Source organism: Amaranthus tricolor, chromosome 1, assembly GCF_026212465.1.
Source record: "Amaranthus tricolor cultivar Red isolate AtriRed21 chromosome 1, ASM2621246v1, whole genome shotgun sequence".
In the NCBI taxonomy this organism is placed as follows: Eukaryota; Viridiplantae; Streptophyta; class Magnoliopsida; order Caryophyllales; family Amaranthaceae; genus Amaranthus; species Amaranthus tricolor.
Genome location: NC_080047.1, coordinates 14196870 through 14268958, shown reverse-complemented (window position 1 = coordinate 14268958; position 72089 = coordinate 14196870). Strand labels below are relative to the sequence as shown.

Here is a 72089-nt window from a genome sequence, read left to right as displayed (position 1 = left end):
GATCTACTTCTTTGAAGCTTGGAACCTTGAAGACTTTTTCTTTTGGGGCTTATTTCCATAAGTTCTTATTTTCCTATTATTATTCTCTTACTTGGTTTAGCACCATCTTCAGAGGAAAATGGTACACATTTTCTTAACACTCTCGTTATGTGATATTTATTTATGGTTACTCGATAATATAAAAGCATGATCAACATGATTTTATTTTAGTCATTTAAACTTTTTATGGTAATATTAAAGTCATATCCAGTTTAGTGATATTTTCGTCAAAACAATAATACTTTTGGGACACTCGAAAAAAAAGTCATATATATGGAAATTTTTGATTAATATGATAATATAAATATATATGAATTTTACTAGTTAAATAAACTTATGTGTTTAAAATGATTCCATATCATCTTGGTGTTTTGATAAAATTTTTAATCGGTTTATTGGTAAAATAGTCAAACAAATTTGTTAAAATGCTTAGCATTGTTTTTCTTGAAAACTCATTTCATATAGATTTTGGACCCTTAATAACTTGTCGGATTATGTTATTTTTATAGTGATGATAGATCCGTTTTACTATTTTACTGGTTATTTGATAAAATATGTTATTAAGTACTTAGAAATATTACCCTTGACTGTTATGATTATTTATGACACAATAATGACTTAATTTAGCCTCAGGAATCTTAGTATAGCTACGAAAATTTTTTATTTAATTAATATTAATTTATTAGATACTAGTAATTTGTTTCTATTAAAAGGGTAGAATTGTCAAAATTTTGACTAGTGCCAGTTTGACTTATAAGAATGTAAACTATTTCGGTTTAGAGTCTTGTTTGATATTGCATGATATTGATTGTATGACTCTGATAGTAAGGTAATGTCGAACCATGGACCGGCATGTAAAATCCCGGCGTCCGTGTTAGCCGGCACGTAAAATGCGGTGTCAGACAGGGGGTCCGAGAAAAACCCATCCCGTGAAGTCTCGAGCATAACAGTATTGAGAGGAGTGACGACTCCCACCACAGTTAGGGTTTAGGACTACGGTCCTCACCTAACCAGACCCTTACATATATCAGTTGTCATTATTGTTGTGATCTTGTGATGTGCTATGATGGTAAAGCTATGAGGTTTAATTGAACTTGATTAAATAAGCATTAAGGTTACCAAGTATTTAGTAGCAGTAATGAACTTCTGCAAGTATTGAGAATGTAACTTAATGGCTTAGTAAAGGTCAATAATGAGTAATAACCTTCTATATTGTGCTTGATGATTATTTTGTAAGCATGATTTAACTATCGCATCATAAGCTTGTTGAGAAAATTGTACTCGGCTTTATCGCTGACCGATTTAATCGGCTGTCATCCGTATTATGGATGATAGTATTTTGCAGGAAAAATTAGCTCAGGTTTCGATCCATGCCGCAACTTTAATTATTCTATCGAGGACTTAGCTTCAATGATTTTACTTGATGACTATATTGTACTTATGTTTTTTTTTATCGTATTTAAGTAAACCTTATTTTATATTTTCTCAGTTGTAAGATATTTTTTTTGCTTATGTTTTGAACGATTTTTAGTTCAAATGGTTTTTAGCAGTTCGGCGTTTTACACTTCCGCATTATTTATCTTAAATATAATTATTAATGTTAATTATGTATCGAGGGTGCCGCTCCTACTACATTATGTGTCCTCAAGAGTTAAAATGTATGGATGAGATTAAAAAAAAGTGATGGGCTATTGTCCAAAAATATAAATTATGCAAATTTAGTAAGCCGGACCAAAAAAAAAAACAAACAATGCAAATTTCGTAAGACGAAATAAAATAACAAATGATGCAAATTAAATGACAACAAGGGCATATTACTAGCTGGTTGTACTTTTCTTGTTTTTTAAAGTAAAATCTCCAAATTAAATGCTTAATCAATTTGGGTAGGTAGTCCATCAATTTCCTGTCAAGTTAGCAACCTCCGCGTTTTATGCATGAACTACACACTTTAATCCTCTCTTTGTTGTAGTTAACGTCAACTAGCATTCTATTTTCTCTTAAATAAATAATCATTAATGGTTTACTTCAGTCTTTGCCGTCCAGCAAAAATCTTCAAGTAGTCAAACTTAAATCCAATACATGGAAGATTAGGTAATTATGGGTACACTAATTAAACATTCTAGATTACCAAGTCAATAATCATCAATAAAATATGTTTAAAAATGTATTCTATAAGATACTTTATGTTGAAAAATAACTCACATGTGATCCTACATCGACGAATTAGATAGAAGTTAATTAACATATATACTTGATATATTTGATGGACTACTTCTTTTTAATACCAACTGGTTTTAGGCGGTGCCGTTCTTGATGTTTTATGGCCATAGGCAAAACGAAAGAAATAAACCCTTTTGTAGAGGATGGATTTCGATGTTTGCAAAAGTAAAGTTACAATCTTATAAGCAGTATTCTACGTCCTACATAAAAACATTACTAAATTGAGGTATTGGGCCCCTTTCTAGCTCTGGGCCCTGAATTAGTATGGAGTCTCATCGGATTTGTATGCAGTCAACTCTCCTCTTGTATGGGTATTGTGTACAACCCAAAAATTATCACCTTATACCTCAGTTTGTAATAACTACAGCTTTGCTGTAAGAACAAAACCCATTTCCACCCTAAAAGTTCACAAACATTAAGTGAACAACTCATCAAATATGCATATCAAAAACAAATTTAAGCCCAACTTTTGTACAATCCTAGCAGTATTATGCACTGTCTTAACTGATTTATGTCTTGGAGATGATATGATCACTGCAAATGGGAGTCTTACAGGGGATCAAACCATAATATCCGCGACTGGCTTGTTCGAGCTAGGCTTCTTTAAACCAGGTAACACTTCCAACTACTACATTGCTATCTGGTACAAGAAAATCCCAGGAAAAGCTATCATTTGGGTAGCTAATAGAGATCAGCCTGTATCTAACAAACACACTTCAAAACTCGAGTTTTGGAGTGATGGTAACTTAGTTCTTCTTAGCAATGAGTCTAAAAGTTCTCCAATTTGGTCTACTAACTTGAGCTATAATCCCTCTAAAAGTCTTAAAGCTGTTCTCCTAGATGATGGTAATCTCGTTTTGAGAGATGGGTCTAATTCGAAAACACCCATTTGGCAGAGTTTTGATCATCCAACCGACACGCTTATGCCTGATGGTAAGTTAGGATTGAACAAAGCTAAAAACACAAGTCAAGTTCTTACGTCTTGGAAGAGCTTAGAGGACCCTGGAACGGGCCATTACACGATTGAACGAGATCCTAACGCTAGTCAGTTTATAATGTTATGGAACAAGACTGAACAGTATTGGACTAGTGGACTGTGGATTCCTAATCAGCAGATTTTCAGTCTTGTGCCAGAGCTTAGGTTTCTTAAAACACAGTTATATAGTTTTAGCTATGTTGATAATGATAATGAGAGTTACATTACTTATTCCGTTAAGAATCCTTCGATTGTAACGAGGTTAGTAATGGATGTTTCGGGCCAGATCAAGCAGCTAACATGGCTGGATAATGCTCAGCAATGGGTCTTGTTTTGGACACAGCCTGGACAGCAGTGTGAAGCTTATGCTTATTGTGGTGCTTTTGCTGTTTGTAATCAATCATCGCTTCCGTATTGTCATTGTTTACACGGGTTTGATCCTAATTCAGAATCAGAATGGAATTTGAACGATTACTCTGGTGGGTGCGCGAGAAAAACTAAGTTATCATGTGAAACCGGTGAGGATACAGATAAGTTTTTAGTAAGTCCTAGTCGAGTGTTACCCGAACACCCACATTTTGACTCGGCTAGATCTATCGAAGAATGTGAAACTGCGTGTTTGAGGAATTGCTCTTGTACCGCGTATGCTTTTGATGAAAATGGGTGTTATGTTTGGTTTGTAGACTTGTTGAATATGAGACAACAGTCTGATAATAGTGGGAAAATTCTGTATGTTCGAGTCGCTGAATCTGATGTTCGAGCGAGTGGGAATAAGAAGTTAGTCATGGGTGTTTTGGTGGGCTTGGGTATGGGGCTGGTAGCTGTATTTGGGCTTATTTATTTTGTTCATTGGAGGGGAAAAAGGCGGTTGTTTGTCGCTACGAAAACAATGGAACACTCATTGACAAGATTTAGTTATAGAGATCTTCAGTCTGCCACTAGGAATTTCTCACAGAAACTAGGAGGAGGTGGATTCGGATCAGTTTTTAAAGGAATGTTGCCTGACTCGACTCCGATAGCAGTAAAAAAGCTCGAGAAAACGAGCCATAATCAAGGGGAGAAGCAATTCCGAGCAGAAGTAAGTGCGATTGGAATGATTCAGCATGTAAATCTTGTTCGTCTTTGCGGTTTTTGTTCAGAAGGGTCGCAGAGATTGTTGGTGTATGAGTATATGCCTAATGGATCGTTAAACACTCGTCTTTTCAATAAAGAAGAGAACTTTCCGGTTTTAAACTGGAGAATGAGGTATCAGATTGCAACGGGAACAGCCAGGGGATTGGCTTATCTACACGAAAAATGCAGGGATTGTATCATACATTGTGACATTAAGCCCGAAAACATACTTTTAGACGCTGAATTTGGTCCAAAGGTTGCGGATTTTGGATTAGCAAAGCTCGTAGGGCGAGAGTTTAGTCGTGTTTTGACTACAATTAGAGGTACGAGGGGGTACTTAGCACCCGAGTGGATATCAGGGGATGCCGTAACAGCAAAAGCTGATGTCTACAGCTATGGGATGACACTATTCGAGATTATATCAGGCAGACGAAACATTCATTATGCAACCGAAGGTCGATTGGACTTTTACCCAACTTGGGCTATGACTAAAATAATCGAGGGCGAAGATGTTTTACACATAATAGATCCTCGGTTGGAAGGAGACGCTGAAAAAGAAGAAGTCATGAGAATTTGTAAACTCGCTTGTTGGTGCATCCAAGACGAAGAGACTCAAAGGCCGTCAATGGGGCAAGCAGTTCAAGTTCTCGAGGGAATTTTGGACATTGATATGCCATCAATACCGCGCTCACTTCAAGTATTTGGTGGCAATGCAGAAAGTCCTGTATTTTTTAGCGAGTTTACATCGAGTCAGTATTCAACCGAAAGAACTGACAATGCATCAGCTACTTTGACGAGCGAGGACAGCTCCACATATATAAGTGCTAGTTCCATACTTAGGTCAAATTGATATATAGATTTCTATGTTTTGTAATGCTATGTTGCTTGTTTCATCAATTCACTTTGCTCTTCTTCTTTTGCTTCTCTATTATTCCTAGAACTAGAATCCAACACCCACTTGCAATCACCCCTTGTACATCACAAAAAACTTTGTCTTGTATACTATAGTATAGCTATGTTACTTTGACACGGGTTCTGATGTCGGATAATGGTACATATTCAAGTGTTAGATACGTCTAAATATTCAATTTTATGCCTAGAATGAAGTGTTTAAGTGCCATACATACCAATGTTCAAGTATCAAGGATCGGAAACGGGTACGTGAAGCAAAATGAAGAGTTCGAGTAACATACCAGTATAGTATTTATTTTTCTCTAGTATTTATAGGTCATATTAACTTTCAAAGAACCGTCTCGAGCAAAATTTTAAGCTGACGGTTGACGCTTCAACACATCTTATTTATTTTGTAAAGCTCTTCACACGAGGGCTTTTTTGGACTAGCATTGTGGATATAAATCTATCTCGTACCGGATGCTAATTTTGTAGAGTGACACTTGATTTAGCTTATTGTGAATGACTTTCTGATGTATTGAACAATATCACACTATCTTCATTTTTTCACACCCTCAGTTTTTTTATAAAAAAAAATATTTTTTTTTCATTAATCATTTTCTCTTGGGGTTTCAGAAAGAATATAACTCATCAATGATACAATGAAACATGAAGTGGACAATTTACAAACTTTAAAGAATTACAAATGCAGGTTATGCGAAACAGGTTTTCAACGGGATGGGTCAGGTTGGGTCAAAACTTAAATGGGTCGGATCGGGTCGGGGTCATGTCAGAATGTTAAACGGGCCGGGACAGGTCAAAGCCCGTTTAAATACGATTCACTTTGACTCATTTTCTAAAAGTTCGTAAATAGTCTTTTTATTATAATTTATGGCCCGTTGGGTCAATTCAACAATGTATATATATCATATAAAAATATAAAAAAAGTGGTAAAATATTTTTTATAACCAAATCCTATAAATGTCCGACCCGACCCTGTACACAAAGGCCGTTAATGACTCGGCCCGCTAATAACCAATTAGAATGTGACGCGATTTTTGACCCGTTGGGTTGACCCGCCCTATTAAACACCTCTAGTTATGTGTAAGGAAGAGAGGAGCTAACTATGGAGTAATCTTAAACAAGGTGTAGTTCTATACAATGAGACTATTGGCACATACATATGCTAGGCTAAGTAGGAGTATTTTTAGGTGAATTAAGGGAAATTAAAAATGTGGCAAAATTGATAGTCAGAAAAAAAACAAGGCATCAACTGATCAGTAGCCTTGCTGTAGGCCTGCTCGTCCAAGAGAGTAGGCTGCTCATGCAAGTAGGCGTAGGGGAATTGAGCAAAAATTCATAGTTTTTTAATATGATTGGAGTTTACTTATTGTTATGATAAGAGATTTTTGAAAGAGAGCTTTAATTAAAATAATTATTTTTTGATATTTAAAGACTTGATATTGAAAGTTTGTAAATTTTATTTTGTTGTGGAATGAAAGCATCAAGTTTAGTAAGATTTTAAATACGTGGTTTAAAATTTTTTTAGTTTAAATGTGTATGAATCTTAATTAGTTAAAAAAATGTGGTAATTATTTAACTTTTCGATGTGATTCATAAGATTATGCATTATGGCTTTTGAAGATATATTTATCTTGTCATGTATGTTGTAAATAATGTATAAACTTTTGAAGATTAAAGAGATAGTAAAACTAAGGATTGAAAATGTTGATTTTATACCTTAGTGATTATTATGAGATCTTCTAAAAGTATGATTAAACTCTTTAAATGTGGAGGTATCATAAACATTCTCTTGTCATCAAAATAATATTTATTCGAGTATTTTTTATGAAATTCTTTAAAAAGTATTTACTAAAGGTTATTAATTGTTGTTTTCTTAAATCTCTTTAAGTATGTGATGTTCCTTGTATTTCCCTAAATATTATTAATAGAAATATTCCTAATGATTGAAAAGGAGTTTTAGGAACTACTTTGGGTTTGAAGAACTTGTGAAACCTTTGGTAATTGATGAGTCCATTTGCTATTTTGTTCATAATATTGATTAAGTCACTTGTTTGTTATATGAATATAATTTGTTACTATATTTGAAGAGTTGCAAGGTATTCACAGTAGGTTGTGTGACTTTTGTTGTTGTGTTGAAAAAATGTGAAAATGGATAAATATGGTTATTTTAATTATGCATATGACTGGAAGGTGGTGCCTAATTTAAGTTTAGGCTTTAAGTGTTCAAGTTGTTTTATAGATGGATGAGTTGTTCTTTTATAACCATGATAAGTTTGGAATACTTATGTATTTTTTATTGTTTTGAATATCATACTTATTGTAACACCCCGTAATTTATCGGGTTTAAAAATAAATAAAATATAATAAAATAAAGTATAACAAAATAAAATAAATAAGTAATATTAAACTATACTATTTTATATAGTTAATTATAATAAATAAAGTAAGTTTAATTTTATCGGTAACAAGTTTTATCGCGTACGATGTTATCGTGTGACGTTTCTTTGCTGTTTTAACAAAAGTATAATAATTACTTAATTAATTTTAAAAAAATAATATTATAATGGAAGGGAGGTGAAGGGAGCAGCCGATTTTGGAGGGTATGGGAAGAGTCTTGTAACTCCTCTCATAATGGTGTAATTAGGATTAATTTGGTTGGTCCTTAATTTCCCATATTAATCCTAAACATCCTTTGTATTCCTCACACTTCAAAGCCTTGAACAAAGAAAAAATCAGAAAAATTTTCCTCTTCCTTGTGCTCTTGCTTTCGGTATTCACAAACAAAAAAAAAAAAATTTGTTCTCTTGTTTTTGTCATTCAACCTTTTGATCAAAGGGGTAAGTTTAATGGAATTGCTAATTGTAGATTTTATATACAAGGTTTTCTAAGATGAATTATATTTTATGTATGATGATATCCTATGACTTTGAGGAGGATTGAGTATATTTTTATGTAATTTTCTTTAATAATCCTTTAATAAACCTTAATTTTGTTATAAAGATTAGGTTATGTTTCTTGATTTGTATTCTTTAACAAAGTTTAAATTTGTTATAAGGATTGAGTTTATGTTGATATTTAAATAAATTTCTTTTATGGTTTAAATTTCTCTAACTAAATTTCAATTTGTTGGTAGAAATTAAGTTGGTATGGATTAAGTTATGTAGTCATCCAATGGTTCAATAATCCTTTAGCAAAATTTGATTTGCTTGAAGGATTGTGTTATATTTATATATATGTGTCTTGATTTAAAAGGGTGATTTAGTTATGTAATTTTCTACAAAATTGAATTTGTTAAGAAAATTAGGTATTTAATTTAGTTATCATAATTTATGAAATTTCAAGTCTCTTGAAGGATTTTTGTGAATGTGACCTTGCTAGAATTATTTTGGTCATGAGATTTAAAAGAGAGAAAAGGGTTGTTAATGTATATATAAAATAATAATAATGATGAATTTAAAAAAATATATATATGTATATGTAATCGGGCAGCAGCTGATCTGCCTCGTTAAAATGCCGACCCCGAAACGTTAGTTGTTTTCCATTACGTTAAAAACTCGTTAAACGCTTAAAATAATTACAAATAGTAAATGGATGTTAGTAATTACGAAATTTGGTACCCAAGGTAATTGACGCGTTCCGAACGCATTGGTGAAGTCGGATTTTTCATTTGAATTTTTTTACCTGTCCGAACTGGCCCTCAAAGTTTCTGGTCAGAATGCGAAATTTGGAACCTTTGGGAATTCGATGTAAACAATTAAAAATTATCACATCTTAGTGATATTTTAGCGTATGGAGTGGATTAAATGTGTAAACACGTCCTAATACATGATCGTTTTGTGTGTGTGTTATTTAGGACCTCGATTCATAAAAGGGCGAAATTTCTGTCGTGCTTGAACGTTGTTGTTGCAGCGTTTAAAGGTACACGCTTAGACCATATTGTTTACGTGGTTATGCAAGTAGTGTTGTTTCATTTCTAATCGAGGCTTTGTAAATCACATAGGATTAGACACCTCAAATAATTTGAAAGAAATTAATTGAAAATTGAGAATTTGTGTGATTGTCACCCAAAGAGGTTGACGTTTGGTTATGTTACCCAAAGGGGTTAAAAGTTTGGTTTGGATTATTATAATTATTGTTCCCATGGCAGTTTTAAATCATTACGGTCACCATGGGGGTATGCATACTTTAGCCTTTGACGACCCGAACAGGACGGGCAACGTCTTAGGTCGATGGTTGCCTTGGGATTAGCTCTCCCAAGTGTATTCCTCCAAAAATATTTGAATTTATACTTGAACGACCCGAACAGAACGGGCAACGTTACAAGTTGGAATTATCTAATGATGAATGGTTTATACTTGAACGACCTGAACAAGACGGACAACGTTACAAGTTGGGTTTTATTAATAATAAATGTATTAGAGCCTATGCATGCTAGGATGAACATTTTCAACCTGATTGATAATTGTATGATGTCTCTGACGTGTATTGGTTTGTTTCTTTGGAATCTACTATGTGTTGTCTTACGACGACTAGTAGGTTGATTGCAGGTGGGGCCTGGAGTGAGATCTCGGTTTAGAACCCGTAGTTATCAAGACTATGCTTTTATCTTTTGAATTAGATTATGAGTAGAAAGAAATTCTGTATTTAAGAACCAGGCGATTGTGTAGTTTTCTTTTCACTTTCGCTATTTTCAATTAGTTGGTTTAGAGGCCTTTAGGCTCTCGAGTTGTATGTAACAGACTTCCGCTGACTTGTTGTTTTATTTCTTTACGCTTGAGTCTGTTTTCTGTCTTAGTTATATTCCTTTATCGATGGAACGTTGTCGATCCAAGTAGAGGTGGTTCTTTAGTGTCCGCTATGTGAACCGGGATCATGTTTTCATATGATTGCCCGGCTCACTTGAACCGGGCCGTTACACTTATGTCATGAGCATCAAACTATATGTTACTTGAGGTAATTGTATGAATTTGTATGATGATGTTTCTTTTGAGATAAGTATGCTATTGCGATATAAATTTCCGAATGGGGGAAGTTCCTCTAGGAGGAAGTAAGAATACCATTCATTATCTTATCAAAAGGATGTCAAGATAAGTGGTTCTTGACACGATACTCTTCCTGGGGGAAAAGAATACCATGATTCCCGTATGGGGGAAAAGTCCTTAATAGGAACCATACATGCCTTTTCCAAAAGGATTATCAAGATAAGTGGTTCTTGATGTGTTGAGGGGGATAGTGCTAAAACCCAAACGTGAATGAACATGCATTTCACCTATCCCTATGGCATTTGTTGGCATTGCTCTATATTTGAGGGATGATTCCTTAGGCTCTTAATGGATCTTGTAGTACTTTGTGGTGGGCTATTTGAGACGATCCACCTATGTGAGTGTGGGGTTTGGCCACCTCCTATGTGGAATTTCAGGCTAATATTCCACTAGAGCGCTCATGAAAATTAAGGTAGGTGTCTAGGCCATAAAAATGCACCATATAATTTAAGCGGATTTTGTACCTCTTTTGGCAAGGCATGTGATTTGAGGGTCTCAATTCAAATCTTACTAGTTCAAGACTTAGTTCACTTGTTTGATCAAGAGTTCTTAGAGTTCAAGACTTGTTCACACACTAGAACTTGTGGATTGTTGCCGCATTTAACTAAACAATAAGTTCAAGGTTTAGTCTACTTAATTGTTATGTGCTAAAGTCTTCTCTTGCACAAGTATTTTTTCCTTTAAATGTCATTTATGGGGGATTGTTGGATAAATAGACCTTTAAAGGTTAGAAACTCCTCGTAGTTACCGTTGGAACTTCAATTGTTTACCATCAATCCATAATCAATTGCTAATCATTCTCATTCATGGAGTGTTTTTAATCACATTAAAGTGCTTTTAATCTCCTTGACTATGGTTTAAGAGGGTGAAAATATAGTTGTTGGGAGCCTATAAATAAGTGGTTTTCATTCATTTGGATATATACACTCCTAAGTTTTATCTTCTCTTCATCTTCCATTCACTTGTGCAAGAGTAATATTTGTTCTACGCCTTTAGTAGTGAGTGTACATTGCTATTGGTGGATGTATTAACCTTAGGAAAGTCCCGTCTATTTACACTTGGGATAGTCGAAAAATAACTTTCTTAATGCAACGTTAAGTTCGTGTCACACCATACATTTTCATATCAAACACATGCTAAACACAATTCTAAACAGATTTCTCATATACAAATATTATACATATTATTATTACTAATATGTGTTGATGATTATAGCCATACATAAGAAGAATTTGAGAAAACTTTTAATAGGCTTATATTTCCAACATTATAAACTCGTCACCTTAGTAAAGGCAAACAATTAGATTGGACCTGCAAACACCAACAAGAAAACGAGAAGCATACTTGTACTATTGCCAAAGTACAATATAATATATCATATATCAATGTAAACAAAACTCTAATTCTAATTTATTTTTAAATCTGATTAGTTATATAATCAATATTTATGATCTTCTGTTCCAAAATAGCCTAATTGTATACCCTCTATACGATCGAATTTAAGATAGTAGTATAAACCGGATTGAATACTCATATTTGCATGAGTCGTAAAGTAGTTTTTTCTTTATTCTCAATTACTTATAATATTAGAAATATTGCATCATTTATTCATCATATATAATTTGTGATTAGTTTTTAATCTACAAGTTAAAAAATAGTCAAGTGAAATTTTATTTATTTCATTTCAATATAAAAATTATTAATATTAAATTTTTATAATTTTTATTACGTATAATTATAGATATTAAAAATTAAATTAGATGTATTGAATTATGTGAAAAGTTAAACATTAGACAAATGAAGTACTAACATCCTCACAAATTCTTGTATGAGACGGTCTCACCATGAGACATGCCTTATACTTGAATTTATTAACCCAATAATAAAAATATTTAATTTATAGGCTTTTTATTTTAAAATCGTCATAACATAAGACAGTTTTATACAAGACGTGGTCATGTAACATCCTAAGGATAATATATGAGTGTAGAGTAGACTCGTCTCATAAATACGCTGTACATGTATAATTGTATATTAATACCTTGGGAATTGTGACGTATGCAATCAGTTCAGCCTTGGGAACCGTATAAGTAAATTGTAGTCAGAACTTAGGAATCTTAGGTTATCCTCGTGCACCTCTTCGTATGTTTTTGTACTAAATGTTCTATTTTCATATACTTAATACTTGGATATCTCACTCGGTCATACTTCATACTTTCAAAACTAAGTTCATCTAATACTCATTTATTTACTTTTTTTTTATTCAATTCATATCATTATTTTTAAATTTTTATGCACATAATTATTTAAATTACACATTTCTCAAACGTTTCGATAGAATACTCATTTACTTAGTTTTCTTACTTTTCTCATTAATTATCAACAAGACAATTTTTACAGGACAACGAATAAAACTACATGAAATAAGATTGTTATTAGCTTATTAGTTATTCATGTATTGTTATTTATGTGATTCAACAAGATACCTCGTACATGACTCAATAAGAGCCAACTAACACCAAACAACGCATGTGTTAGGAAAAACAACAAATATTTTAAATGGGATACACACAAAAATATGGCACACAAACACAAAAATTTATATTTTTAAGTGAAAGAACTCTTTCATCCTTATATTATCATCATCAACAAATAATACAAGATTCTGTTTGAGAACTCTCAAACACTCCCACAATTAATGAAACACTCATTAATTTCGCATAGGCTCTCTCTCCGATTTGGAGATTCACAAATGAGCAACCTTACAGCCTTATTTATGGGGGTCTACCAAAAACCCTAGACTCATAAATTTAGGAAACGAAATATTACTAGGACGTTTTAGGAAACTACATAATTAAGAAAACTATATTTTCCTAATTATATTTGATCTTCAATTTCCTAATTATTATCAAATAATAATAGAAAATATATCAAATAAAATAATATTGAATTTATTTCTTTAACAGGATGAAAGCAAATATAGTATACATCAAAATCTAACAAAACATAATTCTAACATTCCATTATCCTAACTTGTATGCAATGTTATCATTGTTAAAGTTGTATCCGTTTGTCTCTTGGTAATGATAATCATCTATAACATATCACCAGGTATTAGAGTTTATAATAAATATTGGAGTCTTAATCATCAACTTAAACTTTTGATTGAGTTGATTCTTTAATTAACATAGTATTAGAAGTCAACGTGACAAAAATGTCTCGGGTTCAAATATTAACCACCTCTCTAGTTCAAATGAGATATTTCACCCTAGGTATGAAGAGGGTATATGGTACATCCACGCTTTTAATCCTAGGGGTTCTTGTGTGAGAGGGAGTGTTACACTATATAACATATTATAGAGCCTCAACTATCAATTTAAGCTTTAAATTAATTGAGTTGATTTCTTAACACATCTTAATATAATTCATTATAATTTGAAATCATATAACAATAAATTTTTAGCCCATTATAATAAAAGACATTTACAAAAGATAGTTACTGAAAAAAAAAACATGAAGGAAAGTAAAAGGAAAAGATTGAATTTCATGATTTGAATATCCAATTAAAAAAGAGACAGAAACGGTCAAATGGAGGAAAAATAACTAAAGAAAACTTCTTATTTAAAAAAAAAATTATTCCAAACATTAAAAATATTTGAAAGGAAAAGAAGTAATTTCAACTCGGCCCTTTCCCTTAATAAAGTGTAAACTTAATTAAATACTAATATCTAAAGGAAATTTGCAAAGAAACACCTTTTAAAATACTTTTTTTTAAAGAAACACTTTTTATAATTTTTTTTTTGTAAAAAAACACTTTTTATTAAAAAAAACACCTTAAATCAGTTTCCGGTGACTTTTGTCAACTTTCAGGCGTTGATTATGTCATTTGAGCTCAAAAGTCAACGCCTGAAAGTTGACAAATGGCATAGTCAACGCCTGAAAGTTGACAAAAGTCACCGGAAACTGATTTAAGGTGTTTTTTTAAATAAAAAGTCTCTTAAAATGTGTTTTTTTACAAAAAAAAAATTATAAAAGGTATTTCTTTATAAAAAAAAGGGGTTTTAAAAGGTATTTCTTTGCAAATTTTCCTTAATCTAATACTTTCTCTAGTCCAAATAAAATTCTAACACTTGTATTTTTTACAACTACAAATGAGCATAGTCATGAGTCAACCAATGTATAGTTGTAAAAAGTATAGGTGTTAGGATTTTATAGGACTCTATATATGACTATTGGTTAACTAAGTTTTCTCTTTAATTTGTAAAAAATTAAGTCGTCAAGTGATATTTTATTGAATTGTAATTTCATTATCATCATTATATCCAGTGTACTTAAAGAGTTTCTCGACTCAAGATTGACCATTAAATTGTCTTAAAATGTAATTATTTAAGTGTTAAATTCTTATAAATTTATATAATTAAAAATATTAATGATTAAAATCTTACAATAAATTACGTGACAATCCTAATATAGTATATAAAAAAGACTGTTGAAAGAATCAATAACTTAAAATCAAATGTTTGATTTACGGAACACCCACAACACCACAATAGCGGTTTGACTCCGTCGTTAATAAGAAAAAGTTGTAGTTAGTAAGGAAAAGTTATGGATAATCAACCCTTCTTTCGTCTTCTACCATACTTCTTTATTCCATAATAATAAAAAAAAAAAGTTGTAGTTAGTAAGGAAAAGTTGTGTGTCTAATAATAAATTAAAAGAGGGAATAAATTGTATAAATAAAATTAAAAGAAGATTAAAAAAAAAGTAAAATGAGAGTAACTAAAGTAAAAAATAATGTTATTAGTTTATTAGTTACATTTAGCAGAAAAAATTGACATTAATAATAAATATTTTACTGATTTACTGTAAATAATCACAACTTTAAATTATTTTTTAATAATCTAAGCTATTTAACAGCTGTCACTCATTTGCCCATAATATACCATATTACTAATTATATACTCCCTCCATTTTTTTATGTTTTTCCACCTTACTATAACGGGTAGTTTCAAATATTTGTCTACTTTAGAATACTTTCCATTTTAGGAAATCTTTTTTCCCTAATATACCCTAATAACCCCTCCCATTTTCCCCAATCTACCCGAAATATACTCTTTCCCTCTCTCCCTTAATTGTCTCGTCGCCCTCATAATTGATCCCTCAATTCTCGTGTCTCTCTGATTTCTCTTTTCCTCACTCTCTCTCTTAAAATATTCCATTTTCATGGTTTCTTTAAACCTTTGCCCCATGTTCTTCGTTTACCTTTAGTTCATTTTTGTTGAACTAAAATAAAGATCGGTATTTTCTCTACATTTTGAGGTAAGTTTCGTATTTTTTGGCCCAATACCGCAAAATCACCCCTTGTTCTGCATCCGCTATTAACATTTGTTCAAAGCTCTGTGTTTTTTTTATCTTTCTTCCTTCTTTTTTCGGTGTTTAAACAAAAAAAACCCTGAACTAATACGTGCTTTGATTTTGAGTATGGAAAATAAGAGATCTATTAGTTCTTCAACAATTCCTAGTTCTCTTTATGATGGGCTTTATGATTATGAGGATTTATGTTCGTGTTCCTTGCATGGCCGGCCACACTCATACTCAAATGAGATTTTGAGGTGGTCTAAGAAAGAATTTGAGGCCTATCAAAAGTCTATTGAAGATGACGCCTCTTCAATGTATACTGAGACTAGTTCATCTCCTCCTTCTTATTCATACCTTAATGAAAAAAAAAACCCCTTTGAAGATTGTTAAGTGGGTGTATGATTCTCCTACTAAAATGAGCCCTTCAAATCCTCCTTTTGAAGAACACCAGAATTTGGAGGTTCTTGATACTTCTGAAGAAGTACTTGTTGCTAGGGCAAAAAAAATCCTAAAAAACGATTTTGATGATTGTAAGACATTTATGTTCATGCTTTTTTATTTCATAGCTGAGAACAATAGGATATTCGGGCTGAAGGATGTTATTTGAACTTTGGGAGAATTCTGAAAATTGTTTGTTGTTGTATGACTTTGGGATTTCTGATTTATGACTTCTATTGTTTTTTGTTCATCTTTGTTTCTGTTTTCTGTTCGATGTTGGAAGGAAAAGACTTATGGGCTTGGTTTCTGTTTGTTGTTGATCTTTGTTTCTGTTTTCTGTTTGTTGTTGAACATTCTATGTAATTTTTGTTTTGTTCAAGCGAAGCCACTAATAAACATGTACATTTACCATTGATTTCAAAATGCTTATGCAAAATTGTTGCTCCTAAGATTCTTAAAGAAACATTTTTATGATGATTAATAATAATACAACTGAGGGGCTTTGTTCACACAATGATTCATCCTTGTGTCTCCTCAATTGCTTGATCATAGGCTTCTTGCATTGCATTAGATGTCTGTGCCACGTCTTCTTCTTTGCCAATGTTTTTGATGCTTGCTGATTTCTATTTGGATTCACAAAAGTAACGGCTTCCTTAACTAGCTGAGTCGGAATTCATACTTGAATTCTGAGCCTCCCATTATCTTCTTGAACCTTTTTACCAAAATGTGGTTGGACATAGTCATTACATCCCTTAACTTTCAATATCTCATTCAAATGGTGCTGCAATGAAATCCAAACATTTCTTAATGTCTTTGGATGATGTTTTGCATATGCATCTTCAACTGCACTTATCAACTCTGTCATATTCTTTGGCATTTTCTTATGCATCATTTCTAAAGAATCCCAAGTCCAAGATGTTACAATCTGGACTATTAGGGGGTTGATGTGTAAGAATGAAGGTTAACCCACCTTGCTTGTTGTGTTGTTGCCAAATTGGATCATCATTTGTAATGTACACTCTTGCATTGTCTTGTTGAATGAAAATGATTGAAGGCCCTTCACTTGGCTACTTTCTTAATATTGCTGGAATGAGATTTTGTATGAGCATGTTCCTATAAACATCTTGAGTGACTGATTCTGTTGGCTTAATTTCAGTTGACCCCTTAGGTCTATTCTTTGAGTCCCTCACGGCTGCCACCCTGTTAATGTAGGGAAAAATACATATTTTCCCATCAAAAGTGCATTGACCATGTAGACTCCATCTTGGCTTAGCAACTGCCCCAAGGAACATGGCCTTCAGTATGAACTTAGATGACTTTGCTGCCCTGTACGGGATCTTCTCTTTGTGTGCAAGGTAAACTCGTTGAGTTTTTTGCTTAGGTAAAACCATTTCTCATCTATGTGAATGAAATCAAACATTCCCTTGTGTATTGGATGTCTGTGAATGCTATTTTCTTGGATAAGACTCAAAATACACTCCACGCTTCTCACTTTATTAACAACGGTTAAAGCCGGGTGAAGTGGATTTGAATGTGCCTTTATTTCTCCTCTTTTGACCAACCTCCAAACTGTCGATGGTGCCAAGTCTAAACAACTTGCAACATCTCTTATACATGTACGGTCGCCCATTGGTTTGGACTCTAGAATGTTTGGAGGCACACAACTCTCTTCCTTCCACAGTTTTTGTATTTTGAATTAACAATGTATGGTTTGTTTGCTTATTTTGATTGCATTGCCCTTTTCCATACGTTTCTAATGGTCCGATGATGATAACCATATTTTTAAGAAATCCTTTTGAAAGTCCCATGAGGTAGTGAATCACTTGTTCTCAATGAGAGCATCTATTGAAAGATTAAATGCCTCATCTCACTGCTGAACCTTGGCTTATGATGATTGTCTTGTTGTTCTCTTTGTTGCTCTGCCATTTCTGTCAGTTCTTGTTCTCATTCTGAGCTTGATTGAGGATCATATTGGCTTGATCCAAAGTAGCATGCCCCCTCAATTTCGTCTTCATTTCCTGAAGCCATAAATAAGGCAATGATACATTTTTTTTCTGAAGCTACTGTGCTGCAACAACACTCCTGTTTTGAAGCTATTTAATGACTGATTTTGAAGATACTGTGTTCAAGCACTCCTGTGTTTTTGAAGCTTATGAAATGTTGAGTTATGGAGGTACTGTGTTTATATAAATCTGCTGCAGAATTTGTAAAGTCCATTTGGTTTTTGTTTTGGTAATCAATCATTAGCTTCTATTAAATTGTTAATCCATGTTTATTGTAATTGTCCAATGAGCTGCTGTTTTTTTTTTTTTTTTTCAGATTTTATGTAGTTCCCTCTCTTATTTGGAATTACCATCCAAAACTTTCCAAAATAGAAAAGCCCCCTTTGAAACCAAAACAGATTGTTGTTTTGTTGTTATTGTACGGTTCTCTGTCTACATTTATGACAATGATTATTCCCTTTTTTTTCTTTATTTTATCTTTAATTTAAATGTCTTTTCTCTCTCATAATACAAATACAATCATTATTTCATACTACTATTTAGTTAAAATAATATCCACTTACTACAAAGATTCTACTTTTCTTAATATGTGTGAAAACTCATAGTGTACAATCTTTTAAGAACGGAGGGAGTATAATAATATGATGTTACCAGCAAACTAAGATTAAGGTTAGATTATTCATCATGAACTAAGGGAAAATGTCAAATTATTAAGAAATAATCTAGAGGGAATTATTTACTGTGAACGAGCTAAAGTTTGAATTATCAATATTAAGTTTTCCTTAAAAGTATCGATTCTTGAGTATTTATTTTTTTACATTACAATTGTTGGAGTATATAATATATCCAAGAGCCTCAACTTTCAGCATAACCTTTTGATTGAGTTGTTCCTTGACATGGTATTAGAAGTCATAGAGACAAAAGATTACAGATTCGAATCTTGACCACTCATCATTTAAAGTTAAATATTTAGCACCATGTATGAGGAGGGCATGTGCTGCATTCACCCTTCTAGCCCAAAGAGCTCTCACGTAAGGAGATGTGTTAAAGTATATAACATATCATGGGGTCATATTCACACTGCAACTCAAACTTTTAATTATAATTACACGACATTTATCACGCAATATGTAGAAGTTAATCTTAACTTGGGGAGTTTCAACTTTCATCATCATTCCTCACATCATGGTAGTACTTATTTGACTAGATCTTCAAATTTGAAGTCGTCTAAATTCCAACATACTTCCAAACGTATTTAGCACTACATGCCAAACAATGAAGAAGACAGTTGACCATCTGATCTTCTTCTATTTACATCAATATATAACTTCACTTATTACAACTTAAAACATCTGAAACTTAACAAATACAACCTGATATTTAGCCATGAATATCAAAAACATAGTAATCAAAATCATAATTTCACTAATTTATTTCCTAAATATATCATGTCATGCAAAAGATAGTATTAGTCCAACTAATTACCTTACAGGAGATGAAACAATAGTATCATCTGGTGGGCAGTTTGAGCTTGGTTTTTTCAACCCAGGTAAGGCTTCTAATTGGTACATAGGCATATGGTATAAGAGAATTCCTGGTCATGTTAAAATTTGGGTTGCAAATAGAGATAGCCCTGTTTCTGATAAATATTCATCCATGCTTAAGTTTTTGAAAGATGGTAATTTAGTTCTTGTTAGTAATGAGTCTAACTCACCCATTTGGTCCACAAATTTGGACTATAATACTAATATTAGTACTAAAAGTGTGAAAGCTGTCCTCCAAGATGATGGGAATTTTGTTTTGAGAGATGGGTATGGTTCGAATTCTGTGATTTGGCAAAGTTTTGATCATCCAACGGATACATTTATGCCGGGGAGTAAGTTTGGAATTAACAAAAAGAGTAACAAAAGTATAGAGTTTAGTTCTTGGAAAAACGCGGAGGATCCTGGAACCGGTCTATTTAGTTTCGAGCGTGATCCTAATGCTAGTCAGCTTATTATGTTGTGGAATAAAACAACACAATATTGGAGTAGTGGGCCTTATATATCAGATCAACATATATTTAGTGAAATGCCTGAGCTTAGGTTTGTGCCAAAAGTTCTTAATGTGACATATGTTGATAATGAGAATGAGAGTTATTTGACTTATTCGGTTCATGACCCTCGAATTATAACGAGGTTTGTGATGGATGTATCGGGGCAGTTTATGGATATAACATGGCAGGAAAGTAGCCAACAATGGGTTCTGTTTTGGACAGAACCTGGACAGAGGTGTGAAGTATTTTCATATTGTGGTGCGTTCGCAATTTGTAGCCAATCTTCTTTGCCATACTGTAATTGTTTGCCGGGTTTTGAGCCTAATTTTGCAGTGCAGTGGGGTCTGAATGATTATTCGGGAGGATGTCGTAGAAAAAACAAGCTATCGTGTGGAAGTGAAAAAGGCAATGATAAGTTTTTGAAAACTTCAGGTAGAGTATTAGTAGAACATCCGGAGGCTATTTTAGCATCGGATGCAGGAGAATGTGAATCGGTTTGTTTAAAAAATTGCTCGTGTTCTGCGTATAGTTATGATGATGATGGTTGTTTTATTTGGGTGTCGGATCTTTTGAACATGAGGCAACTCTCTGATGGTAGTGGAAAAACTCTTTATGTTAAAGTCTCGGCCTTAGATGCAGGAACAAGCAAAAACAAGAAACTAGTAATTGGTATTTCAGTAGGATTAGGCGCGGGAATTCTAGCTCTTACTGCTTTTCTTTTTCTTTTTTACTGGAGGGGAAAAAGGCGGTTGATGAAAGCTTCGAGAAGTATGGAGCACTCACTAACACGGTTTTCATTTAGAGACTTGCACACTGCCACTAAGAATTTCAGTCAGAAACTCGGAAGTGGTGGTTTTGGTTGTGTGTATAAAGGCCTTTTGCCGGATTCCGCGGTCATAGCAGTAAAGAAGCTTGAAAGCGTCAACAACAGTCAAGGCGAGAAGCAATTCAGAGCAGAAGTGAGTGTAATAGGGACAATTCAGCACATTAATCTGGTTCGGCTTTGTGGGTTTTGCTCAGAAGGGTCTAAGAGGTTGCTGGTTTACGAATACATGCCAAATGGGTCGTTGAACACTCTTCTTTTTGGACGAGACGTGCCACAGATTTTGTGCTGGAAAGTAAGGTACCAAATAGCAATGGGAATTGCAAGGGGATTGGCTTATCTACATGAAAAATGCAGGGATTGTATCATACACTGTGACATTAAGCCCGAGAATATCCTGTTAGATGCTGAGTATTGTCCAAAAGTTGCAGATTTCGGGCTAGCAAAGCTCATTGGAAGAGATTTTAGCCGGGTTTTAACAACAATTAGAGGTACGAGGGGCTACTTAGCACCAGAATGGATCTCAGGCGAGGCAATCACAGCAAAAGCCGATGTTTATAGCTATGGAATGGTGCTCTTTGAACTTGTTTCTGGCCGAAGAAACATCCAACAAGCAAATGAAGAGAGGATGGATTTCTTTCCTGCTTGGGCATTACGCAAACTAACTAATGGTGAAGATGTTTTAAGCATAATAGACACACGGTTAGAAGGAAACGCAGACGGGGATGAAGTTATGAGAATATGCAAACTAGCATGCTGGTGCATTCAAGATGAAGAGAATCAAAGACCATCCATGGGGCAAGCAGTACAGGTTCTTGAAGGAGTTTTAGATGTTGATATGCCTTCAATTCCACGGTCTGTCCAAGGTTTTGCCGATGACGGAGAAAGTCTAAGGTTTTTCCAAGAGTTCTCGTCTTGTCAATACTCAACTGATACAACTGTCTATGCATCAGTAACTTCTGTTACCCAACACACTTCTACCAACACAAGTATTGCGCCCCAAATTCAGTCTGTGTAGCCGATCCTAATCTTTTTGGATTAAGGATTTGGCATTGTTGCTGTCATAACGTGTAATGCTCCCCTTAAATTGTAATAGTTTTTTTTCTCTGCCTCTCTTAAGCAATAATGTAGCTTACTTACTAATTGCCGGATCAGACCTATGTTGATGTATGAGAAAGTGAATTTAAGTTTTCTTGCTTACAAACTTTTTTAAGTATAACTATTTTGTTACGAGAAACAAAGAAAATTAAGTACACTATTTCCTACGTCTCTTTAAATTTGCAACACAACATTCAAAAGTAGCAAATTCAAAGGGATATAGGAGGAGAACTGTTTCTATCGCATCATTTGGCAATAAATGAGGTTTGCTGATGGATCTATTAAACATCAAGTACTATTTTAGGCAAAGCTTGGGACTGTATGAATGACATTGTGATAGGTTGGTTATTGAATGTTGTGAAAGAAACGATATCTAAAATTACTCTCTATTTCACACTTCTAAAGAGCTTTAGGAAGAATTAGAACATAGGTTTGGTCAATCCTCCAGAGCCCAATTGTTTGATGTCTAGGAATGTATTAGCAAAACAGTTCAAACCAGTGATACGTCATAGAAGACTTTTATACACATATGAAAGGGTATTGGGATGAAGAAAATGCTCTAGACCCTTTTCCTTTATGCTCTTGCAAGAATTGTGAGAACATAAAAAGTGTTCAAGAGTCAAATAGAGCGAAGGATCATTCAGTTTCTGATGAAATCGGACAAGAAGTACCCACAAACTAGAAGCATCATTTTGATTATGAAGGAGTTACCAACTGTTGCAGAAGTGGGGTCTGGATTTAGGTCCAAAAAGTTTTAAAACTCTATGAGTTTGTCTGGGTATGGGTCAACCTAAAATTATGAATCTTGATCTGCGTCTGATTGGACCTGACCATTCCTAGCTAATGTATGCAAAGAAAATTAAGAACACTATTTCGATTATTTATGATTGTCCACCATTACCTTCTAAACTTATTTATACATTTTAACTATTTTTTAATTTCATTTTACACCAAATATCCACCGTTTTCTTTTAATATACTTCATTTCTCTTTGCTACACTTGAAAGGGACATAGCAGTATGTCGTATGATTCATCTTTGAATTTTGTTTTACAAATGTGTGTTGACTTTTTAAATTGTGTGCTTGAGGAAGTGAAAGCATCGACTTTTAAGCTAGCTAAATAAACCAATTATTTAAAGGAATATTTGATATTGATTGTTCAATGTTTATTTGAAAAAAGTTAAAGTGGTTGATCGTAGAGGAGTCCATGAGCGAGTTTTGGCAAGTACCGAATTAGGAATGCTTACAAAAATTTACATGCGGGCTCGATATTTCAAAAGACCGCCTACCATTGCAAACCTTTTTTTTGTCGCTACCCACCCCCTTTATTAGCGGGTTGGACCCACGAATAAAATGGACATGACCGGTATAAAAAATTTTAAATACAATCGTAAAAGTATTACAGCGCACTATCCAAAATAACCGAAATAAAGAAATATTCTTAAAATATGAGACACTTGACGGTGTATGAGGAATACATAAGACAGGGAAGTTAAAATGCTAACGGGCCCTTTGATAGGTGATAATAAACGGTGGTAATGAGAATGAAAAACTAATGTAATTTTGGTTGAAAAATCTCTTGGTTTCCTTGATGGTCATGCTTGTCCTACTTTAATCTTCTCATTTTCTTCATAAAATTCATTCCAACGCATTATCATTGGGAGAGGTGTTATTAGGTGGTAATGGAAATTTATAAACAAAAAAACTTTTTTGTGATCAAAATTTCATTACCATGGGAATGGTATGGAACTTTTGATGAAATTTTACACTATTAATCATTTCCATTACCATCATTTAATATCACTAACCAAACCGGCCGTAAATGTCCACACTGTTGAACTGTCAAAGTAAGTAGAGAAATATACTATGGACTTAGAGTTTGGCTACTTGGAGTATGGTACTTTCTCAAATAAAAAATTAGAAAAATTGTATTTTATAATATAATTGGGCGGCGGGTTTACTCGCAAGTATTATTTTTGTACCCACCCGTTTAACTTAGTAGGCGGGTATTACCCGTTTATATATTAAAATTATTTCAAAATTGTTATCCAAGTCTACTCATTTTTTTAGTTGGGTGGATCAAGCATGATGGTTAGTCCGTCTGTTTTTCTAGTCGGATGGATCGAGGATGGCCAGTAGTTCTATTCGACAGTTGTGTGAAAATTTGAAACAATTAAGTAATTTTAACAAAAGCAATAAAAAAATGAGCTTCGGGTAAATTTAATTTCAAAAATAAGCGTCTTTATGTGCGAGCCTAAGGCTAGGTGTAACAGACTCGAAATTTTCCTTTAATCATCCGATTAATTTTTTTTTTCCGATAAATTCTTAATTCATAATCCCTAAACTCCAATTTAATTTAGCCATCATATAAAATTTTATTCCTCGAGATGTAATTCTTATATCCAATTTTATATTCCCTTAAAATTTCAATACGTGTCTGAGTTCTTTAAATTATTTCCAACTCGAAATTTTATATTTCTAAAATATTCTTTTTGAGCCCAAAAGTTTCAATTACTAATTTATATACTTCAAAATTTTCAAAATTATTTAATTAACTTACGATTTACTGAAGTTTTACATTTAGATGCTTAATTCCTAATTAATTCCGTTAACGATTATTTTAACGACTTTAACACTTTCACTTAAACTATTTTAAAACTAGTATAATTATAATACTAAATTTAATTACATTTTTAAGCTTGTTTTTACACCTAAACTAATCCTAACTACCTAAAATTAATTAGTCAAAACCTACCTATATTTTTTTTATTACTTATTTACTTACATAAGTAAAGTAAGTTTGAAAGAAATCAAACTTTATCCTTACCATCATGTTGGATGGTTATCGGTAAGATATGGAGCCATGATTTTTTTATTTTTTTTATCCAAATATTATAAGATCTTGTCCCATAAATATCTTCTTTATATACTAGCTATTTTCCTAACATTCAACCTTGCAAACTTAAAACAAAACTCACCTAAAATATATTATTCTAGTTATATAATATTAAGGAATTAAGTCATCTACTTTTCTTCCATTTGCTCCTAATTTCACTTCATTATATCATATACTAATTTTCTAAAATTAATTAGTTGAAGAAAATCAAGAAGAAGAAGCATAGCTGGGTATAATTTTGGGAACTTGAAGATCATTATTTTGGAGTTTTGGACTTGGAGTATTGGAGCTTGGAGGATCACACTATCCATTAACCTAATCAATATTTAGTATTAATCATTGGTGGTAGTATGGTATAATTTCTTACCCTACTTTTTATGTGGAAATTTTACATTATATTTACTTTATAATATGCAAAGTATGAAATATATGGGGCATGATTAATTAGGAAAATTGGTTGATGAATTTATGATTATGTTAATACTAAGTATGTTATGCTAAAAATATTGTTAGTATGTTGTTTAATAAATTTTGAACATGGTAGAAAGTTGGGTGGATTATTATGCTCTAACTAAAATTAAGTTTTATTTATGTATAAATTTGTGTTAGTATGTTTATGGGTTATGTGTTATATTAGGAATGTTATTATAATTAAGTATGTTTATGCTAGAATTTATTTTTAATATGTTTATGTTAGTTTTAAATAATTTTAATAAGTTGTGAGTAGTTTTTATGAACATGTTATATTAACCAGGATTATATTTAAAAAGTTGTTATTAGAATTTATTTGATATTTATGTTATCGAATTTTCAAGTTATTGTGTTGAAGTTTTTATTTTTTTAGTGATTATGTTAATTATTTAAACTTAGGATATACTACAATAAAGTAAATTAAGTTGTTTATAAGTGGAAAATACTCTAAAAGTAACCTAGGCCATTTGACCATATTAGTTTATATATAATAAAAAAATAATTAAATAATATAAGTTACTAAGTATCCATAATAAGATTAAAATATATTTGTGAATAACTTTTTATAAGCAATTAAAGTGTTTCCTTGAATATATGAGAAATTATAATAAAGATAACTTTTATGATATTAAATAAACTAGTTGTACAAAATAATTTTTTTAGTTTACTATTTGAGCAAAAATTTATGTACAAAGATGTAAAAGTATTTTTAGAAATTTGTCTCTTAAATTATGAGTGAAATATTGATTTTTATGAAAATGTAAAAAAAATAAAGTTTTACCCATTTTATATCTAAAACATTGATTTTCGTGAAAATTATAAAGTTTACTTAAAATAATAACTTTTGTGAAGTTTTAAAGTTTTACTTGCTTTACAACTAAAAATATTGAATTTTCGTAAAATTACAAAGTTTACTTGAAATATTGATTTTTGTGAAAAATTTGCAAGTGTCACCCTGTTTTTATAACTAGAGATATTAATTATTGAGAAGCTCTAAATTTTATTATTATTTGCTAAAATATTTATCTTTTTGTAAACTTAATAAAGTTACTTGTTTCCCTAAAACTTAAAACGTTGACTTTTGTGATATTGGATTTGAAAAACTTATCGTGAGATTACAATTTAACTTGGAGTTATAAATAAAATAATTAATCATCTGAAAAGAATAAGTTGTATTGATTCTAAGTTAGGTAATATCGATTTTAGGAGTTTATTTCAAGAAAAATAAAAATTTATTAGCTACTAGTAGAATATATTAAAGTGGAGACTATTAATAAAATAAGTAAAATTTTTGGTGATAAATGAGGAAACTATTAAATATAGAGTGATAAATAAAATATAATGAGTAAAGATTAATTTATGAACTACAAGGGCCTAAAGATAAAATTTAAGTCTATAGAAGTAACTATATTAAATAAAAGAAGTTATCACTTCAGTTGAATAAAGTCAAAGTTAGCATGTAATAATGAAAATGTCATGAACTTATGTGAAATTATCTGATTGTTGGTTGAATGACCCTGATAGTAAGGTAATGTCGAACCATGAACCGGCATGTAAAATCTCGGTGCTCGTGTTAGCCGGCACGGTTAAATGTGGTGTTAGACAGGGGGTTAGCTACATATCCTGTAGAAGCTCGAACATAAACATTGGCGGGGTGACGACCCCCACCACAGTTAGATATAGGGCTTTGGCCCTAATCTAGCTAGATCCTTACATATATTAGGTGTCATATTGTTGTGCTTGCTTGTTGATCAGTGATAAACTTGATTAGTATTGATGCAATGATGCATGGTACGGTTATGAGTATTAATCAAATGAACTTACTTAAGTATTAAGATATAGATAGTATAAGTGGTAGTAACGTACTTCTGTCAAGATCGAGAATGGTATCTTAATGACTTAAAAGTATGGAACAGAAAAAGAATATGGTAAAAGTATACGGTGGTGTCAATTAATTATTATTTTGCAAATGTAGAGTATAATTTCCATATTTTGAGCTAGATAGGAATTATGCTCGGCGTTAAGCGCTGATCGATTCAATCGGCTGTCATCCGTATCAAGGATGGCAGCATTTTGCAGGATTTAGTTTAGGTTCCGGTCCAGGCCGTAGCAATAATTATTTATCGAGAACTTAGCTGCTTTTTGTATTTTTATTGATGACTTGATGATGATGTATTTTTTTTCATTTTGAGAAAACAATATGTTTTATCAGATGTAATATTTTACTTTTGTTTTAAACAGTTTCAGTTTTTACAATTTAAAGTTTTTTAACAATTCGGCATTTTGAGACTTCCGCAATATTTTTGTATTAAACATTATTATTATATGTTAATTATGTATCGAGATTGCCGCTTCTGTTACACCAGGTATGTTGCAGTAACTAACAGCGAACAAAAAAATTGGTCAAAATTGTTTGTTCGCAGTTATTAACCGCGAACAAAAGAGAGACGATGTTATAACGTAAGATGGAAAAAAAAATTGGAAAGCATGTTGTTCGCAGTTAGTAACTACGAACAAAACATGACTTTCAATTTTTTTGTCCCATCTAACGCTATGACATTGTCTCCTTTTTGTTCGCATTTAATAACTGTGAACAAATAATTTGTTCGTTGTTAATAACTGCGAACATACCTGACCTTAGGCTCGAACATAAAAATACTTATTTTTGTAATTAAGTTTAACCGAACCTTATTTTCTTTTTTTTTTTGTTAAAATTACTTATTTATTTCAAATTTTCAATTTGTGTATCTCCGTCAACAATCCAGCGGGGTCGGGGTCTTACAATAGGTTCGTGTTAATCCAACGAGGATCTTTCCAGTTAGCTGTTACACGTGGCGATTCCACAATCATTTTACTTTCCGAATGACACCTTGGCTTTTCAACATAAACAGTACCTACCTAATCATTTCTTCATGACTAGTCCTGCCCTGCTTAACCCCCAACCTCAAAATTAGGGTTCATAATTTCACTGCAATCCAAATCTGAGCATCAATTTGTAGTATAGTTGTTCTGATTTGTTTCCTAATTTATTGGATTTTCAGAATTACTTAAGGTATGGCCAGCTTAATTAGAAGTTTCTTGCAATCTTTAATGAAAATGTTTAATGCCATCATCGGAATGGCTGGAATTGCTATGGTAATTTATAGTTTTTGGATGATTCGGGTTTGGCACAAACAAACAGGTCATTCTCCGTTCGAAGAATCGGACTATCCATTTCCATGGTTTGCTCTCTCTCCAACATGATTTTAGAGTATTCAATTTTCTTGAATTTTGTTCAATCATTGTCTAGTTTTGGTCTTGGGGAGCATTATTGCTTATGTAGTGTAGTTTCTTCTTCAAATCAATTCCCAACCATATCAATTTTCACAATGCTTAGATAGAAACAAGAAGGGTGTAAAATTGATCTTTACTGAGTTCGAAATCTCTAATTTTATGAGAACATAGATCATGCAATCTACACTTGACTTTGCGATTATAATGATGACCTCATCCTGCTAAGTAATAACTTTATTGTGATTTCTTATAATGCCTTCTCTTCACCCAAACTTGACTAATTTTCTTTGCTGAACTTATGTGAACTTATTGGCCATCAACAGAACAACTTTATGAACTTAAACCCTGAAACATTTGAATATTATCATGATGAAATTACATTTTTGCACTTATTTGAATCAGTGAGCCTTTCATGGAACTTATCTGAACTTAAGGATTGATACAGAAACTTTTGAGTGTAACACAATAGGATAACAAGTTTGAACTGATTTGAATTTATTGGAAGAACTATGCTCAAGTCTAGGCTTGGAGCCTTGAAAAGTAACATGATTAAAAATTGAATTTTTTTTTCTAGTTGTAAATTGAACTTATTAGATCTTTAAGCCCTTAATTGAACTTATGATATAGCTTAGTATTCCTGAACTAAATGAATATTAGGCGAGAAGAACAAAGCCTTGGCCTTGTGTTTGCAATGTGACAAAAGTAATGGATTTCTAATTTCCTTTATCTTTTCAATTGCAATGCATCTTGCAGGTTTATCTATACCTTTCTGGGACTTGGGGTCACCTTTTGTGTGATTACATGCTCAGGTCATATTGCTGCGGAGACTATGAATGGGTGTTGCTTATATCTTGTATCCTTTTATCCTAACTGCTTAAAATTTTACAATACGAGTTGTGGCACTACTGTCCGGCACTCCAGCCTTTTCTTTCGTTTTCAGCAGAAGAAGCTTGAGATTGCTGTCTGACATAGTAGTGTCTGAACCTTGAGCAGATTGCGACCTAAGTATGATGGTTTCAATTAAATAAAATTGATGCTTTAATAATTCCCTTGTCTGGTTTGGTCTAGTATATATACTTTCCAATGACTTGCATTTTAGGTACACTAGATGTTATTGTTATGAACCCCACATCATCTATCCTGTAGACTCCCCTAGCATCTTTGAATAACTTATAGAATAAGAGTATTGGTTTCTGCAGCTTTGATTCTCCTTCCAGTTGTCCTGTTGTCACCTCTAGAGCCTGATTTGGCAATTCTTTTCATCATGGTGTATTTTGTTTTCCTTAATAGGACTTTTCTATTTTGAATTTATTTTAGTTATGACTTGAATTAGGATGTCTTATTCAAATTAATGTGAATGTATATGAATTGGCATGATCTTGTTAAAATTTATCTTCTAATATGATCCATATGTTCCCTTTAACTTTTCTACATTTTGAGTTTGATTTTAAGCACTTAAATTTGTTAAAGGCAGTACCCTTAAAGGGGTGGGGAATACTTAAGGATAATAGAACAAACCCTAAATTAGAAGTTGTCCTTTACGTAATATATTTCTTCCTCTTTGTGAAGACTTAAATATAAGGAAAAGAAATATCAAAAATTCTGAGAAATTATCTGTCTTGCACAAAAAGAAAGGTTAAGATGCAATGACATAAATTATCAGGGGAATATTTTGAGAGTTCTTTTACTTGACATTGAGGCGGTCTTTACTGTAACCTCAACTTATATAGTAACTCGAGAATAAGACAATTATCATACATGATACATGACAGAAAATTACAGAAATACTAAGATAGTATAATTAGCTACAACAAGCATAACAATAAAAGGCTGAAAATAGCTTGAGTAGAAAGCAAAACTACTAGATTTAATCTTTTTACTTTATACTTTGATATCGTCTTTAGCACTCATCATCTAAAGGGGCAAAGCAAGGAATTTATACTAGAGGAAGCCACATAGCCAATACCTTAGCAAAATAATTACTCCTATCTCTTTAGATTTGCTACCTACCATCTAAAAGATCTCTCATTTTGATTTGCATAATGTAGCAATTTCAAAATGGACAGCGGAGTTAGTCTAAACAAGTTAAAATATTAATGCTTTTAAATCGAAAAATTTTACTTCTATAATTGAAGACAAAAGTCTGTCAAACTATAACAAATATCAAATTTATAGGAACCTCAAACCTGAAGTTTCATTTCTACTTTTTTGAACTCTAACTTCACTGGATTTTGTTATATTCAATTATCTTTTACATCATTTATTATAAATTACTAAGGGCTGAGTAAAAAATAATACGATAGGCCGCGTAGTTAGACAGAGCCTCCTAGGTGTGGCTTCGCCACTAATCTTACTCAATAGAGAAGAGGGGGGGGGGGGGGAGGGGAGGGGGGGTAAATGTCAAATTGTGAAGATCAGCTGTTCTTATTTGAATTTGGCGTTATCTTTACAATATCTTTTTTACCTTACCTAAAATTTCCTTATAAGAATGAATTCATTTGTAATTTTTGGAAACTGGCCACTATAAAACCTTTTTATCTTAAAATACGGCCTTGACTGAGGATGGAAATTTATGAAGAAAAAACACAGATACTGGTGTGGCATCACCTATTTACGTATGAAATTATTTTCATCATTATACTTTTGGCATGTTGTTTGTCGTAACTTTTTTGAATTGATGAAATTCAATGCTACGTAATTTCTTGCATTGAGTATTACAACCTGAATAAATGGATAAAGATTTCTACTGCTGATTGCATTGTACATTGGAAAAATAAATTGCAATACAATTATCCTTGTTGTGAATTGGCAATGTATTCAAGGCTCACTGCGGTAGTTTTATTTATTTTACCTTCTATTTAATACGACAAACATGTAGATATACCTTTGATTTCCATAACATTCCAAAGTACATGATGATTGTGTTCCTACTTCTAGTGCTAGAAGGTGTTATAACAGCAGATGTGTTCCTGAATCATAACTGGGAGCAGGTTTTTGTCTCAAAATTCAAATACTTCCTATAACTTATAAATGTGTTCGTTGCTTTCCTAAGTCCTAGGGTAGTTATAATCTTTTTAATGTGACAGGACTTTCCAAAAGATCCAACAGGAAATTTGCATGAGTTGAAAGTTTTTATTAGGGAAAATTTTGATTTCTGCAAATGGATTGGCTTGCCAATTCTGGCGGCACAGGTATTGGTCTTTCTCTCTCTTCTCTTGATCTATATTTTTCCAGGATGCATATCTATGTAATATAATAATTACTTCCTCTCGTTGTTGGTCTCTCAAATTATGTTACTTGAATTTCCTTTTTGTTCATATATGGAGACTGATGATGAAAAACAGGTGTAAAGTGTAAAGCATTAACATGTCAGAGTTAGACCATTCAATATTGCAAAAGTAAAATAAGGTTCCAGAGGCTGTTTTAGTTGCTTGGACTACAACTCTCCTTTTCCTGTTATAAACTGGAATACTTATCTCATTTTGTGGTGGATTATTATGGCGATTGTCTTCAAAAAGAATATTTTATGACTCGTGAGAATTTCCTTGCGTAGATTCAATCTTTCGGACCTTATATAATACTTCTGCAGTTGCTTGTCCAATTGCTAGAAGACTTCTAGAATTTTTTTAATCTTTGCTTAAGGAATATGGTAAACAACCGAGGAGGGAGGGTGGGAAGGAGAGTGGGAAAGTGTATGCAATCTAATTTTGTGATAAGGGTATTTGCAAAAAATGAATCTTGTGATATGGTTGTATTGAATGGGGCAATTGAGGGTATAAGTGGCAAAAAAATGAGTCAAAAATAGAAAGATTCCTTGGGGCTTGGAAGTGCACTATAATACATGGGTGCATGAAATGAAGTTGAAGATGAATTTTCTAGTTATTCTTTACGAAATAGTTTTGGAGCTCTTCAGTTCTGATTTAAAGTTCTTGAATTTTCCATGATGATTCTTAACAGTTATTGAATCATTCTTGGAGTTTCTTGTTTTTCTTACATAGTTTAGAATTGAGTTCTATGTCACTGAGATTGGTTTTTCCTACTAGGTTTTTTTCATCACTCTTGCACCACTTCAAGTCTTCTCATTATAGGTTGTTTGGATTGTTGCTTTTCTTATTGTAACAAGATAAGATTATATGTGTTGGAGTCAGATTAGAATGAGTTATTTCATTCCCTAGTATTACTAGCAGTCTTTAGAGCTGTTTGGTTTTTTTTTTTTCTATAGCTCGTTTGAGTCTTTAAAATCGTTAAGCTTAGGACTTGAATAAGAATATTTTCAAAAATCAAGAGAGATTAGCTTTTACTAGAACTATAGCTAATGTTGTACACTTTGTTTAAATTAATGCAAGTTATATTTAGGTATTTAAAAAAGAATTCAGACTGCAGTGTTTATGGATGTTTAGAGTGAATAAACACCATTGTTTAAGTCTTATAAAGGCCTTTAATTGAGGGTTTGTGAGCTATCATTAAGCCCTTAAAGACTCAGGATTTTGTGTTATATAGTTCTTGAATTAGTCGCTTTAGTTTTAATCAATTTAGGAGGTGGTATTCCTTTGTTATTGGATGCATTTCTTTTTTAGCATATTGTTTTTATCAAGTATCCTTTTAAAACAAAGGCTAATATATTCCGAGAAGTATAAAAGGAGACATTGTAGAAAAGAAAGAGGGAATAATAGAAAAGGGACATCTTCTGCTTCTACTTTGTTTATATCTTTATAAATTCTCTATTATCTTCCATAAGTTGCATCAATATGTCACTTGTCGTCTCTCCTCGGCATCCATTGAACAACTCATCAAGATATTCCTTCCATTGATCATCAATCACTTCATCTTGGACAAGAATGTTTGTACTTTTTATTCTTGACACACTTCACCAATAAAATCCTTTCTTGTTGCTTGTGCCTTGTCTCCATTAAGCCATCATCTAATGATCTTTTCCCCCTTCTCTCAAATCCAACTTGTTGTAACATGTTCGTACACTTAAAATTTTCCCTCACGTATCACTTGTTTTTTTCCTTGATTTTTGGTTTCATATATTTTGTAATGTTTTCACTTCTACAAATGCCCAATGCCAAATAACATTCGTTTTTTTATTGCCATCTTTACTTCCTCATTCCACCATGTCGTGGCCTTTTTCACTACCACGCCACTCGCTTATTTAGAGAACTATCATACTACTCTTTGATTCTCCTAGATTACCTTTAATCGCATGAGTAATACAATTCTTCATCTTTATCAAGTTGTGTACACATCCTTTTCGCTTGTCCAATTTTCTTTTTCAGTGACCATATAAGCAGATTTTTTAACATTCCATTTTTTTAGGCTGCATCAATTAATTTTTCCTTTCTGCATATCTCATTCTTGCCTGGACTTAAGTGCATACAAACATTAACAGCGAGGTGTTTTGTTGGATGACTACACTTTCAATTACTATGGTCTATGAGGACAGGTGATCTTTTTCGTCCTCTTTTTTAATCCTCAAAGTTTGAACTTTACCAATACCCTGTTGGTGCACTAACATGATTTTGTTGATCGTGTAAGCCTAGGCTTTTGATACCAGTGACAAAATTGAAATTTAACAATTTGATCAATCACGCTTAAAAAATCATAAATCTCTTTCATGGACAATCTGAGTAAGCACTCTTTGATACATGTTGGTTCTTGAATCATGCTAAACACTTTAGTAAGAGATAGTCAAACAACAAGCTTGAAATTGAAGTTTCGAGATACACATAGGAAGTTAAAAAGTTCCACAAAGGAACACTCTTAACATATTTTCTCAATAATCAATCCCACTAATGAATATATAGAATAACATTATATAGCCAAGACTTCTATACATGATAATAGTTTTAGAATATATGCTAATCAAATAAAAGTGATATAACTAAACTGAAAACATTTGGCACCTAAACAATTCGAAGATTTAATTGTATAATAAAACTTGTTGAAGCCCAACTGGATATTGAACCTCACTATGACTATTGATCAGAACATTTAGTTGGGTGAGGGATTGGTGCTGCTAGGTGGTTATTGCATAGGATGGGTGGACAGAGAGAAAGGGTTTTCCTGTTGGTGGATGGCATAGAAAAAAAACTTGTTAATTCTTTCGTTAAAAGAAATGAAAAGTATGTACTATTTACTTGGTAGTAAGTAAACCTGTACTGATTTGGGTCAACACCCTCTAAAATGGAGATTTTTTCTACTCCCTCTGTCCTCAAAATTTTCCCCACTTTCCTTTTTAGTCCATCCCACCAAATTTGCCCCATTTTTATTTTTGGCCATAACTAACACTGTTTCTTTAATTTTCATCCACACATTTAACGTATCTTTATTTTTCATCTATATTTTTTCCATAAATTATCAATTTACTCACTTTTGTTGGTTTCCCAACCAAATGCCCTCCATTTAAGACCTACCTTCAGTTGGCTCACCAGACTTCTAACAGCAGGAATATCAGCATGCCAGACTGCATTATTTTTGACCAGATGAAGTAGACAAGAAAACTAAATATGGAGAATAAAGCTCGTTTTCCGGTTTGGGGGAGTTTCCACTTCTTTTTAAACAGTTGTACTGGTGAAAATTTAGGAGGAGCTAAGCCTAATTACTCCAAAGTAGCTTTGATATATAGACTACAAAAGTCACATTGGAAAAACAAATAACTAGATGTTTTAGCAGAAAGTCTACAGAGACGGAAATCAGTAGGTAATTGGATATATAGATTCTAACCCAATCTCTGCCAATCTATTTCATGTAGCAAGCCTGTCAAAGATGGCTTAGGATAGAGGACCTATTCCAGAAAGCTTTGGACCATGGAGAAGAATCCTTAGGTAGCAGCAGCTTGTTGTAGATGTACTTCACCCAGCAAGTGAATTACACCGTTCTGGTTGATAAGCAGGCCCTTAATCTGATCCCTAACCACATAACAGCTTAATAAACCAGCTAGCCGATGATTTAGGAAGGAAATCCCACCAACAATGAGTCTTGTATACACCATGCACCCACTTGATCTATAAGGAATCTTGTCTAAGACTGATATCCAAACAATCCTTGCCATCATAGCAACATTCCAAAAGACAAGATTTCTACGCCCTAAGTCTCCATTTTTCATTGGATAGCACAGATTCTCTCACTTTACTCTATTTGGGCTGCAGCTCTCAAGATTTCAAATATTTATATTTAGGAACAAAAGTTTTCCTTTCACTGAATGTTCGAAGACCAAGGCAATGAGAATTGAAGGCAAGAAATCATAAATTGTTGCAACATTGTTTCAAAACAAAAGTGTGCATCAATGGTTTACTTTCTACTGAAATCAAAATGCACACGTTTTAAAATGTATATTTCTTGCACTAGGAATTTAAATTACTGCATGCAAAAAATATATTTGATCTCAATTTTTTCTGTTTCTTCCAGTAAAATGTTGGAAATTTTTCCTTTTAAAACGTCTCTATAGATCACTCTATTCAGAGTCTCAGCACTTCTCCCCTTATTGAAATATAATCAAGAAAATGCTTTTCATTATCTGTGTGCCTGCACTCTACTCCTTGTTGATATCATTTTGGTCATCATATTTCTCACTATTGAGATTGAATATTTATTTTCAGGGATTGTCATTTCTTTTGGCTATGGTGCTGAAAGCTTTGGGCCCACATAGGGATAGATATTATGACAGTGATGAGGAGTATGCCGCTTCAAGGCACCCGCTTTTGAGAAACTCTGCTGATCCGCCTCATGTTGCTGACTCTCTCTATGCGCCAAGGAAGTGACACAAAACATATGTACTTATCTATGTGGTAAGTTCAATTTGGATGACTGTCAACTCTTTAAATATGTGATTTCTTGCTTGTAATTTATTCTTGAGGCATTCACTTTTCACTCCTTTTCTTTCAGCCAGTGCTGAAGTAGGTTACTATATGGTTTGCTGATGGAAGTTGGAGAGTTGTGAATGTGAGGGGTAATGTGTGTGTTGTTTGTGACTTTGTGTGTTTGTGTGTGTGTGTGGGGTTCTGTGGGGTAGGGATGGGTGAGAAAGGAACCAAGGATCAAATTTTTCTTTGAGGGCTGAGATTGATGAGGGAGTGATGCAACCAATATACTATGTCCTACTTAGAAAATTTAATTCTACAATATCTTGATTTAGGTGTGAGAAAATTTCACATGTGCTCCTATTTAACAACTATTATCACTAGCTGGTTTGAACTGCATTTGGCTATTTGATTGGATGGACAATATCAACTTTCTAGGGGTCGTAATTTTGGAACTTTTGTGCTTACATTCACCTGCCTCTGTCCCTTTACATGTACTCCTATTTAACCACTATTCTCATAAATTGGTTTGAACTGCATTCGGCTTTTTGATTAGATGGACAATATCATTTATCTATACGTTGTAATTTTGGAACTTTTGTGCTTAGATTCCTTGCCCCGCGTCCCAAACCTAAGAAAACGAACTTTTGTGCATAACCCCCCTCATGCCCCCTACCCTAAGAAAACCCAAATTGTGCAATTGGGCCATTGTTTTTTTAATGAATAAGTGTGATTGGTGTTTTTGGCACGGTTCAAATCGTGAAGAATGCAAACCAACTTAAACGAGTGAAAATCAACAAATCATGTTTTACCCGGCCTCCATGCCTGTTCTTTTTCCTGAGCCCGAGTTGTTATTCTGTTCAAGTTGACATATATTTATGGAAGGTGTTTTTCTTTTTGTCAAATTTGGAGAAATAAATTATACTAATTCGTTGGTATGATTAATTAAGGTGATAATAAAAATAAAAATGTAAACTGAGAGGAGCGGTGAGAGAGTATGACCTTATTTTATCTACATTTTGCTCCCGCAACTTTGATCTGATTAATCTACATTTTTGGTAGACTTTTGTATGAGCAAGTTTTTAGAAATTCTCAGCTCGCAAGAATAAGATTACAATGTAGAATTTTTTTATCGGGATTCAAGTTCTTTACTTAAGTATATTACTTTGATTTACAGATTTACATGGTTATAATATGCTGCAACCCAAAATTCAATTTATGTATTTAGTCGAAGCGTGGAAGAGGTTCTTGAAATATGACTCTCGGAAAGAAGGGGAAGAAACAAACAAAGAGCAAATAAACTTTTTCTTTTTTTTCAATTAAATTAATTTGTTTGGAATGTATAAAAGTGTAATTTCATAATTTTCAGGTAAATTAACGATTGTTATTTATATTTTGGACTGAAAATAACCATTATTCATTGTAGTAGTTAAAATAGTTAAAAACCTTGGTGATAATTTGCACGTACGATAGGAAGAAAGGAAAGGGGCCATTCTGCTCTACCTTATTGCATTCATCTTTCTTCCCTAAAATATCCTAATTTGTTGCTTCACATTTACTTACTCTGGTCTTCTTACTTGAACGTACTTATTATTTCATGTCCACGAATTCTCAAATGAGACGGTTTTGTAGTGAGACAATTTCTATTGGACTTGCTTATGTACACGTATGACCTATTTGGTAATTGACATTAAATGGTGGGAATGCTAATGAAAAGTTAAGTGTAATTTTTGTAGGAACATCCCTTGACAAATTTATTGAAGATGCTTATTCTCCTTTAACAATCTCATTTTCTTCACAAAATTCATTTTAATACATTACCATTTAAACATGTGGTATTAGGTGGTAATTCAAAATTGTAAATAAAAAAACTTTATTATGATTAAACTTTCATTACCATGAGAATGACAGGATCCAAATTATAAAAATTTACGCTATAAATCATTTTCATTATCACTAATTAGCAAGTCAAGAAGTCAAAAACCCTATGGATTTAGATCCGGGTTTGGGTTAAATTAAAAAGATAGGTTTGAATTTGGGTTCAGCTGGACCCGATCCAGATCCAACCCATGTTCATCTCTATTGTCAATTGTAAACCATCGATCATCTACCATCATATTCATATATTAATTACCCTTATTTTTAGTTTAAATATTATTTAATTTTAGAGAGAAGTTATTATTTATTAATTTAATTAATACTTATTTATTTATTTTGAAATGATTAATGTTTATTTATTTAATTTAATTATTATTAATCATTTTTAGCTTAATAATAATATTTTTTTATTTTATTTCTATTTTTAATTAATGTGCGACTTTTTTTTCATAGAAAATTTATGAACAAATATTCGACTAAGAGTTCAAAATTGATACTTATGGAACCATTTCAAAATAGATATTTATGGAGCCATTTTGAGATTGAATTCATCAATCCTCAGCTATAATATTTCGATGTTGAATTAGATGAGAATATGTTTTTAGGGAGAGATTAGAGAGATGGAAGTATGAAAAATAAAAAAAATAAAAAACTAAATAACATTAATAACAATCAATAATTAAATTAAAAACTTCATATGAATTAAATAATGACTAGAAAAATTCAAAAAAATAATCGAAAAAGATCCAATAGCACAAATCGTGCGATTTTGCCTAGGTTGAGTCGTATTGCGACTAGAATTAAATCCAGTCGCACAAAACGTATTAGAAAGTGAATAATCTAAATGAATATGTGTTTATAAAGGTATTAAAATTAAAAACTATATAATGAATTTATAAAATTCTTTAAATGTTCAAGTGAGGAGAGGAAAAAAAAAGAATTTTAGAAATTCTAGAGTATGAATATGAATGTGTATTCTCCATGCAACTTCTACCATATATAGAGTTATATGTAAGCTTTCAACTCTTGGTTTCATGAAAAATAACAGATAAAATATTAGTTATTATCAGTTACGATCAAAAGCCATAACAATACAATGCTTCACAAAACAAAGTGTTGGAATGAGCACTAGAGTGCTCGAACACGTTCAATGTCCCACGCGTTCTAGCTTGCATATCAGCTCAATTATACTTGGACATTAAGTTTTAACACTTGTTTGTCCTACTACGTTCATAACTTAAGGGATATGTCCTAACTTGCTCTGAATTCCAACACAAATCAGCTCAACATGGTTTTTGCTTCTCATAGAAACTATTTCATCAGCAGTATATCAATGTTGCCTTGAATTTTGGTTTGATTTTTATTTGCAAGTTTCTCCGATCTCACAGCATAGGCTAGACCAAGCCGATGGCCAACTCCGGAGCAACATCCCCTGCGACACTTAAACCACAATAAACATTTTTCTCGAAACACAGCATTACATTACATATAACATGCCTTGTTCCAATACTACTATATCAAACTAGACGCTGTTTTAGTTCAAGAACGATATGATGAGTTCATTGACCTCCTCGGGCAGCTGTTCTTGAACAAAATGGTTTCCTTCTGGCATAAAAACAACTTCTAGGTCTGGTACCAACTTCTTAATTGCTCCACTTCTTATGTTTTCCTCCATTCCAGGAAACTTCATGACATAATCTTTTTCGCCCATGATAAGCATTGCTGGAGCTCTTACTCGCGGGTCTTGAATATCGATAATTTGGTCCATGCTCCTACATTAACAAAACCAACCCATATCATGCTTCGACAAAACAAACAGATAAAACAGGGTCCAGTTTTTAACATCCCTACATATTTTGTGGTGTATATATTTTCAGGGGCTTAGGCTTTACCTGTATGGAACTTGCAGGGCTGTACGAAAACCAGATTTCTCATACAAACTTGTGTAGATTGATAGATCTTCTTCGGAAAACCAAGAGGGTAGCGGAGTGTTTGGATCAACTAGGTCCATTATTTCCTGGTCATCATCGGCTACTTGAAGGTCGCTCCCTGAAAACAGTATGTAGATGTTTTTTATCACTGTTCTAACATCAAATCGACCAAAATCTGCCTCTGCTCTTCCTGGCTCCTGTTTGAAGAAATTATTCGACAAAATATATACTACGCAAGACAGATAAGCATAGTTACAATGAATCGATTAGCTACCTTCCACCGTAGAATGTAAAACCCTTTTGGAAGTTGATCCGATTGGGTTCTAGCAGGACCTGGTAGGATAAAAGGAACCCCTAAGGTTATGAACCCAGACACTCGGTTGGGGTATAATACTGCTACAAGACTCGCTATGAATGCTCCAAAGTCCTTCCCGACTAAAAAAACCTGTTGCAATTCAAGTTCAATGGAATTATTCTCACCACATTAAGCCTCTGGCTTTCTTCTCAGATATACTGAAGGAAAACTTGTAGAACAATAAGTATCAGTTTTCTATGCATCAGAGTAGCATTGCTAATACCAAAACAGTATATAAAGTAAGAATTCTCTCCTTTTCCTTACTGAGAAGACTAGTTGGATTCTAATAAAAGAAAATGTGCAATTTCGATCAAAGCATTTAGAAACCCATGGTGGATTGTGTCCAGAGGATGGTTCAGAACACTGTCACATGAATCACTAATTTTCTTGCGAGTCTCGAATTAAAAAAGCGAATTATGGTCGATTTTGGGCTGTTTTAGAGTTATTTTGAGCGAATCGCAAATTCAAAAAGTGAATTAAGTGACGACTTATGTTATACTGGACTTCCATGGAGAGCCCATGAGAATGGAACAGGGTTTTGGTGCTCGTTTGAGCGCAACTTGTGCAGACGAGCACCTTTCGAGTCTTTTTCCTTCTTCACATGAAAGCACCTTTTTTTTCCCAATGCTTCTTCACAATGCTAATTGTACCAAAACCCTAAACTTGCACCAATATGGCAAAACTTCGTCTTCTTCCATGCTTTGTTTCATCAACCAAAGTAGAGCTGATCAAACATCGGGCCGGGTCTGTTTGGCAAAAACAGCCCATTGATGCGGGTCGGGCCGGGCCGGGCCGAAGTGCGGGCCCAAAACTTCTTGCCCAAACCCGTAATATGCGGGCCTATGTTATATATTATTTACACATAATTAAAAACACAAATTACAAATAATTGAAATACACAAATATTTAATACAATTGTTACATATTATACATAATTTAAAACACAAATTACAAATAATTCAAATAAACAAATACTCCCTCCTATTCAGCTGAAGTGTCCCATTTCCTTTTATGGTCAAGTCACCTTAAATGTCCCATTTCTATTTTTGGCATGGATTTTTGACTATTATACCCTTAGTACTTTATCCTATTTTCAATTATACCCTTTATTACCCTTACTAATTTTCCCTCCCTTATAATTAATCAACATAATTAAATCTTAATTAATCCTAATTAATCCCACCCATTTACACTCCCTCCCTTTATAAACCTAAAACCCTACCCATTCCCCATTTGATATTCTGCCGTTTTCTCTTAATCTTCCATTGAAAGCTTCACCTTCTTCCTTATCGTGTTTCTTGTTCTTCTCTGAAAACCCTAAATCTGGGTTGAAGGTTCACCATCTTCCTTTATTTCTTCTGTGTAGTTGTCATGGCAAACTCCAGTTCGCCTTTAAAATCCCCCCTGAAGAATCGTAACTCGACAATCGACTCACCCATGAAAAACCCTAACTCGCGTACTTCTTTACTTCTGAGAATCCCCAAATCTCCTTACAAATCGCCTTCTAAGATAGACTTAAAGGGGTTCGATGATGGAAACCCTAGATCTGGACTGAAATCATTTGAGGAAGAGTCTTATGATTACAATGATGACTCTACTTCTGTTGAGACTGATCCTAAGTGGGGAAGAGAACTTGACTCTGAAGGTGAACCCATTTACACACCTGAGCGGCCTGATATGTATCCTGATCGTGAATATTCTTCCATTGATGCTGTTTTTTCGAATACTGATTGTGAAGAAGAAGATTGGCTTGATAAGCTTGGTCCTTTCTCAAGTGAGTTTCTGTTTGTGTTGGTGCATGTTCATTTTGACTGATGATGATTTTTAAGTTAAACGTTTTTTTATGCATTTAATTTCATTGCTCTGTGATCTCAAAGTGAGAGCAGTTTTAGCCACCAAAAAATCGAACAAAGGGGGTTTGGATTGTTTAACAACGTTTAATGCACAAAGATGTTCGATTTTATACTCAATGATTTCAAAAAAAAAAAGAAATTTACCTGAGAGTTCTAAAACAACCAATTTTTTTCATTAATGTATATTTGAATAAAAATGTTTCATTGAAAACAACATAAAATGTTTGTTGTTTGCTTCTGAAACATCCCATGTTAAAGATCCCAAAAATATGTCCAAATTGAAAAGGAATTTACATTTCATTAATGAAGCTGTGCTGGTTATGCTTGTGTTGGCTGATCTTCTGTGCTGTTGTTGCTTTCCTCTATGTCCCAAAAAATGTTGTTGGTTGTTGTTCTTTTGCTTAAACGATGATTGCTGTTGCAACTGTTGAGATTTGTTGAGTTTGGTTGTTGGTTACTTCTGACATTTCTACATTCAAATCCCCTTCTTCATATCCCCCTGCATACCCAATGAGTTCCACAAGCTGATTCATTTTTTCTGTACTTAGCTTTGTGAATAAATATTGAAGTGAATCCACAACCAATTGTTTGTCAATAGTGAGGTAATCTGGTAAAGTCCCTTCCCTTGCTGCCTTTGTTTTGTTCATGTGAGGAATGTGATAGTCAAACCCCCCCTGTTTTTCATGACCTCTATCATACAAGCTTGTAAAGTTATGAATACAAACCTTAAACATTGTGGACTCAGATTTTGAAATGCATTATTCACAGCCTTAAGCAACTCTTTAACATTGTAAGCTGATTTTTGATATTGCAAAGCTTGAATTGATCTAAAAAAACCTAAATCTAGCACGTTCATGTCAGGGGAATTTGGAGGTTGTTGCACTAATTGTATATTAAATCCATCTTTCATTGCCTCTTCTAAAAACCCTCTGTCATTGTGTGCTATATGAGGTTTGGCATTGTCTTGTTGAATGTAAATATGCTTGGATAATTCAGCAGGCCATTTTGCCCTAATGGTTGGCAGCACATTAGTGATAAGCATTTCTCTAATGTGCTCTTTTGTGATTGATTGTATTGGCTTAGTTTCCATCTCTCCCCTTTTCCTGTTCTTTGAGCTTCTTTTTGCTGGCTCCTGTGTAATAAATGGCCAAATGCCTATCTTTCCATCAAAAAAAACATCACCTTCAGTTGTAAATATAGGCTTTGTTACAGCACACATAAACATGATTTTTGGTATGAACCTTTTTGATTGACATTCTCTATGTGGTTCTACTTCACCCGGAGCTAGATAATAACTCTGTGTCTCTCGGGTTAGATAGAAATGTTTTTCATCTATGTGAACAACGTTAGTAAATGGCTTAAACTTGAATGCATCATTTTGTTCATTGTATTCACATTTAGATAATGCAAAGCTTAACCTGTGTAACTTGTTGTTTTCATTCAAAGCCGGTTTGATTGCGTTTGTGTGCCTTCTTATTACTTTGTTCCTCTTCCACCTACACACCGTTGATTTTGACACTTCCATCTGCTTTGCTACTGAATGCTGTGTACCCTTGAGTTCATATTTGATTGCCTTAAATTTTTCTTCATCAAATTTTATTTTGTTTGCTCCATCTCTTGCTGTTGAGGTTAATGACTGTGGTGTTGTTTGTCATCTGCTTCTTGACATCATTCCACAATCGTGTAATTGTTTTCCTACAAACCTCAAACTCAATCGCAAGTGCGTTGATTGTGCCTTGCGCTGGTTTGCCCTTCTTATTTAATGCAGACAGTAGCTTCTGCATTATGGATTCTCTTTGTTGTGTAGTTAAGTTTTTTGTAGGAGCCATTGTTTTAGATGATTGTGTAATAAATGACCATTGTCATTGTCTATTTATGCTTTCTGTTTTGTAATGTTATGATTGATTTTTTCTTCTTGTTGCACAATTCATTTTTGGCGCCACACTTTCTGTTTTCTCAAATTTTGGCTGTGTGCTTTGGGAATTTTCTTGAATTGTTGGCGGCAGTTTCTGATTATGTAATCAATTCCTTCTTTTTGGACATTTTAATTTTGGGTTTCAAAATAATGTGGGTACTGTGATGATATTTTCCATTTTGAAAAATTGGTTGTTTATAAATTGGAGGCTATTTAACAAATTATTAATGCATTTTTTGGGTAATTTGGAAAATCTGAAGTCAATGATCGGAAAAAAATTCGCACTCACATGATCAGTAACGACTGCAACTACACCGAAGCTGTTGAAGAATTGAGAAGGCTCTCGGAGATACCGTAATTGATGTATTTAATTTTTAGTACTCTTGAGAAATTTATGTAATTTCCAAAAATTATTGTAAACGTAGGACTTAATTATGTAATTTAGGACTTAATTAAATTATCGATGTCATTGTGGCGAAAAAAATTTCAAACTTTTGGTGCCAAAAAAAATCAGCTTTTAAGTTGGTGGGAATTTGGTGGGAATCATTAATTCCTTAATCTTTACAATTAAAAACCCATAATACTACTCTCTCTCTTCCTTTAGGGTCCCATTTTGACTTTTCTTAAAATCCGTGAAAAGTCAAATGGGACAGTTCACCTGAATAGGAGGGAGTACAAAATAATCAAAATATGTAACTAATTAATGAATTGACAATCGTCATCTTCACGACTATCACATTAGAAACTAGGACAAGGTTGATAAGATTAAAGTATTATGATAACACCAGAAAATCTTTAGCTTTGCTGTGCTCCAAGATTATCACATTAGAAATCATCAATTTTGCTGTACTCCAACAAAACATTGGTACTTCTACTTCTACTGTACTCCAAGATTATCACATTAGAATTTCAAGATCTACTCCGCCATTCCAATTACCAATAGACAGAATGTATGAAACTAAGAATCAAATCAATACCTTAATTAAGAGAATCCTAATCAACAATTTTACCCAGCAAATAAAACTGTCAAACAATACAATCGCACATTAGAATAAATTTTACCCAGTAATCCAATTGTTCAAGCAAAATACAATTGAAGTATTTGAATAGATTTTCATATGGTACTTATACTGCCATTTTAATCGAAGTACACAAACGAAATTCTTCAAAAACCAGAAAAATTCATGTATAAATTTAAAGTAATCCAAACGTAATCAAAAATTCTTCAAAAACCAGACAAGCCCATAATCTTTTATTTCTTATACTTGAGCCAACATAGCTCCTTTCGGGCCGGGCCGGGCCAGCCCGCGGGCCAAACGCCAATCCTAAACCCGTCCCAAAAAATATCGGGCCATTTATTGTCTGCCCAAACCCTCACTTTTTCGGGCCGGGCCGCCCATGATCAAGTCTAAACCAAAGTAAGTTGATCAACTTCTAAAGTGCACATGCCATATCATCCAAATCAATGAAGAGAAACTTGTTACGATGATTCCCGAAGTCTTAACATAATATGGCCGAGACATATTTTTGGGAACAGAGCCACCAATCAGAAGGAGCTCCAAAATTAGATTCTTTTGTCGAATATTTTTAACTATTGATCATATATTCCTCTCTTTTCTACTCAAAGAGACAAATATCTTATCATCTTATGATTCTAACATCAAGTAAAAGTGGTGCAATCTCCACACCTCAACATGTGATTGCACATTAATACTTTGTTTGGATTAATGGAATTGGAAGAGAAAGAAGGATTAATTTTGGAAAGATATAATTTCTTTATTTAGGTACCCGTTTTGGAGGGGAGATTAGATTTGAAAGGATGGAATTTGAAGAATTAAGGCCCGGCTTAGTTCACCTTAAAAAATAACTAGTAAAAGTTAATTTTAATTAGTAAAAATTAGTATGAATCAGTAAAGATCAGTTTAAATAAGCAAAAGTCAGTTACAATCACTAAAAATCATTTTGTAAAAAGTGTCAGCAAAGTGAGTTTTGGCTTGGTCATGGTCATGGCCATGGTCAACTTCCCAGTGTCCCACTGAGTCCCGCAGAAAGTCAAAGTCTAAGAGGAAAGATAGCGGACACACCATATTCATACACTTCGAGAGAGAGGATAGGAGGAAAGAGCACAATCAATTTTAACCTTGGGTAGAGAGAGCCCCGCAAAAAGAAACATCAATAACACCAAGATAACATGGGGAAATGTTGTCATTTAGAGCGTATAATGATTATCGGAAATAATAAATTAATCAAATAAATTAATTAAATAAATAATTAATTGGAAATATCCCAAAATTGCAAAGTTACTAACTTGTGGAAAGTGTTTTTCACGGATCGCGAAAAGGCTCGCGGGTCACGAGTTTCAAAGCAATGTTTCTGTTTTGAAAAAAACACAATTCGCGGGACGCGACTTTCTTCACTGGTCGCGAGTTCGCGGGTCACGAATTTCACACTGGTTTTTGCAATGTTAGTTTTATTCGGTTTTGTTAGTTATGCTATAACTACCTAAGGTTAATATGGTTATATTAACTGAATATATTGGGATGGATTGATTTATGATTGGCATTGATTCGTGAATTGATGGTGCGGTTCATGAAGTGACATATTACTTCATGAATGGTTGTATGCTCTTCTATAAATATAGAAGGCATGTGTAAATTATTTCTTACATGAATTATACATGATATATACATGAATTTTCTGAATTCTTATCCTTTTTAGCACTTTATAAATAGAGAACTTGCAATCCTTGATTGTAAATTTCCCTTTTTTTTTCCATTTAAGTTTTCTCATGTTCTAATTTCTTTGTGCTTGGAATTTAGTGAAATTCTTCGTATCTCAAAACATATTTCCGGTATACATTGAGGAAATGATGTTTTAGGAAGAGAGTCTCGCCTAAAATTTATATCAAGTCACATACAAATTCTACTTATTACTATGTTCGGTATATGGTGATTCATGATGACGAAGTTCACATTTGAAAAATATAAGTTTGATTATTAATTCAGTCACAAAATACAACAGGAAAGTAACCTGCAGTACACAAAACAAGCCGTACTAGGATTTTGCCAAAAAGTACCAAATTCCCATCAAGGTTTTCAAATATTTTCCTGAAAGCTTTACCTAGATTTTGCATTCTTCACAAGTACTAGAACTTGAATTTAGTTAAATGTGTTAATTAGATTAGATTAAAAAGGAGTATTACCTTGTCAATACCCAAAAAGTTGAGTAAGCCTACAACATCTTCAGCAAAATCAGTCAAAGTAGTTTTCTCAGGCTCAGAGGGCTGATCAGAGAGACCATAACCCCTATAATCAATTGCTATAGCCCGATACCCAGCTTTAGCAACACCCACCATTTGGTATCTCCATGAATACCATATTTCTGGAAAACCATGCAGAAATAACACTATTTTTTGACCTAAACATTCAATTTAAACACAAATACTCATCAGATACTCGCACATTTTCAAATTAGAAGCAGATAACCTAAAATACAATTGGGAAAAATTCATTAAACGGATTAAAATGATAAAATAAGGCAAAATTCGAGTGTTATTTATGTGTAAACCTGATCCAATTTGAGAAACATGAAGATTGAGACTTCCAACTTGGACATGGCTGTGCTGGATCTGCTCCATGAATGGCACTACAAATTAGCCACAAAGTTATTTTGCATGTATAGAAGATTAAGTTGCTTTTCTTTAGGTTAGAGGGATTGGACAAGGAAATCTGATTTTAAAATTTTTTTAGTAGGGGTTATTATGGTCAAAAATCAAGACTCAAAAAGTTAAAACTAATATTAATAATTTAACTTTTCACACTTCGGTCCTGTATAATCTCATATTTAAACTATTTTCTAATAATTTAACATTTGTTATACATTTGACAACAACATACTTTATTATTATATTAGAACTAATACCAGCAAACTAGGATAAAAGTTAAATTATTCACAATGAACTAAAGACAAATGTTAAATTGTTTAGAAAATTAGAAAATAATTTAAAGGTGAAATTATTTACGGCCGAAGAACAAAAAGTTGGATTACTAATGTTTGATTTTCAAAAATCTAGTTTAGTTGTTTTTGTACAACACTGGGTAAACATCTGGTAAAACTTCAATGAATTTTTATTTTTAGATTTTTAGTACAACTATACAAGATATAATAATGGAGGAAACCAGGTTTAATTTGTTGAAGTGATTGAATACTGGTTGAATTTGTGAAATTTTTTAAATTAGTGTATTTCTTTAACTTAATGAAAAATAAGTTTTGGAGCAAAATTATTTGAAAAATAAAAGTTTGTTACTTTTGGACAAAAGTAGTTGTTTGAAACGACTACATATTTAAGGGAAGTTTTTTGCTGAGACAAAATTTTCATTTTAAGTGAAATTGTTGTTTAAAACAACGATTAATTTTGAGTGAAGTCTTTGTCTGAGACAACAACTTTATTTTAAGTGAAATTATTATTTTAGACAACGATTTAAGACCTATTGGGTCGCATTTGTGGTCATTTGTATCTACATGATTAGCTTGATTGGGAAATGATGATGGCTTGATGCTGGTTGAGAACTCCATGACTTGGAGCCTAGGAGCTTAGGTCATGTAGAAGGGAAGGCTTGTCCTAGAATGTGTGTCATCCTAGGTCAATCTTGCATAATAATGTTGATGTTCTCTTAACTTATTGTGCAATATTACTTCTTTGGAGCCTAGAAGCCCGAAAACTATGTAGAAACCACTTGAATGTTCTTCGGACTTATGTTTAACTGTGAGTAGTGTGAATGTTTCGTTTGTAATCATATAAGAGCTTAAGGTTAAGAAAGTTACTACTCTAGTTCAAAAATAATTTACTCTTTGTCACTTTAAGCGAGAAGGTGACCTTCCACTAAACTAATCATTAGCCCTAATTACATGCTTGTGCTAAGAATTCCCTATTTTATTGATTCATTTAGCCCCAAAGCACTAGACTTTAGTGTCTATGGGGCAGACATCGATAACTACCACGTACTCATTACCCATGATGACTTTTCATACCTATATCCACCCACTACCCATAAAATTCATATTGATACTTGGCCTAATTAGAGCAGATGCGGTGCCAATTAAAAATTCCGATAAGTGACGGACGAGGAAGACGCAAGAATTCATCACTTTAACTTAGGCCTATGATTGTTTTTCTTAGCTTTACATAACAAAAGTAGAGTGCCATTGTCAAAAAGGTTATGATAGTTCATCACTTAATACATGAGTATATTACATATCAACTATCAACTAACCATACTTTCCTATTCACTAAAAATTCTATGTAATTGTGTAATGTGTAGTGAAAACAATGGTGTAACTCAAATGAATCTGTCAAACAAGCCATTTTCTGCTCGAGTTCTTGGAACGCTTTATGGGAAGAATATCATCTAGATCTACTGAAATCAAAATAGTTTCCGATCAATTTCTTACATGTAGAATGTTACAACACTAAACGCTCAGTATCTGCCAGCTCTAATCGACTCTCCTTCCACCCATCACTCTCTTGGAACAAACACTCGATTTGCTCGAGTGTCTTTCCTTTCGTCTCTGGTACAATTTTGTGCACAAACAATACTGAAAGTGCAGATAATGCAGAAAAGATTAGGAAAGTTCCGGGGACTGAAATTGCACTAGAAACAGACAGGAAAGACAGACTAACAAGCCCACTGCACACTCTATTAGCTGCAAAACCGACAGCAACTGCTTGAGCTCGTAACCTTAATGGATAAATCTCTGAAGTCAAAACCCAGCAAATCGGGCCTATTCCTACTGAAAAAAAGGCGACATCCCCACAAACAAATAGTAATGCCAGCGCAATTCCAGCAGCACCTTTTCCCATAAACGGCAAGCTTATTGATATACAGAACAAGCAAACTGTCATTCCGATGGTGCTTGTATACAACAACGGCTTCCTACCTATTCTATCGATGAGGACGAGAGCAATCAGTATAGAAACTGTTTTTGTCAATCCGACTGCGACTGTTGCAGCTAGAAGCTCAGTGTTACCTTCGATCCCAGCCGACTTTAAAATTGTTGGACTGTAATAAACTAATGCATCTATTCCTGTGATTTGTTGGAAACATTGTAAGCCAACCCCAGCTGAAAGCATTCTATAAACTGTTGGGTTAGGCCTTAAAATTTCGTACCAAACTGCTTTTTCTTCACTTTTTGTCGATTTTGCTTTGCTAGCAGTTTGTAGGATGTCGGCAAGTCTTTCGTCCACTTCTTTTTCATCACCGATTGTTCTAATTAGTATCGATCTTGCTTCATCGACTCGGTCTTGAAGAACTAACCACCTTGGTGATTCCGGGATCACAAATAGTGCAAAACCGATGAGAACCGAAGGGAATATCCCTAAGGCAAGCATAACCCTCCAATTAATATTTGAAGGTAATCCCGAAAATGCATAGTTCGAGACATATCCAAGAAGGATTCCGAGGTTTATGAAGATCTCCGGGAATGTGGTAAGAAAGCCTCTTGAAACAGCTGGTGATATCTCAGCTATGTAAACTCCCATGATCGTTGCTCCGAACCCAATTCCGATCCCTGATAGAAGCCTTCCGAGCATTAGAATCTCAAACGAATGTGCAATTGTCATTATCAAACCTCCCAGTTGGAAAATAATGGCTCCTATAGCCATTGTCCATTTTCTTCCGATAGCATCTGATGTTCTTCCCCCGGCTAAGCTACCAATCAGAGAAACGATGCTCAAACACCCGACTAATACTTCTTGTTGCACCTCATTTATGTTCAGTTCTTCGTGGATGAATATAATTGCTCCACTCATCACACCAACATCTGTGAAAAACAAACGGCCTCAGCTTACATTGTTTCAATAAACCGATACTTGATTTGAATGATTCGACTGTTGTTTATTATATTTGGGAACAATCAATCATTTCAATTAGAAGCACTCGCAGCTAAGTGATCGTTTAGCTACTTTACCCACCAAGACATGGTCGATTTTTAGATATCGGAGCATGTTCTTGTGACCAGGAATCAAAACACAGTAACTCGATCTTAAAGTCAAAACTCAGGCTTAATTAATAGTCCAAGATTGTTAATACACAACCATTTTTAGAATCAATAAAGTCAAAATGTGCATAAGCTTCTTACCATAACCAAGGAGAACAGAATTGACAGAAGCGAAAAACGCGCAGGCCATAACATATCTTCTGGTGCTGTTGGCAATATCCTTCCCTTGGACGTTTAAAGATTCGTTATCATCCTCACCGAGTTCAGAATCCATCCTCTTGTACTTGTTTTTACTCCCCATCTCAATGTTCGACATTTCTGAATCTTCGATTTATCGATCAACCTTTCGATCCAGCTATATCCTGCAGAAACAAGCAATAAAAAGCAAATCCCAGAAAGTATTAGGGGATTTCTGGCCCTCTGACTTGCAGGAAATACAGATATTTATGATGGATATGCTCCCATTGACTGGGATTTACAAGTTCTAAACCATGTATTGTGCCTCAAGTTCCTGATGAAAATGATGAATTAAGATCAAAGATTGTTCCAAAATAAGAATTTTTTTGAAGATTAATACAACTTGCATATTTTTAAAGATTGGAATTATATAAATATATACAGTATACCACTAGATATTGATAAATCATTTATTAAGTCAATGACAAAATTTGATTGGTTCCTCTGAATCCTCTATATGCTGAAAGTTTATAAAAAACACACTTAAAAAAGGGAAGTTACCAAACTCTCCCTTTCTTTATTCATTAGGAGTAGATCTGTTTCTTTCTTAAAAATAATTAAGTGTAGTTATTTACAGTTACAGTCATGTGTATGCACAAACTTCAATAAAAAGAATCCAATGAGATGCTTTAGTAGCTTGTCGATGTCCATATGAGAATTTTTGAAAGAAAGTGAGAAGTCAATAATAAACTATGATTTAGTGAAGTATGAACAACTTGATCTTTCAGTGTTAGAGTATATAACTGTTTCTGTGTGAGTACTGGACACAATTAATTATGAAATAAGTCTTGATTAGTCCAATGATTATCCTTAAGCAAGGGTTTTAACTGGATTGAAAGTTTGCTCTTCTTGCCAACCCTTGCAATAAGATAACTCCTCAAGATATCTGTTTTCCTGCACAGTTAACAAGAGTTAGCAGGGCCCGAAATGGTTTTTCAAGGACCTACTCCAACGCCCAAGTCAGTGTTTGTATAATATAAATTGTCTAATAAGTCATTCCAATTGCATAGTGGCAATAAGGTGGATTATTAGTTAGGGCTTTTTTAGCGTGAAGCTTTGTTGTATTTGATGAATAAGATCTTGTCTTATTCAATAGAAGTTCTTAAATATTCTTGATTGTCTTTTCAAGATCAATGAGATTGTATGAAAGAATTCTTATTCAATGCTCAAGTATTAATTGTTCTTAAGGTTGTGTTCTGGTTGTCTTTTTCTTTGTGAAAAATTGGTTACCTTTTTCTTGGCATATTTTGGAGTATTTATAGTCCATCATTGGGCTGTATGGAATGTCTTAAAATGCCCTTCAATAGTTGTCTTAACCAATGCCAAAAATACCGCCTTGTCTGAGTGTTGCAAATGCTAACGTGTTGCTTGTTGATTGGTCCTCCAGTAGATTACTTGTTTCAGCTTCTGAAATGTGTCCTTCTACTGAAAAGTAACCTCTTGCAAATACCACTTGCGTGACCTATGCACAATAGATGTACTTATGAGACAACTTTTTATTAAATGCACTTTCCTTTTGTCTCACTTGATTTATCGTCCCTATTAAGTAATTTATCCTCCCTGATTTTGCCAATGATCAGCTTAAGCTTTTGGTTAAGTCGGTTCCTTGACATGGTATCAAAAGCCAGCGTGACATGAGGTCACGGGTTCAAATCTCAACCACCTCTCATTTATAGTGAAATATTTAGAGCCATGTATAAGGAGAGCATGTGTTGCATCCACACTTCTAACCCAAAGGGCTCTCGTGTGAGGTGACGTGTTAGAATACATGACATATTCTGGGGACTCAACAATCATCTTAAGCTACTAGGTAAGTTGGTTCCTTGACATTTAGTAGTTTAAAATGTCCAGCATTAAGTATACACAACTTACCGAGGAAGATGCCATCATCGAGATGGAAATCCGATGGCTACAACGACAACGCCTTAGCCTTAATCCTAGAATACTGGGGTCAGCCACATGAACCAATAGATCAGGTCTAGTAGTCGTCCATACTAATTCTTCTAATGGGCAAATAAACATAATTTCTCCTTCACTCACAACAACACCCCCACAGCCCAAATCCATAGTACTTGCATGAAGTTCATACTGCTGAAAGGAAAGTCTTTAAATGGTTTAAGAAAGTAAATCACATCATAAATCAAATGTAAGAATGGGGTAGGAAACTCATACACAGCTCTGTTTCATTATAATCTACATTATCTCTGGTTTACAGGTTTACATTGACTACTATTCTACAAAATCAGGACCATAAGATACTTGATCACAAGTCATTGTAGTAGCAGTAATAAGGTCTCTCCCTAAGCCAATCCAACAAGCTTTTCACTGACCTCCCACAATTTTCGTGCTTTCTCTTCGTCACTAGCTTCCTTCGACAGCTGGTTTTCAAATGATTTCGAATTGTTGTTCCAACTCCAGTAAACACCTGATTTTGTCAAGCTTTGATCACAGACCACCTGTTATAACAAAATTTGCAAGTCCAGTTAGCACTTAGCTATGTTTAATGATTTTGTCTAGTGTGAATATCGAAAAATGCACTCAACGGACCTGTGCAAGTCTCTTTCCAGCCTCCTCTTCGGAAACATAACCCTTCGTGATGTACTTCTGGAAGGGCGGGAAAAGGGTTCTAAACAGCGCAACATGATTCCTAAACAGACCAGTCTCGGCAATACATCCAGGATAAAGAGAGGAAAAGGTAATTCCTGTTTCTTCGTGGAATCGCCTGTGAAACTCTTGCATAGTCAGCATGTTGCATACTTTGCTGTCCTTGTAGGCCTTTGCTCCATCAAATTCACCTCCGTCAATCATCGGTGAGCTGTTTACTCCGTTCAACCCTCCTGCAAGTCCCCTCAAATCCCCAAGGTTGGCTTTTGGAGGTACATTCCCGGCTAGCGTATTTGAGTTTCCTACAACAAGGGCAATCAGTACTTTAGTTTGAACTTCTTTAACATAATTCGCCAGTTATTCGCTTACTGAATTTGCTATTCGCTCAAAATGACCCTAAAATAGGCCAAAACTGACTACGATTCGCTTCTTTTTTTATTCACGATTCGCAAAGGGATTAGTGAATCATGTGACAGTTTTAAACCAATGTTTAAATTTTGATACAAAGTAAGATGACAATGCAGAGATTTACCTGTTATCGAACCAACAATTATAAGGCGCTTTGATGGATAGTCGGACTGCTTTAAGTCATCAAGTAACAATCTTGATAAAAGAAAATGACCAAGGTGGTTCGTCCCAACACTAAGTTCAAAGCCCTCAGCAGTAAACGTAGGCTCTTTATCAGTAGGCAAATACACAGCCGCATTGCAAACCAACACATCAAGAGGCATACCAGAACGTCGAAAGTTTTCAACAAATTGACGGACACTCTCTAAGGAGGCAAGGTCAAGATGCATGACGGTGTAGCTATCTTTGGGCATTCCTATTCTCTTGGCAGCCCTTTCTGCTTTGAGGAAATCTCTACACGCCATGATTACGTTCCAATTTCCCATCATTGAGAGGGCCTTAGCTGTGGCCAAGCCTAACCCAGATGAGGCTCCTGTAATAATGACATTGCCTTTCCTCAATGTTTTCTTACCTTCAGGAGTTGCTTGGTCGATAGATGGAGATGCTGTAACTGTTTGGGCTTTGATAATCCAATTTCGGAATTCCTGCAGTTGTAATGATTTCTCGTGTCAAATGTGAGGTAGCATTATCAACTGATGCATATGTGATAAAGTATATAATATATTATGGAACTCTAACCATCAATTTATGTTTTTGGTTGAGTTGATAATTTTACATGGTATCAAAAGCCAACGCAAACAAAAGATAATTTTACATGGTATCAAAAGCCAACGCTATGTATGTAACATTTAGCGTCAAATATGAGAAAAGCTTGTATCATCCACAACTATAATCCAAAGGACACATGGCTATTAAAATCAGCTTAATCATTTGGCTGAATCGGTCTCTTGACAATATGTTTAATCCTTTTAACAAATAGTCACAATATGACATAGTGATCTCTGCAAAGAACTAGATTTACATTAGAAATGGCTGATAGAATACATACATAGCATATATTGGAGTTTTAACTATAAACTTAAGTTTGACATGATATAAAAAGCTAACTCAACCAAGAGCTTAATCTTAAGGTTGAAACTCTAAAAAATGTTATATACTCAATGGGGCTAGAATTGTAAATACAACACATATCATTCTTATACATGGTCAGAAGTATTTGAAATGAGGAGCTAATGGCTTATGATAGCAATATCACTCTACCAAAACTTTGAGCTTATAATCCAAACTCCAAGATATCTTATACATACTTTATCAATGGGTACTCTAAAATAAACAAAGTCCAAGTAAATTATACTTAAATCTCAGAAATAGTTAAGCTAGACAAACAGAAGTGGATCAATGTTATAATTCTAATCCAATTTGTTCATCAAAAAGTTTCTTGACCAAATCATAGGTACTCATTTTCTAAGGCCAACAACAAATTACTATCATGAAACATAATATAACACAAAACTCGATTATATTTGGCAAAATAGTTTATTATGCAATTTAAGCTTATTTTGATACAGATAGAGAGTTGGGCAAACCATCCAAAACTAGTTTGATAAATTAGTCGGTTGAAATAATTTATTGAAGAACCAATAAGCTGTTTATAGCGGCGGGTTTAAAATCAACTAACGGAGTTAATAAAAATCAGCTGGTTGTAATCAGCTATTAGGTACCAGCTATTATATGTTTGGTAAACACCCCTATATCTTCGTAAGACTCATAAACCCAGTAGCACCAAAAGGAAGACAACAAACTACAAAACCCAGCACCAACTAACAGAAGATATATACCTTAATCCTCAAAGAAGTATGATGAAATTCAGATTTAAGATGCTCGGAGATTGAAGTTCCAACAAAAGATGTCTCCTTAAAACCAGAAAACTTTCCCTGTGAAAAATCAAAATCAAAATCAAAATCAAATCAAATACTGTAAAATGTTTGAACATTTAAAGTGAATGGAGAAATTTGAGCAAAAAAGTAGTAAGAAGCGTACCTCTTTATGAAAAGAGACTGAAGAGGGTATCAATGAAGCTGCTTGAAGCGCCATTGAAAAAATCTCTTAGCAAATTGTTCTAGTGCTATCGGAACAGTTTTGAAGCTTTGATGATCAATTTGTTTTTGTTGGGGCGGAGGATAAGGTGAGCTACTCTATACCGTTGATGCATCTGCCACGTCTACTTGAATAAACCAATCATCATCTCATTCTAGATTTTCTCCTTTTTTTTGACATGTCACATCTCCCTTTCTCTAGAAAATATTAATCGATAAGATTGTTTATAAATAATCATAAAAATAAAAATAATAAAATAATTAAAGTAAAAAAAACAAAATTATAAAAATGATGATCTATAACACAGTGTCACGTCCCAATGATTTACAATTAATGTAAATTACAGTTATTTACCTAGTAAAACTCGTCCAAGAGGAGTTGTAATAAAAAAATATAAAAATATTTATCACGGAGTATGACCGTATGACGAGGGAAGGGATGGGCTAGGTGACAAATTTTACATGTAGATTGTGGTATTTGTTTTTATTGAGACAAAATCTGATTTTCTATAATAATTTTCTTTTTAACTTGTCTAATAGAATTTAGTATAAATTTTTTACTCAACTTATTTTTTTTATTATCTTCTACTTCCCGACTAAGTACATTTCTCTTACTTTATGAAGAAGTATGTTCATTCAAATTATTAGGTTGGTTTCGGACAGGGGTCATTCAATTTAGTTGAATTTGAAAGCATACATGGCGTGGCGGGCCATGCTCGGGACTGTTTTGTCAGATAGTGTTGTTAATGGTGACTCAAACTAGCAAGCACCATTGAAGAAGATGAGTATGGGACAAAGAGCACCTCCGCGGGGCGCGGAGAGGCTGCTGCCTCAGTCCGCGGGGCGCGAAGTGCGTTCTGTTTGCGTTTCGCGGCTCGCGTAGTTTTACACGGCTCGCGGAATGGCAGTTTCTTTTCACGGGAAGTGTCTTTTGGGACGGTTACCTTTATTTGTGGTCGGTTATTTGTGGATACTTAGGCCCCAAGTTGTCTTTCAAGATGGTTTTATTATATATACCCCCTCTTGTTAGCACTAGGATTTTCATGATTCACAAATGAGAGAGATCACAAGAGAGCTATTATAATTGTGAGTGTGATTGTAATTCATCTTGTATTCTTTGCGATCATAGTGAAATTATTTATTCTCGGTGCCGATGGACGTAGCTATCACATTGAAGTGAACCACGTTAAATTTCTTGTGTCATTTTCTTATTGTTTGCATTGAATTTCTTGTTGTTTCATTATTGTTCATCGGTCTTGCTTTCACTGTCGCACAACATATAGATTGATTTAAAATCACTTATTCAAGTTATCGGGTTTACACTAATTCAATACTGGTTGAAGATTGAGTTAAGTGTCAATTGGACTCGAGTTATTATCGGTTAATAATTAATTTGCTTTTTTGGGTACATATTGAGTTTAGGCCTTATTCTTCAAGTAGAAGTTGGTTGCCGGCTACTATCAATCGGGTTATCGAATTATGTTGATAACATGTTTTGAAACTCATATACGATTGATTTTTCTTTACTTAATGAATATTGGTTATAGTGCAAATGTTAGTGGTTTTATCAAAACATCTGACCAAATTCTTTCTTTCAATTATTTTAGTTAGAAACATAATTATTTTTTTAACACTTTCTAATCTATACATACGATTTTATAATAATGTCGAGTTTCATATTTGATTTTGTTCAGTTGTTCAAAATCAAATTAGGGTTGACTTACGAACATTTTGTAGTGTAAACGAGCAATGCCTCGAGTTATCCAACTAGGCTAATGAATTAGATAATAGAATTTCAGGGTAGAATTACTCACGTATATGATAGGGTTGTTGAATTTTGAATAGAAAGAATTCGATTTCGGATTGGATCAATTCAAATCACTATCAGGTTTCTCAGGTTAAAAAATTTTATTTCGAGTTCGCCTGATTTATTCAAGTTTACATCGAATTGGACAATAAAATATGGGTTTTGAGTCGGCTCAGTTTTATGTCCACATCAATCTTTAATTTACTTAATTGATATATCACAATTCAAATTAATAATGCTAGGATTATACCCGTGTCATGCATGATTAGAGTTTATTTTTGTTTTTTTACAGATTGTTTGAGTTCATAATATGTAAGACCTTTGACAAAAATTTAGCAAAGTCCTAACATAAAACCTTTCATAAATTCTTCTATGAGACGGTCTAACCGTGAGACATGCCTTATACTTGTGTTAAATAACCTGATAATTAAAACTTTTAGCTAATTGACTTCTTGCTTTGAGGTCGTTGCACCGTGAGACATTTTCATACAAAATGGGCTGAAAACCTTTCACTACTTTCTCGAATATACTTGATAATTATCGATTAAGCATTAACAAATTTATACTAAATGTAATCATGATACATAATAAAACTTAAAGTGCTAATGCTGTTATCATTGTGATACACTTGAACATATATAATGATTAAATATTCCCTTATGAACCGGATGCTAGTATTAAATTTCGGAAAGAAATGCTGAACGTAGAGAACTCAAATGTTCTTGATGACCATTGAAAGTATGTGTGTTTTGTTTGCGTAATCATCATCATTGTACAATTTACTAATTCATAAGTACATTGTAACAAGTGTCACTTTATAAAGCATTTCACAGGCACATTGCACCAAGTTTCACACTTACAATGCAATTTTTAGGTCATTGTTTTGGAACTCATCCCTTCATTTTCTCTAATACAATGCAAATTATTAATAAAGAGTTTCATTTGAAGTGGTTGTAATTATAATTGTAACAAAATAATTTTTTTGAAAGGAACCTAATAATTTATTGATAAAAATGTTATACGACATCAATAATAGAATGAAAATCGATCAAATACATGATAATTTTAATCAAACAAAATTCTATATAGAAAAAGTCACGATCATTATAAAAGGAATTCTAACACTGATGTAATAAAATAATTAGTAATGACATAAGCTCCACAAATTCACTTTAACGTTAAAATGAGTATTAATATTAATAATGTCTATTTTAACCCATAAATAATGTAAGACTAATTAATGTTAGACAATAATTTATAACCCCTCTTTTCATACTCCCTAATTCAATGCACTATAAAGTGATTTTATTTGAAAAGATAAAAATTTTAAGAAATAAAGTTAGAATAATATATTGGGAGTAACTCATGCAATCTTATCTTATCTTATAAATTCACATCAAACAAGTCATCAAAGATACTCCAAGAAGTTTGTTCACATTTTTATAACAGTTTCATTTTGTTTGTTCATATTAAAATATTTGACATTTTAAGAAGAATAAGTTGTGAAATACAACATTAAAGTTTTAAACATTTTGCAAATTAAAATATCAATTTTTTTTTTTTTTGCGAATTACAACCATAAAAATATCAATTATTTCTAACTTAATCGGATTTAGATGGGCTTAACAAGTTACAAATTTTGTTAAATAAAAAAATTGTTATCAATTTACAAATCCAACTTTTGCGAATTAAACTCAAATTTTCGAATCAAAATATTAACCAAAACCCCATTAGAGATCAAAATCAACAAATTTACCTACCCAGCTGTTATTATTGGTAGGATTTGGGGTGAGTCGATCAAAAAATTAACCAAAAGTAGTATCATAATACTTGTCCATACAAATTAAATTGCTACAATTTCTCCCACGTTGTTATCTTACAATTTGATCTCATCATTAACAATATCATGGCGTATGATCGAAACCCATTCGACCACAATCTCAATGCTTTTGCGGTTTGTTCTCCTTCTCTTTTTTTTTTTTTTTTTCTTTTTCATATTTGCTTTTCCAATTTAATTTCCTATTTTTTCCAAATGATTTGAGATTTATTATAACTTTTATTTCTTATTTGGATTTTTTTTTTATTTTCTTTTATCTTGTTTTACCGGCCTTCTTAATTGCACCATTTTCTGGAATTTGTTGCCTTAAAGTTTCTTGGAAATTTGTTAAATCAGATTGACTGATGTGTTGGAGGACACTTAATAGTATTGCTATGTATAGATATTATAATATTTCACAACTTAACGGCTAATTAAACATTTTTACCTTATTAATATTACTGTAGAATTAAGTACAACATTACGATGGTATTGTGTGGAAACTTTTTTAAGATTTGCCAAATCTGACGTTTTATAAAAGTACATATTTCTATTATATAAAATGTCCCATTTTAAGCTGATAAAAGACCGTCTCACTATGATAATTTGTCACATAATCTCACTATGGCCCACTTGTGTGGACTCGAAACACCCATGAGTTCGGGCCCACAAACCCACGGGTCAAGAGCTTTGACTTGCACATACACTTAGTGAGGTTTTTTTTTCTTGATATTACCAATCAGCTATCTATCATTGAAAATAATTAAAATAACCTACAAATTAAAACTGTCACAAACTGATCGGGAACAAAACATAAAGCAAGTGACGAGTCACTACGGCGTAGCGTATTTGATCATCCTCTGCTCGTTCCATCAGACGGCTGTTCCCGTAACTCCACTCTCGACTTGGATTATATATCCAAAAAGGTCTGCTCTCGGCCATTCCATACGCTGCCATAGCTACAACTGTTTTTCTGTTAAACCAGCAAGTTTTTGTGGTTTTGTATTATATTTCTTGTATATGATTCAATCAATTGATGATGGTTATTTATACAGAAATTAAAATAACTGCTCCTAAGAAGATCTAGTAACTGCAACATTACATACCACTAGAGGTGTTCATTCGGTTGATCGGGTCGGTTTCTGACGGGTGTTATTCGGTTCGGTTGCATTTCGAATCGGTTATTTTTCGGCTGTGTGTTACAACGGGTCACACACGGGTCGAGTCGGTTAGTCACGGTTCGGTTGGAGATCGGTTATTCAAGCTATCGGGTTAGCATCAGTTCGGTGTCGGTTGAAGTTCGTGTCGAGTGTCAATCGGTCTCGGGTTGTCATCGATTACTAATTGGTTCGGTTTTTTCGGGTACAGATCGGGTTCGAGCTTTATTTTTCGAGTAGTTATCGGTTACGGACAACTATCGATCGGGTCAATATCGAAATAAGTTAATAGTCGGGTTTTTAATTGATGTATGCTCATTTTATGGCAGATCAATTTATTTCAATAAGTTTATATATATATATATATATGAGACTTTTATTTAATAATGCATCATGTTGCTACTTTTGATAATTGGTTGAATATTAAAACTCAATAATCGAAACTCGATTTGTTTGAATGAATAAGAATAATCTAAACTATCTCGTAGGCTATTAGTTACGTACTTAGACTTATTAGCGTTATTGTCTTATTGAGTACTCTAAAGTATAAACTAATAGTCTCTCCAATTCAGAGTAATTATCTCGATTTCTTTTTAGGCTTGTAATTAACCTATTAGAAATTTAGAATATATTACTAGAGGAGAATTTATGCAAATTCCAAATGAAACATTTGTTTTTTAATTAGAGGGAGTATAAGCTATTAGAATATACATTACTCTATTACACTAATAATCGATTGTATTTCTAAGTTTGATAATTGAAACTTATTATATATAATAAAGTGAATTAGATTAATCAAGTAATCATAACCATTTTATATGATATTATGTATTTATACTTGTTAGTGACCTTGAATACTTTAAAATAATAAATCTATTACGCTAATAATTCATCGTATTTAATTTAAAACTTAATAATGTTCGAAACTAGACCTATTGTTAGTGACTTAGAAGAAGAGGTAATTAGTAATGACTAGCTATAAACAAGACCAAACAAGAGGTAATTTATGCTTGTCCCACATCGACTTAGAAGAAGAGGTAATTAGTAATGACTAGCTATAAACAAGACCAAACAAGTGGTAATTTATTCTTATCCCACATCGACTTAGAAGAAGAGGTAATTAGTAATGACTAGCTATAAACAAGACCAAACAGCCTTGGGGCATATTTAAAAGGGTCGGTTGGCTAATTTTGCCATGCTTACCCTTTGATTTGGTGAGTGCTGTATGGAAATCAAGACATATGGCCGACATAATTTGTGCAAACTAGAAGGGTTGGCTCGCTTGGCCGACCCTCAATCTCAGTTAAACACTAGGTTGCACTAAAATGGCGGACACAGGGACACGTAAATGGTGGTAATATAATAAATATTTCAAATTAAAGATAATTTTACAATCTTTCATTTGATATTTGTAAATAAACACTTTAAAAATATAAAACTCACATAACATTCAAATAAGTACCAAATAAACAACATAAAAATAGTCATACAAACCAAATCAAAGAAAACCAAATAAATAGGTAAATATAAGTTTGATCATCACATATCATCCATATGACATCCATCATCATCCTCCGCTACAAAAGTAGTTTTCCAAATATCCTAAGTTAGACTAAATATTTCCAATATTTTAAAACATTTATTTTTTTACTTATAATATCCACTTTTGTTATTTAATATCTTATACATCATTTAAGATGTTTAAATTAAAATATTCAAATTTTGTATTTGGACTTTTTATATCGTCTATCTCATATTTCATACAAAAATTACTAAATTATCTATCAGCACTTTCTAGTTCCTATTATAATGGGCATGTATAATATAAGTCCATTATCCTACAGATTATTGTGGAATGCTTTTATAATTTCAAATACTTATACATTTAATTAAATAACTAAAAGAAGTTTTTTTTTTAAACCTTTTCCAGATATAGAAGGATACTAGATAATAAGATTTTACTCACTATACCTTCAAATCAATCTATACAACACTTCTAATTGGCCCATATAAATAACACACTAGTGGGATTGCGTTCTTTCACCTAGGCGATGTGGGACAATGAGAAAAACAGAATTCATCTTGAATTAGTTGGCCATACATAAAAGGAACGAGCATGCATCAGAACTCAATGACCCAATAAAGCTACATAGATGTGTAAGTGATGTAAATTTTTGGGGTTAAAAACTTAATATTTATATATTTAAATTTGGTGGATGTATAAGTGATGAATGTAAATTTTTGGGGCTTAAAGCTTGAAGAATTGGTGGAATCTTATTGGTTTATAGTTGATTTGCTAAAATATTTATATATAAACTTGTTTACAATCTTTCAATATTAGAAATTAGTTTTCAAATATTCAAAAAATCATAATTAGAAAACTGAAATTGGATTCGGATGTATAACAGTTCGATTAAGAATTGGTTCGGGTTGGTATCAGTTCGGGTTAAAAACAGTTTGATTAATAATCGATTCGGATTTGTATCAGTTCGAGTTAAAAACAGTTCGATCTTAATCAGTTTTAGTCAGGTTGCATTCGGTTACGTGCATAATACGGGTCGGATTTGAATCGGGTCGATCATTGTTCAGTTCGGGTAACATCGGTTAAGGTTTATATGTCGGTTATAAAATTCGGTTGCAGTTCGAGTTCGATTTTGGCCTTTTCGGTTATTAAACGGTTCGAGTGAAGTATCGGTTCGGGTAATTGCGGTTCGGTAAACCTAAAAAACTTACATTTTTTCGGGTCGGATAATTTTCGGTTCCGAGTCGGATGTTCGGGTCGGGTTTGTTTTGAACAGCTCTACATACCACTAATACAAATAACTGCTCCTAAGTAACTGTAATGCATAATCTAACACTCCCCCTCAAGTTGGGTCGTAGGGTCACCAACACCCAGCTTGCACAAAACTTCTTCAAAAAAATGAGTTCCAACTGCCTTTGTGAGAATGTCTGCTAGCTGATCCTTGGACTTCACATGCGGAAGCTTAATTACTTGAGCTTCTAATTTCTCCTTTATAAAATGCCTGTCCACTTCCACATGTTTGGTGCGATCATGTTGAATCGGATTTTCTGAAATATTGATAGCTGCTTGATTATCGCAGTACAGCTCGCAACTCTTTTTAGGAGGGAATCCTAGTTCAGTAAGTAACTTTCTTAGCCATAAGACTTCCGTGATTCCCTTTGCTACACCTCTAAATTCAGCTTCAGCACTAGACATGGCCACCACCTTTTGTTTCTTGCTCCTCCACGTGACTAGATTTCCTCCCAAAAGAGTAAAGTAGCCTGAATTCGACTTTCTATCATCCCTATCACCTGCCCAATCTGCATCTGTATATGCTACAAGGTCAAGATGACCATTCTTCTGATAAAAGACTCCCTTACCTGGACATCCCTTGAGATATCTTAGAATCCTATAAACAGCATCCATATGTTGAACCTGAGGCTTGTGCATGAACCTGCTGACTATTCCTACTGCATATGCAATATCTGGCCTTGTATGAGCTAAGTAGATCAACTTCCCTACCATGCGTTGATACTGCATGCGATCAGCTAAATTTCTTCATTGCAGAGGTAAATCTTCCAAACCACGCTCTGGGAGATTGTTTTAGCCCATACAGAGCCTTTCTCAATTTGCATCCCTCGTTCTCCGAAAAATCTGATGTAAACCCTGGTGGAGCTTCCATGTACACTTCTTCTTGTAGATCTCCATGTAGAAACGCATTTTTAACATCAAATTGGTGTAAGGGCCAGTCTAAGTTTGCGGCAACGCTGAACAGAACTCGAACTGAATCAAGCTTAGCAACAGGAGAGAATGTTTCTGAGTAGTCAACTCCATATGTCTGAGTGTATCCTTTCGCCACCAATCGAGCTTTGTACCTTTCAATCGTGCCATCTGACTTGTACTTGATCGTGAACACCCATCTGCACCCGACAATTTTCTTTTCCTTTGGTAGGATGCATTTCTCCCATGTGCCATTCTTGTTAAGAGCATTAATTTCTTCCTCCATCGCCTTTCTCCAATGTACAGATACAAGGGCTTCTTCTACTGTTCTTGGGATCTTGGCTGTATCTAAAGTTACCTTAAATGCTAAGGCACTTCGTGACAAATTTCCTGATTTGGAAGACTTCTCAATAGGATATCTTGTACGTTGTGCTTCATACTCAGGATCATACCTTCTTGGAGGGACCCCTCGAGTGGAGCGAGAAGGTAACATATATGATTCACCACCAACACCTTGGCTATCATGATTCCCTGTTTCAACTGTATCTGTAACAACTTCTTCATCCACATGATCATCACTTATATTATCAGTATTAGTATTTTCTGGAGCAATATTACTATCGAGATCTGAATGACTTACCTGATGATCAGACAGGATTGGTAATGGTAGAGGAGTGGAGAAAACGTCTTGGTGGGGTAACTCTGTAGCATTGCCCACTTGGTCTTTTGGGTCTAAGTTGGACAACCGTGGACTGATTAACCATCTGAGATCGTCACTGTGATTCTCCCCCTGACATCGAAGAGGGTGGTAGTAATATTCGTTCTCAATGAACTCGCAATCCATGGTGGTATAGATCTTTCTAGTCAGGGGGTCATAACACCGATAACCTTTCTGATTCCTCCCATACCCAATAAGGACACATTTGACTGCTCTCGGTTCAAATTTGTTTCTTACTCTCGCTGGACAGTGAACAAAAACTATGCACCCAAAAACACGAGGGTGTAGGGTATGTGAGGAAGGTAAAGAGAAATAGGTTTGGAGGGTGGCTAGAGGTGTGTGATATTGAAGGCTCTTTGAGGGAAGTCTATTGGTAAGGTAGTTAGCAGTGGCGATGGCTTCAGGCCAAAGATAAGTCGGAGCATGAGAATCAAGAATAAGCGCACGAGTCATTTCAAGAAGTGTGCGATTTTTCCGTTCGGCCACTCCATTTTGCTGAGGTGTATTGGGACAAGTGGTCTGGTGTATAAGCCCTTTCTGTTTAAAGAACTGTTGCATGTTTGAATTAACATATTCTCCACCATTATCTGTTCTAAACATGCGGGGTTGAGTTTGAAATTGAGTGCATATCATATTATAAAATTCAACAAACACATGAAATACTTCCGATTTGTGCTTGAGGAAGTAAATCCAACTCATCCGGGTGCAATCATCAATAAATGTGACAAAATAGGAAAAACCATGTAACCCTATGACGGGTGCAGGACCCCACACATCAGAATGAATCAGCATAAAAGGTAAATCAGTTCTATTCAAACTAGTAGAGTATGAGTGTTTATGACTCTTTGCACGAATACAAGTTTCACATTTGAAATCAGTTTTTAGTCCTATAAATTGAGGAAAAAGTTTTTCTAAATACCCTATTGATGGATGCCCTAAACGTCAATGCCACGTCCACAGTTGTCTTTCCTCTGACCCGCGAGCAAGAACAGCTTTGCCTTTTTGAGTCTCCCCTTCCAAGTAGTATAATCCTCCTTTTTCAATACCACGTCCAATGACTTTCCCTGTCCGAACATCCTGCACAGTACAACATCCGGGCTCAATGAGAACAGAACAACCGAGATCTCTAGTAAGTTGGCTTACTGATAATAATTTATGAGACAAGTCGGGGACAAATAAACAATTTTTTAAAGTAAGTTTTTCTGTAAGAGAAATTGTTCCAGCTCCGCTCACTTTAATCCCTTCCCCATTGGCTGTTTTAATAGTGGTTTTTATAGGGGTGTCACGAGTCAAAAAATCGTTCGGGTCATACGACATTGTATCGGTGGCACCACAATCGATTATCCAACCCTTATCAAAATAAGACGAAGTATTAAATGAGGACGAAAAAACAGAAAAAATATGGGATGAGGAAGATGATGAGCCACGTGACTCTTGGGTTTGAAAAAAGCCACGTGACCCCCCCTCCTTTAGGGTTTCATTTCCTTTAAAAGGAGATGGGGGGTCTTCCCTTCCTTTACCCCTTTCTCTTCTTCTCACTGTTGAGGCGTCTCCTCTAGGGTTTCTGGTACCTTCTTCCTTGTTCTCTGTGGCTGTAACGTTCATGGCTTCACCTGCTTTCTCTCCTTCCTCCATGGTGATGGATCTTTCTCGGCGCCATCCTACTGCTGCCTTTCCCATGCGACTTTGATCTGAAAAATGCGTCGGCTTTCTTTCTCCCTTCTTCTTAGAATTCGGCCACCAATCTGAATACCCCACGATTTTGAAGCATTCGTTCCTTGTATGCCTAGTACCACCACAATAAGTGCACTTCAGGTGAGATCTTTCATCATCCCTCCGGTAAGTTTTCCCTCTGACTGAAAAAATTCCTCCGGTGTCCGGTGACTCCAAATCAGATGAGGGGTTTGTCTTCATGATTCCTCGTCTCAGGATCTCCCTTCTGATACTTGCATAGGCCTCCTCCACTGTGGGAAGAGGGTCTAAGAGGAGGAGATCTCTTCTATCTTTGTCGTATGTTTCATTGACGCCTCCTAAAAACTGGTACAATCTGTTTTGTTGAGTTATTTGATCATGGATCCTTCATCGGATTTGGTTGTCTTCTGTCAATTTCTTTCCATAACACAATCAATTTGCTGTAGTATGTTTCAATGGTGTCTTGCCCTTGTTGGATCTTGTTGGTTTTGACTGTTAAGTCGAAAATTTGCAGGTCGTCTCTCCCACTGCTATACAGTGTTTCTATCCCTTGCCACAATGTTTTGGATGTCGGGAAATCGAGATATTGCTCTATATTTTCCAGAATCCATGAGATAACTATCGAATCACTTCTGACCCATTGGTTGTACGCTGGGTCATTTGTGGGTGGAGGATCGTCAATGATGTGATTGAGACGATCCCGTCCACTAATGGCTAAGTGCATCAGCCTGGACCATTTTGTGTAATTTTGATTAGTTAATTTCTCTGAGATTAGGAGGGTATGTGTGCTGGTTTCAGTGGATGGTTTGTTGGGGTTTAACTGTTTAAAGAGTTGCAACAACTGCCCCATTGTGACCGGTTTGTCTGGTGCTATGACAGTTCTTGATTCATCTTCCATTGTTGGATTTAAAGGTAGGTTAATTGGTATGTGATGAAGCTGCGAAGAACGATTTAGAATCGTTCTAGCTCTGATACCATGTTTTTCTGTTAAACCAGCAAGTTTTTGTGGTTTTGTATTATATTTCTTGTATATGATTCAATCAATTGATGATGGTTATTTATACAGAAATTAAAATAACTGCTCCTAAGAAGATCTAGTAACTGCAACATTACATACCACTAATACAAGTAACTGCTCCTAAGTAACTGTAATGCATAATCTAACAACAACAAAGTTGAGGAGACAAGAGAAGCGAAAGATGTGAAGAGAGAACGAAGGAGGCGAAGAAAAATCAGAGCAACGAAAACCCTAGAAAAATCTGACCTAGCCGGCGAACGATCCCAGTTTGCGGCAGGAGGTATTTGGATTTTATGGCATCACACCAGGCCAACTAGGATGGGACAGTTTTCAGATCTTGCAGAATGTATGGGCGTAGGTTAGCGTCTCGTCCTACGAATGATAGCCTTTGAAGGCCGCCCACGGGATGCGCTGTACGGTAGTAGTTTATGTTAGCTGCTTATCTGGTGCCCAACCCACTAAAATGCAAATAGGGATAAAAAAATGTGGTCAATATCACGAAGATCGACTGTAAGGTAGTTGACTTGCTTAGTGCTTGCATTAAGGAAGGTTTAAACTCTCATTGCCTACTTATCAGGCTAGATTCCATCCGATCTTGTTTGACTGCAAAATAGCCCAGAAAATAAAAGCCATCAAAAGGCCTCTTTGCTATAGGCCATGATTTTGAAATCAGAGGGCTTGTACCATGATTGGTTGATGGAAATTCTCCGTCATTTACTGACCGATGGTTTAATCAAGAGAGAAGGCCCTTTGTCTTGGCAACATTTCATCGCCCAAAACACCAACTCGACGTTTCCAGAAGGCTGAGTGACTTTTTGTTCTATCTCAAAATTGAGACCTTCAGAATACAAGCAACGACTAGTGGTTTGTGGGTGATAAGTCATTGTTTTATATGCTCCACTATTGTTGTAGTTTATAATATATAATTTCAGGACTTATATATTCTAAATGTTCAACACTTTGTGATATTATCTCATTATCGAATAGTAAACTTGTGATGACAAGCAAATAAGCATGTAATAATCCATGCAATTAAACTAAAATTAAAGGTATGATTAAAGAACATTACACAAATATTTTTATTATAAAATGAGGGACAAAATATACTACAATTAGTTTTTAGAAAAAACTACTACTACAACAACAATATCATCTTCATTCGATCTTCCTAGCTTTCTTTGTAATTCTTTCAAGCTTTAACTTTGTATTTTTTTTAATTAGAGGTTTGCTAATATTCTTGTCTTTACACTTTTCCAAACCATCTAATTAAATGATTCTCTTTGTTTTTTTTCTCCTTGAATGAACTTAGCTACATACATCTATCCATCGGAAAAACAATTCACTATTAATAAATACTAAGAAATATTAATATCCAATTCATCCGTCCAACAAAAATATCTAATTCTATTGAAGAGCAGTTCAACATTGCAGTTACATTATATACATTGCAGTTACACTATACATGGCAGTTTAATATTAGGCGGTTATTCTGTGTTAGTTACTATAATTGATAAATGCTCATGTATATATTGAATATGATTCCAAGTAATAAACAAGAGAAAAAACAGTATCTTTCAAAACGAAATTCCAGAAATTATTAATTCTTCATGGTATCAGAGCCTTAGGGTTTAGATCCGGGAAGGACTCATCATCTACCGGTTCTTACCTACAAAAGGCCGATTCATCAAAAGAACAAACCCACCAAACCCTAATGTCTTTGGAACAGATGGAACAGATGTTTCAGAAACTCAACAAAATAACCAATCAAACCGAAAATCCAACATCACTCAAAATTTCAGAAAAATTCACATACCATAATTATACGAAATGGTGCAAGTTAATGCATGTAGCAATTGGAGGTCGGGGGCGGCTCAGTCACATCACTGTCGGACCCCCGCAACCATCAGACCCCAACTATACCTAATGGGAACAAAAAGATTTCATGGTCATAGCGTGGATAATTGAGAACATAGATGGAGATATTGTAAATCAATTCTTAGACTATACAACAGCACACAACCTATAGCAAGGGATCGAAAGTCTCTTAGGATGTGGTAAGGACGAATTGCAAATCTTCGATTTGAGTTTAAAGGCAGCAACATTGAAGCAAAACAACGACACTATTGAGGTTTACTACGGTAAACTCAACACACTATGGAAAGAAATCGATAGGAGAATGCCAAATCCAATGATTTGCCCACAGGATATAACAAAATTCAATAAATTCATTCAAAGATAGAGACTCTATCAATTCTTAACTGGGATTAACGATGATCTTAACAAAGAGAAGAGGGACATCCTCAATAGTGTACCTTTACCGATGGTGGAAACCGCCTACGCATCAATCAGGTGAGATTATGCAACGAATTGTCACGGCCTAATAAAAAATCCATTAACAGGTCCTCATCAGTTGAATTAAAGATAATGTCAACTACCAATATACGTTCCCTCTTGGTTTTAAGAAACAAAAACTTTGAAAGGCGTTTATATAATTGTAGCTGAAAGGATATTTGGTTTGGAATGGGAAATGGAAATGGGAACAAGAAACGTAACTTAGATTGAGTCGGAAACGATTGAATACGAGATACATTACATATAAAAATATATTTAAAAACAAAATTAAATTAAAATGATTGTCTTTGCTTTAAGAAATTGTATTAATTTTATGTCGTTTTTCCTCCTTTTAAAAAAGATTTTATACGCTAGAACATCAAATCACTTCTGAATTGCGAAAGGTAACTACATTTCACGCTCTATATAACTATGATTTATATGAATACTCACCAAGATAATTGAAATGTGTTGGGTGTAGCCTATGAAGATTGAAAAGTGATAAACTATTTAATTGAATATTATTTCATTAATTTATGTTTCCATCTTTGAGAGAAGTATATTTTAGATGGAATTGACCTACCAACATTATAAGAATTAATATATGTTTTATGCATAATTTAAATTGGAGAAATTATCTAATTAGTCTTTTTTTTTTTTTTTGAACAGAACTGAAAATGCTCTAAAATTCGGATGGTTTTTCATTGCCTATACTGTAAGAGTAATAATATGAATAAATTTTTTTTTATTTCAAATCAAAATTATAAATTGTATACTATTGTGTATTGATTTAATTTTGATTTTTGGTATTACTTTTTGGCGCTAAAAATTTATGATTTTTTGGTTTTGAATCATAATGAACTATATTAATATTACATATTAAATTATGTGTACTTTTTATTTGTCTAAAAGTTGCACATAATATTTGCTATCAAGAGCTAATCAGAAACAATTTCTTTGTTAATGTTATCAGTAACAAGGGTAAAGTTGCGTACATTTGACATCCTAAGCTTCACTCTAAATACAAGTCACTTAATAGTGTTAGAATAATAGG

At 33.8% G+C, this 72089-nt stretch overlaps 6 protein-coding genes and 1 non-coding gene across 7 annotated transcripts; 4 read left to right on the top strand and 3 right to left on the bottom strand.

The window, feature by feature from the left end:
- The first annotated feature begins 2641 nt into the window (after positions 1-2641).
- Positions 2642-5471, top strand: LOC130805062 (G-type lectin S-receptor-like serine/threonine-protein kinase At2g19130). Its single transcript, XM_057669678.1, has one exon. It carries the CDS (start codon positions 2697-2699, stop codon positions 5196-5198), a length of 2502 nt encoding a protein of 833 aa, XP_057525661.1. The 5' UTR covers positions 2642-2696; the 3' UTR covers positions 5199-5471.
- A 13990-nt stretch (positions 5472-19461) lies between these two features.
- LOC130805054 (G-type lectin S-receptor-like serine/threonine-protein kinase At2g19130) lies at positions 19462-22356 on the top strand. The gene has a single exon (XM_057669665.1). The coding sequence runs from the start codon at positions 19491-19493 to the stop codon at positions 21978-21980; it is 2490 nt and encodes an 829-aa protein (XP_057525648.1). The 5' UTR covers positions 19462-19490; the 3' UTR covers positions 21981-22356.
- A 5956-nt stretch (positions 22357-28312) lies between these two features.
- On the top strand, positions 28313-38160 carry LOC130805049 (tetraspanin-19). Its single transcript, XM_057669652.1, has 6 exons — positions 28313-28648; positions 29454-29553; positions 31610-31690; positions 31787-31891; positions 36302-36490; positions 37680-38160. Exons 1-5 carry the CDS (start codon positions 28482-28484, stop codon positions 36461-36463), a joined length of 615 nt encoding a protein of 204 aa, XP_057525635.1. The 5' UTR covers positions 28313-28481; the 3' UTR covers positions 36464-36490; positions 37680-38160.
- A 1232-nt stretch (positions 38161-39392) lies between these two features.
- LOC130805039 (uncharacterized) lies at positions 39393-48181 on the bottom strand. Its single transcript, XM_057669641.1, has 5 exons — positions 48002-48181; positions 47637-47851; positions 40586-40756; positions 40273-40508; positions 39393-40152 (listed from the first exon to the last, which is right to left on the bottom strand). Exons 1-5 carry the CDS (start codon positions 48069-48071, stop codon positions 39915-39917), a joined length of 930 nt encoding a protein of 309 aa, XP_057525624.1. The 5' UTR covers positions 48072-48181; the 3' UTR covers positions 39393-39914.
- Positions 48182-49574: 1393 nt separating this feature from the next.
- Positions 49575-52090, bottom strand: LOC130805032 (probable polyol transporter 4). The gene is made up of 2 exons (XM_057669632.1): positions 51572-52090; positions 49575-51253 (listed from the first exon to the last, which is right to left on the bottom strand). Exons 1-2 carry the CDS (start codon positions 51744-51746, stop codon positions 49896-49898), a joined length of 1533 nt encoding a protein of 510 aa, XP_057525615.1. The 5' UTR covers positions 51747-52090; the 3' UTR covers positions 49575-49895.
- A 1688-nt stretch (positions 52091-53778) lies between these two features.
- Positions 53779-56954, bottom strand: LOC130805020 (protochlorophyllide reductase-like). The gene is made up of 5 exons (XM_057669622.1): positions 56720-56954; positions 56518-56613; positions 54804-55323; positions 54215-54573; positions 53779-54123 (listed from the first exon to the last, which is right to left on the bottom strand). The coding sequence occupies exons 1-5, from the start codon at positions 56771-56773 to the stop codon at positions 53968-53970; spliced, it is 1185 nt and encodes a 394-aa protein (XP_057525605.1). The 5' UTR covers positions 56774-56954; the 3' UTR covers positions 53779-53967.
- Positions 56955-62723: 5769 nt separating this feature from the next.
- Positions 62724-62852, top strand: LOC130801194 (U11 spliceosomal RNA). Its single transcript, XR_009039529.1, has one exon. It is a non-coding gene; the product is annotated as a U11 spliceosomal RNA (small nuclear RNA).
- Positions 62853-72089: the final 9237 nt, after the last annotated feature.

Coding starts and splice junctions, on each gene's coding strand:
- LOC130805062 (XM_057669678.1), top strand. CDS start 2,697: ATGCATATCAAAAACAAATTTAAGCCCAACTTTTGTACAATCCTAGCA.
- LOC130805054 (XM_057669665.1), top strand. CDS start 19,491: ATGAATATCAAAAACATAGTAATCAAAATCATAATTTCACTAATTTAT.
- LOC130805049 (XM_057669652.1), top strand. CDS start 28,482: ATGGCCAGCTTAATTAGAAGTTTCTTGCAATCTTTAATGAAAATGTTT. Junction 29,554..31,609: donor ATGGGTGTTGCTTATATCTT/GTATCCTTTTAT, acceptor AACATTCCAAAG/TACATGATGATTGTGTTCCT. Junction 31,892..36,301: donor TGCCAATTCTGGCGGCACAG/GTATTGGTCTTT, acceptor ATTTATTTTCAG/GGATTGTCATTTCTTTTGGC.
- LOC130805039 (XM_057669641.1), bottom strand. CDS start 48,071: ATGGAGCAGATCCAGCACAGCCATGTCCAAGTTGGAAGTCTCAATCTT. Junction 47,852..48,001: donor TGTTTCTCAAATTGGATCAG/GTTTACACATAA, acceptor TTGAATGTTTAG/GTCAAAAAATAGTGTTATTT. Junction 40,509..40,585: donor TTTACATTCTACGGTGGAAG/GTAGCTAATCGA, acceptor TTCTTCAAACAG/GAGCCAGGAAGAGCAGAGGC.
- LOC130805032 (XM_057669632.1), bottom strand. CDS start 51,746: ATGTCGAACATTGAGATGGGGAGTAAAAACAAGTACAAGAGGATGGAT. Junction 51,254..51,571: donor TTCTGTTCTCCTTGGTTATG/GTAAGAAGCTTA, acceptor TGTTTTTCACAG/ATGTTGGTGTGATGAGTGGA.
- LOC130805020 (XM_057669622.1), bottom strand. CDS start 56,773: ATGGCGCTTCAAGCAGCTTCATTGATACCCTCTTCAGTCTCTTTTCAT. Junction 54,574..54,803: donor AATTGTTGGTTCGATAACAG/GTAAATCTCTGC, acceptor CCCTTGTTGTAG/GAAACTCAAATACGCTAGCC. Junction 54,124..54,214: donor CTGGAAAGAGACTTGCACAG/GTCCGTTGAGTG, acceptor TTGTTATAACAG/GTGGTCTGTGATCAAAGCTT.